This window comes from Oryzias latipes, chromosome 21 (genome assembly GCF_002234675.1).
Source record: "Oryzias latipes chromosome 21, ASM223467v1".
Classification (NCBI taxonomy): domain Eukaryota; kingdom Metazoa; phylum Chordata; class Actinopteri; order Beloniformes; family Adrianichthyidae; genus Oryzias; species Oryzias latipes.
In genome coordinates this window covers 7071306-7143394 of record NC_019879.2, presented here as the reverse complement: position 1 = coordinate 7143394, position 72089 = coordinate 7071306, and the positions used below count along the sequence as shown (strand labels likewise).

The window sequence follows — 72089 nt, the reverse complement described above, 5'->3', positions numbered from 1 at the left end:
TAATCTGCACGTTCACTTTGGGGGTAGTTGTGCTGCATTCAAGTGCGCTGGGAATTTGCAACGTTACTTGCCCCGACCTAGTTAACAAAAACACACACTCGGGGTGTTTTTAGTATTAAAAGTAAATATTTAGCCTTGTTGTTTTACATATTTTCCTGACATTATATAATATATATTAAAACAAGTTCATTTTTAGAATAATATTTAAAAAAATGTTAAGTTTTGAATAATTTATTATCATGTTTTTAAATGAGGATAATTGATTAATTTCAAGCATTACAGTCAAAGCGATAAAAAAATCATAGAAATTTATCAAACTCATTACAGAAATGATTAAATAAGTAAAATATATTTTGTACTTCATCAAAGTCGTTATGCTTTTTATTTTCACTTGAGCTCATATTGTGAATTTTCTTGCAGTTACAAACCCTGAAGAAGTCCTGCACCGTTACCAAACTCTGCTGAAAGAATTTTGATGGACAAAAAGCACGACCCTCAGGCCAATAATGTGTTTTTTAGAATTCTCCTTTGCACTGTTTTGTACTTAAAACCTATTTTATTGTGATGACACTTTGTATGCTGCAGACATGTATCATATTAAAGATTGTTGTTTTCACTGCTGTCTTGTTTCTCTTTAAACTTGCCTCATGTTACAAGAAGTAATCAGGCCAGAACATGTTTTTACAATGTAGTTACTTTACCCTTACCAACAGGTTAGCATTGTCTCATGTGGTGAGGTCAGAAGACCAAGTGTGTATGTACACTGTACGGGAAGGTAATACGTGTACATACCCAGCATTTACTACTGAAAGTACCATGTAATAGAGTGGAAATAGGGCTGACTTTCTTTTACAGTTACAGTTTCATTGTACTTAAGGGGTATGTACCAAGTAATATTCAAGTGAACATACCCAGCACTTACTACTGAAAGTACCATGTAATAGAGTGGAAATAGGGCTGACTTTCTTTTACAGTTACAGTTTCAGTGTACTTAAGGGGTAAGTACCAAGTAATATTCAAGTGAACGTACCCGGTATTTAGTAATGAAAGTACCATGTAGTTGAGTGGAAATAGGGCTGACTTTCTTTTACAGTTACAGTTTCAGTGTACTTAAGGGGTAGTTTCTGTGGTAAATTCATGGTAAATACCATGAAACATGCAGCGAGTGCAGACCTAAAGGTCAAAGTACTTTATTTGTACTTACCTTGTTCTTACATGTGGTAAGTACCATAAAAGACACCTTTGCACAACATGTAAATACCCAGTAAGAATATTATAAATACCCAGTATGTACCACATAGGTATGAACCAAATAGTACCATATAAATACACAGTATGTACCATGTAAGTACAGAGTAGACACAAAAAGTACCATGTAAGTACCTAGTAAAGTCCTATAGAAAGTACCATGTAAACACACTGTAAGTACCCAGTAAATTCCATAAAAAGTACCATGTAAGTACCCTGAAAGTACCCAGTAGTTACACTATAAGTACCATGTAAATACCACTTAAGTACACTGTAAGTACTGTACTGTAAAAGGAAGCGTTACCAATAAAACATATAAAATTGCTTTGAAAAAGAGCCGCAATATAGCAAGGGAACACGGTACCTGTTGCAGCGAGGCTCATTTTTTTAACTCAGAGACTGATACAACATGCAAACAGGGATCCGTTCAACCTTAAGGGGTCAAATTAAAAATTCTCCACTGCATTTTTGTAGATTTATTTGCATATTATGTACACCTGCTTCACAGCTTGTTCACTTTAATAACTGACTATCCAGTATTGTAAAGTGTAGCAGCAGTGGAGGTTGGGACACATGCTTGGTTTTTAAGCACCAGTTGTGCAAAACATATCTAGAAGGTTCATTTAAGTGCACATTTGAAAAATGTCAAAATTGATCTGTGCTTTTTCGAATCAGGCTTCAGGAACCAACAAACATAAGAACAGGTAAAAGATTTCTGGCTGTCCACTGTACATATTTTCTAGGCTTTAACCACCTAAGTCCACCCACTCATTATGGAGCTGTTTTTTTTTTTATTATTTAATCTTTTCTTTTAAATAAAGTGGAGGAAATTTAAGTATTTGTTTCCTTACTACAAAATCATCAGCCAGAAGCTGAGGGTTAGAGTCCCGCTCCGATCATATTTTTATCTATTTTTAAAAGCGTTCCTAGTGGTCTTTTTCTTGTAATTATGCCGTTTTCAGCCAAAGTTTTAAAATTGTCTCATTTTCTAGGACAGTTTCTGCAGAGCAGCAGTAGTTCATTAGAAATGTACCTCTGAGTTGTGGACTGGATTGTGGTTGCAGAGTAAGCCCGCCCCATTTCCCATCATTAATCTGTTTGCACTTTTCTCCTGCTAGCTTAACCCCCTCACACCCTCCAACCTAACGTTAGCGGTGCGTTTAAGAGCCATCCAGCCGCACAGTTTTGAGTCAGATTCCAGCTGAGATGAGGAAAACAAAGACGTAGATGGATTATACAAGTGGATGCCTCAGAATGGAGCTGTTGAGAAAATTCCTTTTTTTATTATTTCATATTAATATTTCATATTATATCATCTATTTTTCTTCTGTCAAGGAAAAGTAAAAATGCAGGAAGGGTTAAAAGTAGATGCTAAAAAAAATCAAGACGTACTCTAAGGAAAGCCCCTTTATTTGGTGGGGTTTTTACATACAAACAAATGTGGGAGTGGGGGTGGAGGCCAATAACAGAACTTCTGGAACTGTTTTACTAATTGCCCAACATGTCATGTTCACTAAGAACATGTATATTTTCAGATATTTTGTGGATTTATAAATTAAACTCACCAGTCAGAAAAGTCTGTTTCAGCCACAAGAGGGCCCAAGTCTGGATATCCCTGTGCTGGTTCCCAGCCCGGATAAAACGCAGGGTCGTGTTGGGAAGGGCGTAAAACTGTCTGTCAAACCACCTGTGTGAATCGCGGAACGTTGATTCTCTGTGGCGACCCCTGAAAGGATATGCAGAAAGGTGTGCAATCAGAATAATCTGACCTTCTAAAAAAGAGAGACCTTAAAGATATGGGTTAGTTTTTCCCTTTTAGTGTGCTAAAAATGATCTCATTAATACTCAGTCTGAGCAAAAAATGTCATTCAAATAATCAAAAATTAAAAAAGAAGTTCTAATGGATGACAACAAAATAATGGGTTGCATTCTGTAAAGTTTGACCTTGAAACTCAATTGTAACTTTTAAGTTTAACTTTTGAAACTTTTAAGTTCTTAGTTTGGTCAATGGTCAAAATGTATTTTCATTTCTGTTTTCAGAAAGTTCTTCTGAATTCTCTTTTGAAAAATAATTATACATCTGGATTTCCCACACGAGTCACCCTTTACTAGTTTCACCTCAGATTCCTATTTAACTTATCCTGCAGGACATTACTAATGACATCACTACTTAGGGAGGTCTTTTTCTGGGTTCAGTAAAATTCCAGTTCAACATTGCCAGAGCAGTCTATTATTATGATCATTATTAACTTTCTGAGTGTGTGTTTTCTTTCTCTACTGCTCAGTGTCTGCTTTGTGTCCTTAGCAGCAAAACAAAAAAAAAAGACTGCTGAAAAGCTGGTTCTTGCCTCCCTGAGCTTATTGAAATCATGTGAACGCCATTTGTGCTTAATCCTTCTCGGTGTGCCATAGAGAGAAAAAGAGTCGGCAGCTCCCGAAGAGAGATGTGAAGACCTCAGGGGGATTCACTCTGCTCTGCCTCATCTGCTAAGAAAGAGAGGTACAGAAAATGTTAGACGACTGACAGCCAAACCATAATATGTCTCCTAATTTGATTAGGTTTCAATGACAACTTTTATTTATAGTCGGTCTCAGATGCGGGGAGGTGGGTGGAAATGTTTTTTGAAGTATCCAATTGATATTAACCAGCTTCATAAACAAGCATTGCTTATGTAGCTAGAGGCTAATTACAGACAACAGCTTGTCCATCTGATGCCTGGCCCCGACTGCTCCTAACACCCGTTTGCCTCATTAGCTTTGTGATCACTCATTTTATTTAGTGTGGGCTCTCCTTCTCCTCCAAAATCAGCATATCAAGTCAGTAGGACACTTTCCATATGCATGAGAATTACATCAGAGACGGTGCTGTTGTCGGAGCTTTTGAAATAATAATGCTGCAAATGATAACGCCTCGGGACGCTACAACACCTCATTACCGCTCAGAGTAGTTCTTGTAAAGGAAAAAACAGGCTGCAATGAATAGGAAACATGGCGTTGCTTGAACAACAGTGGTATTTATATTCATCCCTGTACATCAAATTGTTGCTTTCCCACTAAAGCTTGAAACAGCAGCGGGGTTTTGAACTTGGGGTTAATGAAAAAGTCCCCGGCGTCAAGTTACCTGCTCGTCTGCAGGCGAGCGCGTCTGTGGAAACAAACATTTCATTTGTGCGGCACATGTTTCTCAGAGGAGACCCCAGTAAAAGTTGTTCAATAAAATTTACCGTCTGTTTTACAGACCTCCCCTTTCCCCCCTGTGTCATTTCTTTAATTGAAAGTAGATTCTAACTTGGCTATAAACATCATTCCACCCAATCAGAGCTGGTTTAGATCAAATACTAGATTCAATGGGCCGCCTGCTTACAGATGCCTTCAACCTTGCCTTGTCTCCCAGGCTCTGGTACTGTTAAACACTCTGGCACTCTTTTAAGACTGGGAGATGGCTGTCACTGCATTTTGTCAGCAAAGCATAATATTTCTTCAGGAGTTCTGAACCTGGCACTCAGCGGGGTGGAAATGAAAATAAAGCAGTACATAAACGGAGGGAGTCAGCTGTAAATCACCTTACACGCAGAAGAGGCAGCAGGTAGATGTGCTGCTGGCTGTCACAGCGGTCCCCTGGAAAGCAGTTTGGACACCAGCCATCATGTTTTAATCAATCTGCACATAACAGACAAGTCCCTGCTCTTCACAACACACACATGCGGCACGCCGCTCGCACCAAAGAGGCTCGCTTCCAGACTTTTCCAACTTGTGCTATTTAAATGTGCCTTATGTTTGTTTGGGAGTCGGAGGTTATTCTTTTGTGAGATCCTAAAAGCGATCTTTGAAGCTTAAAAATCAGCAGTTCACACTCACACTCTTAGACACACTGATTCTTCAAAGGTCGGTTCTCTTTACTGTGATACAAAGCAGGATGTTTGGGTTTTTTTTTTTGTTTTTTTTAGCGACACACTGCGTGTCAAACCGTAATGTTATTGTTGGTGAGATTCTTTTATAAGGAGTATAATTTTATTTTGGCTAGTTCTTCCCTTTTTTTAATTAAACAGTAGATGTCTCATATGGCTGTGGCTTTTACTGTGAAGTGGGGTTTGAAAGCTAACAGCAAACAGATGGGGGAGTATTCTTCTTATTAACGCAGAGTTTTGCAGACCTACGAAACAAAAGAAACCTCTTTTTTTTAACACTTAATAGATTTCCATAAACTTAAACAGAGGTCAAGATGACTCAGAGTTGTTAAAAACCACTTTGGATGTTCAGCTCAGTTCTTTAATGTGATAAAAACCGCTTTAAGTTTTAGACCAGCTCTTTTTTTTAGTAGTTTCTAATATTTGTTATTTGAAAAAGGAAATAGATTATAATTCAATTGCGGTTTCTCACAAATCTGATCCACAGTTTTAGGATTTTTAAACACCTGATTTCTTCTGACTTATTGTGCTCCAATATTTCACACGGGAATTTCCGTGATCATCCTCCCATTATTGTCTCCAAGGCGCTTGCAGGCTGTCAAATGATTAGTGTTCAAAAGTTGTGGAGACTGTGGTGCAGCTCCCACAGTAGATGTATTCTGAGAGGCCCTCCAGGGCCACATTTTGTAATTTTGATGCTATTTCAATCCCCAACCTACCACCACTGTACCTTATTTTCTACACTGTAAGGCACACTTAAAGTTCTTAACACTTACAGTCTGCTTCTTTAAAGAGTTGCAGCCAAGGTTGGGTGTTATTGTAAATATGCTAACGCGCCTAACGTATAGCGCTGTCAGACTGTTTGTAGTTGGGTTGTCACGGTAACGTTTGTTTTAGAGATAGGATGTTTGGATGTTATGGTGAATATGTTGTTGTTGTTCACCTTTCGCCACTGCCAATCAGCTGTCACTACTTCGCAGAGACTTTTGGCGGAGATTGTTACGCCTTCCTGACACAAGAAGACCAAGATCGGGCCCCCTTGTGGCTGGGTGGTTTGGCAGTAGTGCGAAGGGTCTTGCCCAAGGACCCACATGGGATGAAGCTCATCACGCACCCTAGGAATCGAACCCTGATATCCCTGCGTTTAACCAACTGAACCATTTAGTCACGCTTAGCAGGACTAATGCGTGGTGTGATCACACTGTGTTTTTTGGGGTTTTTTTACGTGTTGGTGTTGAGAGTTAGCGTAATGTCAGTTTTAGCGGGATCAGTCTTTTATTTTTATGTGTTGCAAAAAATGTTGGGAGTTACAGGTATTGTCAACACGGTAACACTTCTAAATTGGCTAACGTGTAGCATGTTACAAACAAGTTCTAGAGTTACTGTGAACCCAGTTAATAAAGTCTGACTGACAGATTTAACTCTGACTCTCTTGTCTCGCTTAATGCACCTTATATTTCAGTGCGCCATATATATGACATAAGTTCGAAAATACACCAGTTATTCATATAATCCGATGTGCCCCATAGTCCGGAGAACATCGGTCCAAAAACTCAAATAACATTTGCAGTGATAAAAAAATTAATAAATGTAGGTCAATTTTCTCAACTATGTGGAATTACCTGAAATATAAAAAACAATGTCTGTACAGCTGGGGGTGGGTGACGCAAACTGATCCAAAAGGAGGCAACGTTAGGTCTAAGTCAATTAAGTGATGTCTTAAAAAGGTCGTTTAAAGTGTGTGATTATCCAGTGTATTGCATATTAGTGGCAGGGAATGATATGTGCCATGGGGAGGGTAGCTGAAAAGAAGCAGATGGTTGGCCTTCTCACTCAACGCCTCTGCTGTAACATGGTGTATTTTGTCATGGGGTGAGTTTTATTGATTGAATTCCTGCCCTTAGACATGAGACTCATCGTCGCATGTGTCAGTGCTGCTGCTGCCGACTGGAAACCCAACACGGGAGCACAGGTTGTACAGCAAAGTGGGGAGTGGCTTGTTCTCACAGTCATTCAGCCGACCCCATCTGTCATGTGCAACCGTGCCTCCCCTGTCGTCGGAGTCTCGCAGAACGGCGTCATGTTATCATTTACAAACGCTTGAAGAGATTCAAGAAGAAGCAAACTCCTAAATCATCTTTGTACATCTGCGTTTTTGAACTTTATTTTGCATCTTTTATCAATTTACAACTGAGACTTTATCTCACGTCCTTAAAAGGAAACAAAATTCAAAGCAGAAGATGAAGAGGTTCTTAAAAAAAAAGCCTCAGAAGTGATTGTGTTGTTTGTGTTTGTGTTTTGTTATCCTGTCAGAAGGGTAATTGCTGTGGTTCCAATAGATTACGGTCGTGCAAGAAAATAGAAGAATTGAGGATTATGCCACTAACCACAGTTTTATCACAAGACCACAGACCTACCCCCTCACCACCACCACCATCACCACAAGCATAGGACATAATTGCATACAGAGGCAGCAAAAAAATGTTTCCCTTCAACATACAGTTCATCATTTGTTGTAAACTGTGAAACAATGTTATATAATGATAACCATCAGTGATCCACTGCACCCAAAGACCTTTCTCATCAATTATCTGTTATTGGAGCCTCTGTATCCTGTGTATTGTGATATTTGTTTACGTTTGATGAATGTTACGCTGCGCGGGTGTTTCAGTCCCCAGGATATCTTTCTCCCACTGATGTACTTATTAATAATAAATTGAGCGAGGAATGTGTGAGTTCTTCCTCCCTCCTCTGTGATTATAGAGACAAAAGAGCGTTTGAAGTATCCATCTTAATACAAAGACACTTTATTAGATAAAGCTAACTCACCCAAGACAAATAGTGACGCTGAGGCACTGAAGGAACAGCAATACTCTTGTCTTTTCTTTTCCCATCTCCATTTCTTTTCCTTCTTTTTTTTATTTTCTTTTAGATTTCTGGTTCAAACAAATGATTCGTTTTTAATCTTTAATTTTGTCATTTGTATTTGTACATGGAAGGAGGGCCAATGTGGTGCCATATAAGCGGCGGCCCAGAGGGTAGGATGTGGTTTTAGGTAGGGTAAATAGATTCTGGTGTTGTAAATCACCAGCGGTTGTGTATGCAGTCATATTTGATTCATTTATTACCAAATTTGCAACCACTCGCCTTTAATTCTCAGCCCCCTCCCCCCCCTGCTGGCTTTACCACTAAAAATACATAATCTTCATCTGTCACACTTTCAAATGAAAATACCTGGAGTTTTATTCATACCCTCATTGCCCCTCTCAGTTATGTGTTTTGCTTTTGCTCTATCAAAGAGCAGTCAGTCACCTGGGCAACATAAATTACCCTCAAGCAGCAATTTGTGAAAACATGTCGATTAAGTTTGTGCACCACGGTCGGCCGGGAAGGCAGTAAATTTTCCAAGTAACAAAGTTAACATTGATTCAGATATAAGCACTTACCCGTGTGTAACAACGATAACCTTTTAGTAGATTTGGAAAACATATTTGACACCCATTAAAATAACGAATGATTTTTCTCTTCCCCCAGAGGAAGGCAGAGATGGTGTGTTTTGGACAGGAAGAGAAGGTTAACGTGCTGTGACTTCAGTAAGTAAAAAACCAACAGTTCACAAATCATGTTAGGATTCGACAGTGCTCTGAAGAAATACAGTCGCACCACAAAAGCATGATTTATTTTCTTTATTATGAAACTAGGAATTCACAATGATATTTTCATAAAAAAATGGCAACCTAGTTTTCTAATATTTCTGGTACAGATGGTTTAATCCTAGTTTTTAAAGACACTGAAAAAACAAACTATGGGTTCAACATCTTAAACAATGTCAGCATTTATTTTATCATGACCCGAAGCAGTTTTGTTTTTAAGACGCTTGATGATTTATTTTATTTCTTGAGAATCAGTTGTTTTTTTCATAATTTTAGCATCTCTTAAGCACCAACATTAGAAAAAGTTTGTTTCTCTAACGTTGGTGTTTCAGATGTAAAAAAATGTTGGCTCCGTCTTAAAAAGTTGAGGAAGATTTTAGTAACCCTGTATTTCTTTGAAGTTGTTTTATTTTTTTACAAGTACTCTTAATATCGTTGATAGATTTATTGAAGTAATCACTATAATAGTTTTTCTTTGCTACTCTAAGAAAATGTATGTATTTAGGAACCAGGAATTTTTATTGTCATTTTATCACAGTGATAAAACAAAATTAGCGTCTCTGGTCCCGAGCCAGCCGTTTATAGTGATAATTATTTCTAAATGACCTATAAGTTGATAGATTTAAGGGAGAAAGGGAGCTTAAATTCTTATGTATAACTTGTTTTTAACTAACAATGACTTTTTCAGACCATCAGTAAAAAATCTTTTTTTTTCTAGTTTTCTTGTTGCTTCCCCTCTATTTTTAACAACTGGACAGGATTTCTCAAAGGCTGCATTGATTAATAGTGAAAATTCCTGAAATGCCCTATTAGGATCTTCTTGTCTAAAGACTTTCTCAAAACTGTTTAAATTTGAGTTTATTATTAACATGGTAATTTCAAAATCTTGTATCAGATATTTTATTCAAGTTGAGCGATTGACTATGTTGAATAATTCAAAATAGAGCAAAGTGATCAGATATATCTGTTTACAATACATCTGATTGTGTTTCATAATTTAAGGAATTAAATACAAAAATTATCTATTAATGTTGCCGTACTTTTAGTTGCTCTAGTCTAGTTGGTTAAGTCATTGGTCAACAGTACTTGTGGACAATTTAGAGCAGGGGTGCCCAAAATCAGGCCTCGAGGGCCAGCCTTCCGCCTTATCTGCTGTTGATTACCTGGATCAGGTGTGTTTAGCCAATAAGGAGCTTCAATGACAAGATGATTGGAAAACATGTAGGACACCAGCCCTCATTTGGACACCTCTGATTTAGAGTAACCAATTATCCTATGAAGCATGTTTTTGGATGGTGGGAGTTCCCAGAAAACATGCAAACGCTACACGGAAAAGGTCCCCCATTGGTGTTCTGTTTCAGGTCCCCCAGCTGGGACTTGAACCGGGGCCTTCTTGCTTTGAGCCAAGAGCTCTAACCACTGACCAATTGTTAACCACCAATTGAAGCACACAGTGGCACTCTTAAGAGGTCTATAAATGTTTCCAATGATAATATTTTTGTTTCATTATTTATGAATATTTCCATGAAAATAGATTTAATTTCATACTCGTTGAATAGTACGAAGAGATCGTGTCCAATCTTGAAAACTAAACTGTTATGGATAAATATAGAAACTTTGCCTCCTGGTTTACTTTTCCTACGAGATTGAGTGGAGTTTAAGATGTCAAATCATATAGGCCGAGGTCTTTAGTCTGTAAGCACATGTATACAGAAGTGGTGATTTAATAGAGATCAGAAATGAGACAATTTCTCAGGATTCTTGGGCAGACTGCCGATGTTTGACAGTAATACAGAAAGTGTTTTATCTAGATTTTGACAGTCATTTCTGAGTGTATTAAATTTACCTTAATCATAATAATCACAGCAATTTAGCCTGCCTGTAAGCAAGAAATAATATGTAAACTAATAACACACGCTATTTCCGTTTACATGACATTGGTGTTCAAACTTATCGTTGTCTTGACGGTGGATGAGGGATGAGTTTGCCGTATTTAAGGGAAAGAAATGTATCTTGCTTCTCTCATTGCTAGGACGAGTTCTCTGCGCTTTCATGCCTAAATGTTCTATTCACAAGCAAACCTTCAGTAGCCGGTTGGGCTGGTTCCAGATGTCAAAAACCATGCATTTAGAAAAGCTAGTATGACCTTTTTTTTTTTCTACCCACGTTTGTCTTGCTGTTTTCCAGGACTATCAAAGTCTACTGTTTCAGTATAGAGGCTCCTTTTACTAAAGATACACATTTCTGCTTTAAAGACTCATAATCATCCCATCAAATACAAGAATGCATTGAGAGCTGTGCTTTCTGAACACATTACAACGTTTGCAAAAAAAGTAAGTAAAAAATAAATGAGTCTGCTTGCACAAATAAACCTTGATATGCAAACAAATTTACATTTAGATGTAATGAAATACAGATTATACAGATAAAGGTGTTGGGCCCTCCAACACCTTTATCTGTATAATGGTATTTTAAGAGTATTAAACAGTTTTTAGAACGTTTTTTTTATAAACTTTTATTCATACAAAAGGGAATACATGTGAATGTAGAAATTGATTATTTAGAAAAGCTTTTTTAATATGTCACATTTAGGTTAGTTCCCACTTCAGTGAATTGAAACAAGAAAGATGTGCAACTCTGGTTATGTGAAAGCATCAAAGAACAAATGAAAGAAGAAGAAGTATGTCTCTTTTTTTTTTCCTCGCCTGAAAAGGAGGAATACATGTCAGTTGATTGTGTGTTCTTCTCGGAGTAAAATATTTTTCCAAGCAAAAGCAGCAATGTGACAACTCCATCACTGAAAGTAGTTTGTCCTCTGCAGTTCAGTGAAAATATTATGAGAAGCTGAAAAAGCAGAACCAAGAAGAAGGGGGCTGGGATGAGTGACGGACAGCTTTGACACACCGGAGCACTTAGACAATTACTAACAGTTTCTGCCAGTCACCACATCTGACACAACACAAACACAGCAAGGATAATTTTACATTACACTGCTGGGCATGGGTCACTTTAAAGGAACACAGGGAAGCCCATTTCAGCTTGCATTTCAAGGCCAATCATCTAAATTGGCCCCACAACAAAACCAACCGCCCAGAGACCGGTTTCTCCCCTTTCTCTTCGTCTCCACTATTCCCAGCAGCAGATGATAACCATGAAAGCAAAGAGCCTGCAGATCTTTGAAGTGCAGCTGTCAGTCAGTATGTTTCCATAGTGAGAACTTTGAGGGTAAAATGGCGTACAGGTGTGGGAGCAGACACAGCTGGACCCCAACGGGTCAAAGTAAACCAGAGGGGTCGTGGTGAGAGCAAGGCTTTTAACAAGGAGGAGTGATAACATTGTGTGAGCCCTCTACTGGAGCCCTGAAAAAGATTTGTGTTTAGAACTTGAGATAATAGCTCTAAAACTAGGTTTTTGTCGTTATTCTTTTCATTAATAACATCTTGAGGGTTGATACTATAACTACATTTATATGCATGGCAATATTCAGATTTTATTCTCAATAATTTTATCTCTAGAATGAACATTGCTGGTTATAAATGTGACAGTATATTGATATGATGTTCTAATATTATGACAAAGTTGTAGTATTTAATTGTAAAATAACTTTAAAAACTTCACCAACTGATGTACTATTATTTCACATTAAGTACTGCATAAACTTCCAAAAACAATGTTTACTTATAAATATAATATCTCATTTCTCTGTCTGTCTGTCTGTGTATCAATATAAATAAAAACTTTATAATATTTTTTAAAGTAAAGCAACAAATTACCTTAAAAAAGATCAGCTGAATAGATGACAAAAATATAAATGATTTAAAATACAAAAAAAAACGAAAATGGGTTTTTGTGTAACTTTTTCCATTTTTTTTAAGTTTAAACAAGACCTTTTGGGTGTAGTAAAGTAAAAAGCTTAGTAGTTAAATGATACTGTTTCAATCATTTAAAATTCACCAACAATCTTCTAAAAAAATGTTCTTATTTAGAAATTAGAAATTTCAGTCACACCTTCATTTAACCTGAATTGTAAATGATGATTAAATTATGCTGCTTCCAATTAAAACTGGAAACACATTTAGGCAATATGAATGAAAGAAATGGTGAATAACAGATTTATTTTTTCTCTCTTAAAGTTTAAGGTTATTTTTGGAGTTGTGGGAGTCACTTTTTTCAAGCTATCAGATCAAATGCATGTTTGAGTCTCTACAGAAATTTGTTTTTTTTCTTAAACCATACACTGCAACCCCCTTTTAAAGAAATGGTAATGTCTAAAATTTACTTTCATTTTCTCACAACTTTTCTTTTTATTAATGCACACTAAATAGTGCATAGAAGGCAAGGGTCCGGCAAAAAAAGAACACAGACAAAATGCTGGCACTGACCTGCTTGAGCAAATCTTTTTTTGATTTAAAAGTTAAATATCCAGCAAGATGTAATTACTGCATAAACGGGTGTATTTTACTGTTCATGAGCATTTTAATGGCATTGATATTGTCCTTTTACAATGTAAATGACATTTTCTGGCAAGATGTTAAGCAGAAGTTTTGCAGTATGATCATTGACAAATTCTGAATTTATTGATATTTTGTATAAAAATTATTTTCATGTAATTTTTGGTATTTCTCTTATATGGAACTTTGTTTTAAATGGTGTTTATCTTGAATGTAATTGTGTTTTCCTAACCAGTTTGCTGTTTTTTGGTTATGAAGAACTGAATTACTATTATTATTATTATTATTATTATTATTATTATTATTATTATTATTATTATTATTATCATCATTATTATTATTATTATTATTATTATTCCTGTATTTTGTGACTTTCTTTTTATGTGATTATCTGCGAATCACAGGGATATTTTTTAACTCATTTGTTACCACTATTTTTTTATCACAATTAAAATAATAAACTGTTTAATATTATTTGTCTTTGCTGGTCATGCTGGTCAATGCTGGTCATTTACCTTTTTTTGGATGTAGCAACAGTTATTTTCTGCCATTTCCTGTTTTCATAAGCCAAGCTGGCAGACTCTGACTTACATATACACAATAGACAGAATACAGAAGTTCTTATCTAAGCCAGGAGTATAACATATTAAAGCACATTTTCCAAAAACGCTGAACTATTACTTTAAATTACTGGCCATAAAAATTCCGTTCCCTGAACTGTGGCCGAAAGCACCATTTACCATTTGAAATATAACCTACCCCAAGGGCAGTGTTATGTCTTAATGAGAAGCCTGTAATTAGCTTTGAGCTAGACAAAAAATATGTGATGTTCAGCTAAAGCAATCTCCTCTGAAAAACGCAAGATTATACATTTAATCAGTTTAATCTGTTGAGTACGGTCTTCTGCATTTGTTCTGGTTTTAGCCTCTGCTGCTGGCCTGTGTGTGACTTCTCCTTATTCTATGAACACCCAATTCACAATGTAGCTACTAGCCTTTGATAGACATTGATTTTAAAAAGTCTCACCAAAAACCATATTTCTCCGCAAAAAGTTTCAATTTTTTTTAAAGCATTCTGAAAAAAACATTAAAAATTCAAAATAGCCAAATACACTGGCAATAAACACTTACTGGCCACTTAATTAAACTCACCTGTCCAACTGCTCGTTAATGCAAATTTCTAATCAGCCAATCCCATGGCAGCAGCTCAATCCATTTAGGCATGTAGACATGGTCAAGATGATCTGCTGCTGTTCTAACTGAGCATCAGAGTGAGGTAGAAAGTGGAATTAAGTTACTTTTAATATGACATGGTTGTTGGTCCCAGGCTGGTCTGTGTATTTCAGAAACTGCAGATCTACTAGGATTTTTCACCCACAACCATCTCTAGGGTTAACAGTGAATGGTCCAAAAAAGAGAAAATATCCAGGAAGCTGCAGTTCTGTGGGCATAAAAAGCCTTGTTGATGCCAGAGGTCAGAGGAGAATGTTCAGACTGGTTCCAACTGATAGAAAGGCAGCGATTGAGCACAATGTACCATTTTCTGATGTCTACTTCCAGCAGGATAAGACACCATGTCATAAAGCTGCAATCATCTCAGACTGGTTTCTTGAACATGACAATGAGGTAGGTCACTGTCCTCAAATGGCACAGTCACCAGATCTCAACCCAACAGATCACCTTGGGGATATAAGAACGGGTGATTGGCGTCATAGATGTGCAGCCAACAAATCTGCAGCAACTGTGTGATGCTGTCCTGTCAATATGGATCAAACTCTCTGAGGAATGTTTCCAGTACCGTGTTGAATCGATGCCACCAAGGATTAAGGCAGTTCTGAAGGCAAAAGGTGGTCCAACCTGTTACTAGCAAGGTGGACCCAATGAACTGGCTGGTAAGAGTGTACTAAGAGGTCTTAACACACATTACAGTATCTGGGAAATGTAACTATAAAAACTTTAAAACCTTTTTCATCTGGTAATTTATATCAAATGTCATTCTAAAAGTACTAATAAAAATGATTTGTAGAAATGCTAAGTGCAGTGACTTCAAGAGTATTTAATCTCTGCAAATGTCAGTTTTGGATTCTGGCAGAATATTTTTAGCAAAGCGTGACTAACACTTAATTATATATAAAATTAAACCTGTTTATGTATTTCTCCTATTTCCACCTTGAATATCTGGCCTCGTGTCAGAGAAAGAATTACCTCAATGAAAAGGTGATGCAGGGCCACATACGTTGACCATTATTGCCTATGTTTTGAAAGGTGCATAAAAAGATGTAATTTTTCATTTATGACTGTCTACATCTATCAAGCAGCGGCAGTTTGGCATGAAATTTTACTTCAAAGAATATTTGCTTTTTTTTGCGTTACGCAATAATTTGAGTTTTTATCAAACATCTGGCTGACAGATATCCTTGTCATTTTATTATTGGCAATTGATTAGTGTCCTGTGGTGGCAAAGGGAGCTCATTGCAGCCAAGCAAAACAAATGTAGATAGACAAACAGAAGAAAAAAATCTTGCACTACAAAGGCAAACAGCACGTACAAGCGCGCGACTGGACTACAAATGAAGAAAACACCTCATGAATTTGACATGTGCACTAGTCTGGTCCATCACTTTTTTTTCTTTTAGCTCCCTGGAAACACTTACCTTGTCATCTGTGCTATTTGCAGCAGCTCTGTTTTGCATGTTTTGGCGTGTGTGTGTGTGTTGAAATACATTAAGACGCTCTCATCCAGACAGTAGTCTACATTTACATTGTTGTGTGTAAAGTGGACTAGCCAAAGGAAACAAATGTTTTTGACTAAACAAACCTGGCGTACTGTCTAAAGAAGTATATAACAAAAGACAGTCATGTTTACAGTCAGATAAAGGGGGGATTACAGTATTACAATGATTCATGGCAGTGTGACTGCTGTCCATATAAGGGATGTTTCGTGTTAATAATTAATGCAGGTTTAAAAATCATGGTACCAGTGGAATCACAGTCCTGTGGGACTGTTTCTGCTGGTCATTCATTGGTTTATTTCCTTCCTGGGTATCCATTGTCCTCAAAGGAACCTTACAAAGCGTTGACATTAAAAACAAACAAAGAGAAATCCATAAGTGTTGGTGTACTGTATTTTCTACACTATTCTGTGTGCCTTAAAGCCATTGTGAGTATTGTGAATACGCTAACACGGCTAACCCTTCTAAAGTGGCTAACTTGGAGCCTGTTAAATCTTAGTTCTAGAGTTACAGTGAATGCAACACATTTTTTCTTGAGTGGTTTAATTCCACCAAATACACTGTAAATAGTTATTTTGTTAACCCTTTTATGTGCATGTTTGTCAGACTTCTGCTATGGTACTTGAACTAACAATTGAGCATGCACTATGGGCAGTGGCTGAGGGAAAGCTGTAGACTTTTTAATTTGATGTCAGACAGAATAAAAGATCCACTGACAACAACGAAGGGTTGTCTTCAATCAACAATAAAATACAACGCAAAGTATAATGCTACATACACACAGGGCGTGTGATGACCATGTAAGAAGGCACCAAAGACGGTTTCTTGAAAACGCTTTTTTCAAACGCCGTTCACACTTGACATTCACTACCCGATACTAGTGCTACTAGTTGGAAGAGGCTTGGTGTGAAATCTGGTACGTCCGATGGTGCGGAAAATACAGAACTTGTCTTTTAATTCAAATCTTTTTCAAATGAACTCAAATTCAAGATGAAATAGTATAAGTAATTTTGAGGTTCTGTGGTGACAGTGGTTCCCAAGGAAAAGTGGCCTTTCTTCGCCGCACGTGTCTTTGACCTGAATCCACCCCCCTGTAACTTCAATAGCTCTAAATTTGGAACAGCTCGTGTCACTTGTCAAATCTGGCAGTGCTGTCACTTCCAGTCTCTCTGGCTTAGCTGTACATCCGGGCTAATTGTTCCCCAGATGTGAGCATCCGCAGCCATCTAATCACACTCCATTGTGATGTCTGCGTTAGAGTCCAGGTTAATCTGAACTGAGCACAGATTTCAAGGCAAATCAAAAACATCCTGATTGTCTGACAGTACTGGTTAGCCGCAGATTTCAGAGTGAGGACGCCATTTCCAATGGACCCGGACCTCCTACTGATGAGCGCTCAGTTGAAATTTGCGTGAAAGACTCTCCCAAGAGAGGTTAGTTACACAAACACAAGCGCACACAATCACAACACTCTCTGAAACTTTGACAGATGAGTGAGTCCAAACGCCAAACTGTCAGTGATGGACAGATTGTAGCAGAGACTTTTTGAAGTGGGAAAATGGTCCAGGTTTCTGCTGCAGATCCCTTTTTGTAACAATATTTATTTATTTTGTTTGGCAAAGTTCAGATGGTAATGGAGAAATCACAATGCTTCCATTGTTTGTTTTTTTTCTCTTTTCAAATTAGGTTTGCACTGTTTGAAACTGGAAAATTAACATTTTTCATGGCTGCAATAATTAGAAGAGTCTGCCAAACAGCTTAAAGAGAAAAAAAGTAGCAGTTCCCTGTGTGCGCACACGCCAACACATGAAAGTCATTTAGCTGCACTTAACTGTCGAAAAACAATTAGGGCAAATCACAACAAATCACAACAACTCCTGCATGCACCACTTCTGTAAACACGCCTTCCGTATCTTCCTACTTGCTAGAAGAACAAGTATTGGCAATTCTCAAATGCTAGGTATACTTCATGAATTTTGCATTATTCCTGATCATTACCATAACGACACTATCAAAGATATTAGGAGCCTTCAACGCTGTTTTCTCTTACATACGGATCTCTCTTAGATCTCTTGTCACAAGGGTGGGTATCATCTAGCATCATCTAGCGTATAACATGCACAAGCCCCCTCCGCTAATGAGAGCGTATGCATGTCTGAGTCTACAATATGTAAATCTGTGGGTTGATTTATTTCTGGGAGGGAGAGGGGGGTTGAAACTGTCTGCAACTGTGAGCACGTGCGCAGTAAATCCTTATGAAAGAGGCATCACTGTCTCCACCTTTGTGTTGTCTGATTTATCTTCAAATCAGTGACTGCTTTGACTGCAATCTTGATTTTTGACATTGCTTTGTCACATAAAAATGTACCAATTGTTTCTTTTTTTATTATTGTTTCAGGAAAATGTAACCAAGTATTGACATTCATCACTAGACGCAGGGTTCAGGGAATTCATTAAAAAAAATTGAGAAATTAGTCTGGTCTATGCCTATTGTCTCTCTCTGTCTTTTTCTCCTGCTCTCCACCTCTTTGTCTTGGGTGATGTCACATCCTCTGAAGTTGCGAAATGAGGCTTCTTTCTGTGCTGTCCATCCTCGGCTTGCAAACCAGCTGTAATTATTTTCTTCTGCGGACAGGACCGGTGTGGAGAACAAAGTTGCACACTTGTGACAATCTGACTGGCTTGTGTAAAATATGGGCACACCTCAACATGCACATCATCTTCACAAGAAGACATACCCGTTTCCAAAGGCTTACACACACACACACACACAGAAACAAATTGTACATGAACACAGAGAGGGGGGAAAGCCCAACTCTCCCCTTGGTTTCCTTGTTATTCTGTGATTCTTGCCAGAGAGAAGCTGATTTGCTTATTAATCCAGCGGATGCTGTCTATGTTCTGACAATTTTTAAAATGTTGTTTACACGCCGCAACATGTTGTTGTTATTAGCACCCCCAGAACAATTCATGCACATTTAGGGCCATCCGTACAGCGAATGCACAACAACCATCCATCTAACAATCACTCAGCTCACTGTGGGTTTCTCCCTTCTATCGGATGGCAGCAAATTGGATGGTCTTCCATACATCCATACAGTATTTTCATATGCTGATGACCACATTACTGGTGCAGGCATCCCGCTGAAGTGATTTGTGGTGCTCATTTGAAAGTGATAGGACGAATGCATCCACTGAACTCCTACTCAGCGGTGGCTTGAATCAGACTGTCTTTATTGCTTTACAGCTATCACAGTAACCTGGGCACACTGATAATGGGCTGTTGTGCTAATAAGCAGATAACACATCTGATCCATCACCGTCTTCCCCGAACACGTCTCATGTTTGCTTTTTCCTGACAAACACAGCGCTGCCTTCACAGACGTGTTCCTTGCTTTTCGTGAGAAGCCATCTATAAATGAAAAATAAATCCATTAGATTGTGCAAGTTTGCTTTAACTGTCTGTAACAGGCGTTGCAAAGAACACACGGTTGTTTGTGACAAATGATGTAGCATATAGTCATAAGTACTACGAACAAAGTTGCTCATTATTTACTCTGAACTCTTTCTGCTCAGACTGTCAGTTGGTTGGTGTACAATGTGATTACCTTCCTTTCTCGCCTTACCCTACATCCCTTATTCTCCTTCTCCCGCTCTCTACCATGATTACTGCATCGCCTCAAGCTAGTGAATTTGAATTGGGGCCACATATTATTTTCCTCCCATATGATAGTAATTTTTTAAAAATTTGTGAGCGTTCCCGTGAAATATGGAGCTTTCCATTAGGGGGCGAAATGTGGGAGAGAGAGGGAGCAAAGGTCTTGATTTTGAATATGCAATTAGCACAATTGGATTAAAATACAGCCACAAGTAGTTGAATAGTCAAACACAAGCAGCCCTAGAGACAACAGTTAACATAATCAGATTAATATTACAGATTGTCATATCTGCTTTTTTTCTCATTTGGAAGAAGCTAGGTTCCCTAAGAATTGAAAAATGAATGTTATTGTCAACAAAAACAAAGAGAAGACGCAATAGGGAAGAACATTGCTTTTGGCACTTGTATAGTCCATCAGTAAAAAAGGTCGGCCATTGTTCATAAAATTTCTTAATTTGCACCAATCTTTGTGTACTTAGGAATCCGTGTGGGTGCATCACTGTGAAAGATGGAAAAGACAGATTGAACAGGAAGTAGCATCAATGGCAGTGCACAAGAAGCTCTCTGCAAAAACAAGTCAAAACTAAGTCAAAAATGATAAAATTTAAAAGATTTTTTAAAAGAAATAAAATATGCCAATATGGTAAGAAAGATTTTCTTATTTAGAAAAAAAAGTACCTAAAAAACTTTTTTCTCAAACTGAGATCATTTTGCCATTAAAAAACTTTCTGGTTAAGATTTTTTTTAAAACAGAAAATAACATTTTCCTTAAACATGGGTCTTTTTATTTTCTCAAGATTCCTTTTTAGCAGTATGTGTGTTGGAAAAAAGCCTTTTGCACTACCACCTAGCTAAAAAGACACATTTATCATATTTATTTTTGGCTAATTTCTTAATTTTAATAAAACACCAAAATGCAGTGAATCTGGAGTTTACACCCAGATTCTGCTTGAGCTCCTGCGTGGTTCTCAAGTTGTCCTAGGTAGCCTAATCCTGTTTAGTTTTATCAAAAATATTAAATACTAGCTATAGACATAAGCTTTAGACAACCTTGTGTTATAAACTTGTGCCTTTAGAAAGCAAATGTTTGTGGTGGGGCTGCATGGTGCCACAGATGTTAGCGTTCTCACCTCACTGTGAGAAGGCCCTGGTTCAAATCCCAGCTGGGACCTTTCTGTGTGAAGTTTGCATGTTCTCCCCTTGCATGTGTGTGTTTTTCTCTCTCTAATGCTACAGTCCAAAAAGATGCTTCCTAGGTTTATTGGTTACTCTAAAGCAGGGTTGTAAGAATCCAGGCCTCAAGGGCCGGTGTCCAACATGTTTTTTAACAATCCTGCCATTAAAGATCTTTATTGGTAAAAACACACCTGATCCAGGTAATCAGCTGCAGGTAAGGCAGGATTTCTGGAAAACCAGCAGGAGGCCCTTTGGCCTTTAAGGCCTGAAGTTTGACACCCCTGCTCTAAAGTCTCCCTAGGTGTGTGTGGAAGTGACTGTGTGACCCTGCAACAGACTGACTACCTGTCCAGGGTGTACCTCGCCTTTGCCCAACAGTAGCGAGGACAGGCTCCGGCGACCCCATGACCGCGAAAGGGAATCATCGGGTTGAGAATATGGATGGATGGATGTTTTTATTCACCAAAAACCTATTCCACTTAAGTCTTTGTCAGGCACAGTGTTGCACAAATAGATATAATGATAACTTGAGCAAGAAACAACAGGCCTAATGGCTTCTCACCATTCAAGCTCATGCTTACAAAAAACTACATAAGATGAATAGCTTGAGTGAAGTCGTAACCTTGAGAGACCTTAGTCAGCACTCTTTAATTGTCGTCTTTCATGACATCAGCCATCTGTAACATTGGCTCAGTTTTCTCAGGTCTGCTAAGTGTTGTCAAATGGCGCAATCACAAACAAGGGGTGGGACTTCAGAAAAGCTGATGTCCACATAGTATTGTGCTTAGCAACTCGTAAGAATCAAAAGTCTTCCACTTTCGGCTTCTCCCATCAGGGGTCGCTACAGCGAACAAGTCGCATGGTAAATTTGGCAATGTTTTACGCCGGATGCCCTTCCTGACGCAACCTTCTCTAACCGGGCTTGGAACCGGCAGAGGTAGAGAAGGGAACAGGGAGCAGCCTGGAGTCGAACCCGGGTTTCACGGACGGAAGGCGCCGCAAACCAGCACGAGCTAAACTGGCTCCCCTCGTAAGAATCAAAAGTAACACAGAATAAAAGAGTTTCACCAGAGGGTCATATTATTCATGCAGTTTTTAAACCTTTGTTTGCATTTTTTTCAGGCCATAGCTGGTTACATAAAAACTGAAAAAAATTAAACAACCTATGCACTTATTTCTCTGTGTGCTCAGAAACACACCTGCAACCTCCATTTTTAGATTCTCCAGACTACATTGTTGGTTGCAAGTCCAACCACTCAGAGCTTCTCCCCTTTGGCCAAACATGCACACTTTGGTCTCCACATTTTGCATTTCGTGGTGTGTGCATGTCGAATTGAGCTTTTAAACAATATTACAGAGGAAAAGGAGTTCAACAAGTTAAACTTCAACACTCAGTATCAAAATTTAGTCTGAAGCTTGCATTTGCTCTGGATTCAGACTGTGGTCAAGCAGATTTTCCTGTTTGGAACCAAAGCTTATAAACTAAAGCATGTGACTAAAGATCTCTTCACTCATTGGCCAGGAATTGCGAGGGTGGGGCAAAGCAACTAGAAGCAGAGTAATGGAAGTCCTACGCTTTGCAAGTTCACTTCTTCAAACTTTATATTTTGCTGACCAATTTTGAAAGTCTGTATCAACGTCAGATACAACACTTTTTTACTTTGGTTCGGCAGAGGCATGCAGCAAGGCGGTTACTGAGAAGATGACGGCTAAGAAGGTACGCTGATAAGTGTTTATGACATGTAGACTCTCAGGCTGCAAGGTGGCTCAGTGTTGAACGTTCACAACAAGAAGACCCTGGTTCAAGTTGATCAAGCCAATGCTTATTGTAACAGAATCACCAATTGGGACATCTCTGTGTGGAGTATGCATGTTCTCCCAATGCGTGTGTGGGGTTTCTCTGGCTCCCTCCCACCGTCCACTCTGTTTATGTCACATGACCACCGGCTATGGTGGTCGTTTGGTTCAGTCGTTCAACTCCGAGAACGGATTGTATTCAGACTGGGGAATCTCAGAGCAAACCAAAGCTCAGTCTATTGAGCTTCGGATTGGAAACGAACTAAGATGCCTCGAAAGATGGGACCGAGAGCGGTTCCTGGTCCCGGACAAGAGTCCACTTGGGTGTATTCAGACTGAAAATTTGTTCAGGATTATCTGGAGAAACGAACTCTGGTTCACTTTAAGTGAACCAAGTGTGTTCAGTCTGAATTCACTCTTAATCAACAAGAACAAAAAATAATGTCCTACTGTGAAGGGATTTTGTAGTACATCTCACTTGTGTTATGTTCACACCGGGCTTGTGTCACAGGTTCTTAAAAACACTGTTATCATATGGTGTTCACACTGGACTGTTGAAACAGATACTAGGTTGTATTTAGTTTGAAAGAGTCTTGGTGTGAAATGTCAAAGTGGTGCAAATCTCATGAATCTTGCTCCAGGCTTTTTCTGTCACATCTCTATTCCAGTACATGAAAGACTTGGTGACATAAAACTCTGGTTGGACAGGAATTGCAATTATTAATTTCTACACCATGATCAATTTTTAAGCGGTTGGCACTTCCATTAATAAAAAGGGACGCCTCCATATGTCACTACCAAAATGAGGTACCTGATTGGTCAAAATTCAACTGACTTGACTTTGGTTCAACTGATTTAACTTTTGTACGTAAAGCCGGGAACCTGGCATAAAAACGTGTGAAGCGACGGGTGAACACGAAAGTTTTGAACATGGAAACCCAAAACGCGCATATACATGTTCGGAAAAATTAGGAAATTATATGTATAAATCTGTATTTGTGTTTAATATCCTTTCAAGTTTGCGGTCATCAGTAACACTATAAATTCCTGCAGAATGATAACTCACAATAGGGTTCTTTGGCCGTCACTACAAAAGATGTATTTTTGCATGTAGTTAGGCTGTAATATCCACATGACATTGCTGGAGGAGAATAAATCCTAATGATGATGTTTATTGGGCAACTGAATCTGTCACACTGAGATAATAGGATACTTTACTTAGAGGCGTCCTGTACATGAGGGTAATTAAGTGCTCTGTTCTCATCGCAGAAAACAGCATCCTTTCCTTATTTACTGATGTCTCCCTCACTGCTGGATGCTCATCACTGCAGTGTGTCAAACTGAAAAAACAAATGCAAATGTCAGTAAACAACATATTTACAGTTTTTTTTTCCAAGTAGGTCAATACCATAATGTACAAGGCTAAAATTGAGAATTCTTTCTCTATTGATGCCTTCTTATTATTTGTTTTTTTTTTAGATAATTAGTGGTAGATTTTAAAAAATAAAATGGGGTTCTGTGGCATAAAAATAAAAGTGACCACCATGGTTTGCCTACATGGCACAGTTTGTGTGTTGTTGTTTTTTTTACTATTACTGTGTTAAAAGTATGTTGATCTTCACAGGAACAAACATCTTCAAACAGGATCCAGCTTTTACTGAGTTTTAACTAACCTCCAAACAGCTGTTGCTGTGTGGACCTCAAATGCAAAAGCTAATGTTGGTTTGCATAATCAGATCTTTGTTAAAATCTACAGAAAAAGTCTCAAGAAAAGTCCACTTTTCTCCACATCCATCACAACTGATCAAGACTAAAAAATCAAATAAAAGTATGTGATGTTGATATTTCTAAAAAACAAAATGACTTGTGAAAAATAATGAGAAAATGCTAGTATATATAGAATTATTTTTCATTATTATTTTCACCATTTTTATGAATATATATGTATGTATATATATATATATATATATATATATATATATATAATATATATATATATATATATATATATATATATATATATATATATATAATATATATATATATATATATATATATATATATATATATATATATATATATATATATATATTATATATATATATATATATATATATATATATATATATATATATATATATATACAGTGCACAAAAACAGTTACATGCTTTCCACCAAATAATTTCTTTTAGAAAAGTCCATTGTAATTGCCATCTGAAGGATCCATTTTGTTTCAAACCATGAAATCAGTTTTTGTATTGGAAAATTCTTTAGTCACAACTAGGGGTGGATACAGACAAAAAAATTGGCAAACCTGTACTGGGCAAGCAGGGGGGCGGCAAAAAATTTTAAGATTGTAGATCACGCATTCAGCCTATGGGGCAAAAATGTTCACGTGCATTTTTTTTCTGGGGGCATACTGTGGGTAACAGGTCACAGCGGACACTTCAACAACGCATAAAGGTAAGTAAAGGGGAAGTAGGAGAGACACTGGCGTGTCATACAGAGCTTTCAGTTTTTAACCCCCTCAAATCCTGTTCACTGCTCAAGGAACCCGTTAGTGCTGTTTAAGTGATGAGTGTGCACTCCGTGCTTGCAGCCTGACTGTTAGAAACTGTTAGAAATCAGAGTGTAGTACAGGCATCCTTTGGATATTAATGTATCCCAAGCACATCTCATACGTGCAGCATTTGTGCTTATCAGTAAGGAGACAGTGCACACTTCCCATAGGGAAGTGTGCACTGGCAGGGATGTGGAAGCGGTGGAGGAGTACAAATATCTGGGTGTGACTATTGACAGCAGACTGAGCTGGAGGAGCCACAGTACTGCTGTGTACAAAAAGGCCTGCAGCAGACTCTACTTCCTGAGGAAGCTGAGGTCATTTGATGTGTGCAGCAAGATGCTGGGGATCTTCTACCAGTCTGTGGTGGCTAGCACCTTGTTCTCCTCTGTGGTCTGCTGGGGAAGCAGCATTGCAGTCAGTGACACCAACAGACTGAACAAGCTGATCAGGAAGGCGGGTTCTGTCATTGGCTGCAAACAGGAAACCTTTGAAGCAGTGATGGAGAGGAGGTCACTGAACAAGCTCTTATCCATCATGGACAACCCAGAGCATCCTCTCCACCCTGTTCTGGACAAACAGCGGAGCTCCTTCTCTAGAAGGCTCAGACAGCTCCGCTCCAAAACTGCCCGGTACCAGAAATCCTTCCTGCCAAATACTATAACCCTGTTCAATAATTCACAATGCAGAAGATAACCTTTGCACATTTTTTTTTTCTCTTTTCTTTATTTTGCACATCTCTTTACCTGCACTGTTATGTAAATAGCTCTTTAAATTATACCACATTTTCCTTGTTCTCTTTTTTATTTTTATTTATATTATTCTTACTCTTTTTTTCCTGTCAGTTGTTATGGTAACGAACAAATTTCCCACGTGTGGGATCAATAAAGTATTTCTGATTCTGATTCTGATTCTGATAATGACTGGAGTCAGGGGTTAGGGCACCTGACACCCGTAGGTCATAAGTGCGTGTAGCTTACATTATCCATACAAATATTTCACGATAAACTTGGAACTTGCATAAAAATGGTATGTTCAGTTTACATAATGTCCCTGAAGGCCACATGAGCCCCAAGGGAACTACAAGACACACCTGCACTCCCCTAAGGGATACGGCCGCTCCTGTCTACAACCCTCCACGGGCCTGGACAACCCAAAGACCCGCAGGACTGGTATTTTTTACGGTGCATTTGTCTTTGATTTTGTATTTGGCTTAGACCAGCACTGAAAAAAGGGGTTGCATGCTGCCAAAGTGTCTTTATTATAAACATATGGAAGTGCATCATGAACGTGTTCTCAGTGATCTAAATATTAAGTATAGTTGATTTCTTGAAATCACTCGACAACCTGTGAGGATTCTGTCAGAACTCTGTTCTTCAGGTTGACCTAGAAGACATTTACTGGTTATCTGAGCAGCTGCTCACATTTTAGACATCAATGATTACCTAAACAATTCCTCAAGCTGACAACCTATTGTGAGTCTTTTTTTTATTAGTTAAATCTAATTAACCACCTAAAATAGTTATAAATCTTAAGCGGTGCTTGTTGCAGTGAAATGCCTTTTTGCAAATAGATCTAAAGCAGTTTAAAACTAACATGTAAAAATTGACAGGAAAACTGTCCACATGTGGCTTCAGTCCATTTGCTAATGACTGACACCTACTCCTTAGGCATGCAGGCACTGACTGAGAGACTGGATGTGTAGCTATTGATTACTAGTCAGAGAAACATAAAACATGGGGAAAAGAACGCGATGAGTAACAATCAGGAAAGCTTGCTTTCCTTCAGGCGATTTATAGAGCCTTTGCCTTTATTGTATGGAATATTCTCTTATTGTTCACCTTGAGGAAACGCTCTAAGTACAGAGGATGTGTGCTGGAAGACTTCAGGCACCCCTTAGGCACTGCTATTTGCTAGTAGAAATCCTTGCAAGGTGAAAGTTCACTTGTGTTTGTTTGTCTATGACATGTTATTATTGTACATGGTTGGAGATAACCGCAGAGTGCCGTCATGGGAACTGGTAGATTTTTAATATTTATATTCTCTGGCATATTTTCAGTTATGTTCAGCAATGAGTTAGAAGCAGGAAGCAAACCTTCATACATACAAGGGAATGGATATATATATATATATATATATATATAGTGAGATACAATAGAATGTCTTTAACAAAATCAATAGAAATGTATTTCTTTGATAATGTAATCATACTGAACATGCATTTTTCTCTTATACAAAAGGCCGAGTCACACAGCCACTACGTACATATTGCTTAGATTTTCACAAATATATCTTGAATGACTCATTTTAAAACCACAGAAGAAGTATGGATAAGGCACGCAACGAACACGGAACTCAACGCAATTGTCAAATCTGGCCCACGATGCGTGCGTCAGTTTCGTAATTTAAAGTTATATGTGCACTGTATAAGCAATATAAAAGTAATACATCGGTGGTACGAGTGTAAAGGGTGTATTAGACATACATGGAATGGTCGTGTAAAGCCACAAATTTGTGTATGCAACTCGCAAAAATCACACAAAAATTTTGAACAGCTCAAAACTGAAATGCACGCAAAGACCCATTGACCGAAACCCTCGACAGACATCTGTGCACATCGATGAACGACGAACGCAAAAAACACTTGTGAAATATATCACACATGTATAACGAAAGACCAAAATGTCATACGTGGAAATTGTGCAAAATATACATAGTGGCTGTATGACACGCTCTTAAGAAAGGTGAAAACAGATTACACAGTGTTAGACATTGATTCTTCAGTTACTGTTTCTAATTGTGTTTGTGTGCTAAAATAAAAACTCCAAAATAAATCCAACAAACATATTAAAGACCCACTCTTTTACAAGTGTTTTTTGGTGTTTTTAAAGTGTTCTTGTGGTATTCTTCTGATGAAGCTCTGAATTAAGCTCAAAATTTCATTTCTGACTATTTCTTCATTCAAATCGTTGTGAATCAGAAGCAGAAGAAAAAATGCCATTGCACATACATTGCACAAACAGAGAGATCTTAGCTGGGAAGGGGGCTGAGTTGCTCTGCATCAACTCAGAGGTGAATTTCTAATCCACTGCTGCTGCTCTGCAGAAACTATGTTCTAGAAAACGACACAGCAATAAAAAACGGCAATAAAAACTGGTAAATGGCTCTCCACTGTAAATGGTTTCTCTCGCATTAAATTCATTTTTTACCAAGCAATAATTTCCTTTTATTGTGCTTATTTGTTTTTCTACAATTTGAAGCTGGATATTCTCACCTATTAATATGCCTGTGAGAATCCTTCACTATATATAACCATACTTAGCCACATCTGTTTCATTTTAAACATGTGTGCCCTGAACAGGTAGCAAATCCATTGCACTTTCTTCCTGTGAGGAAGCACAGCCACAGCACTTTGCAGCACGTCATTATGTACTCTCTTTAACCCTTGTGCTATCTCAGATGACCCCACCCTTACTTTGACATGTTATTCCTACCATGACAAAGGTGGATAAAGGTGGAAAGATTTCATGTAATCCATGGACACCAGTGAAGATCACAAATCATTGAAGAAAAAAGGTTCAGAGCACTGTCTAGTGGGTCTAGATGACCCAACTCCCAATGGTAAAGTGCCTAGGATAGCACAAGGGTTAAATATGTGTTATCCAATACATAGCTTAAAATTCAACTGACTGTGAAGGCAACTAAGATGCAAAGCATCTATTCCTACCTGCTTTTGTTCAGGATTCATCAAGTGTTTTTTTTTTCTAAAGGTGAATTTGTCTTCTGAAAGTTGTGTAATTAAGAACTGCTTTGAGGGGAATTCAAGTAAAGAGTGTTGACATTCAAAAAGCAGACTCATATGAAAACCTCAACTGAAGTGTTTGTTAGTCAGCACTTCAATGAAGGATGCATCAGAATGAATTATTGTTTCAACCGGCTGCCAAATCTTTATTTGCATCTCTTCTCAAATTTCTCAGTTCAAGCAAAGACGAAGAAAAAAAGAGCAGCCATCATTACTTTCCTCTAAATAAGACAATTTATATTATACCCCCTAGCAACGTGACAGGAAGTTTGATGTTTCCGGTGGTTACGGGCAGTTCAAAGGGCGCTGATGAGCATGAAAAACAAAAAGGACTCTAATGATGTCTCAATTCATCTTCCTTACAGCCAAAGAATAAAGTTATTGTCATAACAATGAAATGAGCTTGGTCTGTATTTTATCCCAAATAGATAAAAAGTTCCAACAATATATTTTCGTAAAGCTCTCATGAAAGCACAGGCCTTTAAAAAAAAAAATACTTTCCACCAGGGATGCAACAACAAACTTTCTTCACAATTCGGTTTAAATCTTAATTTTTGGGTCACTGTTTTGATTCGGCTTGATTTATGATTTTTATAATTCAAAATAAGAAAAAGAAAAATCATTTTTTAACTTTTTCTTTCAGACTTTAAAAAAGACATTTTATGGAGTATTTTCCTCTGCTGTCTTTGTCGTTGACAGCAAAGCCTTGTTCCGCTTCTTTATTTCTTAATTTGTTAATAAGAAAGTAAAAATTAAGAAAAACCTTTCACTTTGCTTATAACAATCCTGGATTTAATGTAATAAATAATAAATCCTTGCTTTATTTGGCACAATACGCATTTGACGCATATTCAGTTCTAGCTTAGTTTAAAAAAAACTCAGTAGATACCAATTTAGCTAAATGAGCTATAGCACAATGCAAATATAATAGTTCAATGCCAATATAGCACTAAAAAACAGGATTATTTGTCAAAATCTGCCAAAACAGCCGTTGCTAAAACCTTAGTAAACCTTTTTAACGTAGATACAGTAGGGATGTAATGACTCACTTTTCCCTGGATTTGATTCAACAGTGTTTTAAACTGAGAATTGTTGCATCCCTAGTTTCCACCTAACTTAAGTAAAAATAAATAAAAGAAAAGAGGAAAAGGGGAAAATTAATTAATAGCTATCTATTCTATTAATTAATAGAAACTAAATTCTATTATTTAACATTTGTATAAATTCTGATTTACCTGCAATTTAAATAGATGTTGTCATTTAACCTTTATGGCGATATTGTACAAAAAGCACCTTTTTATGTGACAACATGTGACTAAATGAGAGGCTGACTCCTGACAGTGATCCATGATGAAAATAAAGACACTGGGGTCATGGAGCTCAACCTTCATGTTGTCAAGTCATTTTGCTACTTGAAGGAGAAATCGGAAGGACCAGCAGGACTCCATGGACTCTATGAGCTTGTTTCTTTTCTTTTCTTTGCATTTTGTTTTCAGAAAAGAGTTCATGAGCTTCAGGTCATGTTTGAAGAGCAACCCACCAAGGTGGAAAACCTGTATAAAAACAATTCTTATGAAAATATAATCTGTTTTATAATTAAATCACAAATATTGAAATATAATTTAATTTCAAACAACAAATGGTCAAAATTCAAAAAACACCAGTGCAACATGATCAATTGTTCATCAATGAATAAATCAGAAATAAAAAACGCATATAAAACGATTCATAACCAAAAGGTGCCCTTGATAATGTAATAAACAGCTACATCCCCACTTTTTTAAGATGCCTCGGAGGGGCTTTGTTTCATCTGATGGTTGGTCCCAACGTCTGTTTCTTTCAGCCCCTGCGTCTGATCAACGCTCCCCTTTGGTGCGATACCCAAATAGCTTCGCGCGCGCAAAAAATGTGCTGACCTGAGCTCAATTTGCTTTCACCTGTTGCAACTGACCGACTTTAGCAATCACATTTTTTTTAATACCTTTTTCTTTCAGATATTTTTCCTTGTTTATTTTAATTTATGTATACATACATTCATACATACAGTTTTATTTTTTTATTATTTTTTTTGTGTGTGCCAGTTTTGACCTAACACCTCCCACCCGGCATTCTTGTGAACAGACTAAGAATGTCGCTGACTGTCAGAGGTCGACAATTTTTAACAACATTCACAACACTCACTTTGTTTGGTTAGCAAATTGTAGCAAAATAACTAAACTAGCATCTATTGTCACCTGACAGACTTTTCTTTCTTTGCCTACTTCTTGTTTTCATCGCAGGTGGATGGTAACTTGAAGTAACCCTAACATTAAAATCCCTGATTATGCCTGTACTGTCTGGATTAGTGCAAACTACTCCTGAATTGTCCTCTCAAAGCATTTTGGTCACGTAACCACACAATGTCCCCCACAACCACATTTCTCTGTGCAGTGTGCCATTTGCTCTGCATGAGCGAGTTGGCTCCATTCTCTCCAGAAATTGTCCACTTGAGTCTATATGGCTCTGAGTAGGGATAGCTGGTGAAGTCAAAAGTTCCCCGATCTCCCTCTGGAAAGGCTCGGCCCAGTAGAAGAGTGTTTGGTGTAATGTAGAGGATACAATCCTCCCGGCTTTGTTTCCTCTCTGCTAAATAGATCGCTGTCTGGAATTCACTATAAGTCATTGAAAATCCTCTTCTGATGTTCCAAAGTGCCCTTTTTATGATGCGAACAGCAGCTTCAGCAGCTCCATTCCTGTGAGGAGAATCAGCTGGATAGGCTCTCCATACCCACTCTGTCCCTTGTTCGGCTGAAAAGTCTTCCAAGCTTGCTTTGTCTTGGTTGTCGAAGGTTATTTGCGATTTGTGCATGAAAAGCTCTGCTGGCCATGCAGCAAAACAGAACTCCCCAAAATTTTTGTATCACTTTTGTTTTACATCCTCTCTTATTTGGTACGGTCCGAAGAGGTCCATGGTTGTGAACTGGAATGGTGCAGCAGGTACAACCCTCTCTGGTGGTAATGAACTCATTGTTTGTTGATAGTTCTTTGATTTTTCTTTTTTGCAGATTAAACTGTCATCAATAACACAATTCTTCGACTTTTTGTCACGGCGATTCCTTCATGATTTTGATCATGAACTTCTCAAGCTAACAAAGTTTAAAAAGATTAAGAAGTAAATAAAAACTTCACCAAGTTAAAAAGTAATCTTAACTAACAGAATCTGCTTTGTATTCTCAACTTTTTTTTTTTTATCCTCACCTTATTATACCTAAAAATAAAAAAAACGCCCCTCTCACCCTCCGCGGGTGGTTTCTCCTCCAAGCTCGGGTCCTCTACCAGAGGCCTGGGAGCTTGAGGGTCCTGCGCAGTATCTTAGCTGTTCCTAGCACTGCGCTTTTCTGGACTGAGAGGTCTGAGGTCTTTCCAGGTATCTGTTGTAGCCACTCCTCCAGCTTGGGGGTTACTGCCCCGAGTGCTCCAATTACCACAGGCACCACTGTCACCTTCACTTTCCATACTTTCTCCAGTTCTTCTCTGAGTCCCTGGTATTTCTCCAGTTTCTCATGTTCCTTCTTCCTGATGTTCCCATCGCTTGGCACTGCCACATCCACCACAACGGCTTTCCTCTGTTCTTTATCCACCACTACAATGTCTGGTTGGTTCGCCATTACCATCCTATCAGTCTGGATCTGGAAGTCCCACAGGATCTTTGCCCTCTCATTCTCTACCACCTTCGGAGGTGTTTCCCATTTTGACCTTGGGGTTTCCAGTTCATATTCTGCACACATGTTCCTGTATATTATTCCAGCCACTTGATTGTGGCGCTCCATGTATGCTTTCCCTGCCAGCATCTTACATCCTGCAGTTATGTGCTGGATTGTTTCAGGCGCTTCTTTGCACAGCCTACACCTTGGGTCTTGTCTGGTGTGGTAGATCTGAGGATCTGAGCCTCTATTATACCTATATATATATATATATATATATATATATATATATATATATATATATATATATATATATATATATATATATATACATATACATATATACACATTTTAAACTTACAATTGAATTTTCAGTTCTTTTTTTAAGTTTACAATGTGTACTTTCAAGTTTAAAACTGTCTTTTAAACTTGTTTTTTTTCTTCAAACGTACAACCTGGATTTTTTTAACTTTGACCTGATCTGATTTGACCCCACAGTACTGCTTAAATGAAAGCTGATGGAAAACATATCAACATTGGTTTGGACCTTTTTATATTTGTGGAATGGCAAAATGTCACTTAAATGAGTTCAGGCAACTTTTCACTTCCTGTCATTCTAGAGCAGCTGATCGGCTTTGTTGATTCAATTGAAACAAATGAGGTATGCTGCCTGAATAGGAAGTGTGTTTATCAAATGTGTCTAAATCTGTAAAGTCGCCCCAGTTTGCTATACTGCCACTAAAAAAAATGTATTCTTAAATTTTGTTTTGCTGTGAACGAAAAATAAGTTTATTCGTTAAAAGTCTGTAATGACAATTAAACAAAACTCCAGTTTAAATAATCTGATCAGAATTACCTCACTTTTTTTAAGCAGAATAACAAAGATAGATCTGGAATAAGAATATTTCATTATGCCTTCATTTGGTCACAGACCATCAGATGTTTAGATGTGGGCGTATTTTTCATTTACAGTCAACTTCTGAGGGGAATGAGGAAAAAGCTACAGCAAATGTTTGAACTGGAAATAAATGAGCATAGTATAAACGGAATGTAAAAACAATGCCTCACTTCTTTTTTATCCTTTTTCTCAACTTTCTAACAATAAATTCTGGATACTTTTTTCCCCCTTTGATGGTTGAGAAAAAAAAGATGTGTTGACCCAGACTTAAAATGTTAGTTTTAATTTAACTTTCCACTTGATGAGTCCAGATACGTTTATGGGCATTAGCCAACAAAGCAAACCAAAGTCTAGCACAATCAAACAGGGATGAAAGACGGCCTTTGATCCGAGGCCAGTAAGAGTGACATCAGCACTTCGACTCGATTGTTTTCAGCTGAGGTTTCTCGGGGTCATTTCACTTTAAACTACAAGTAAAACCACCGGAACAGGATTTACTCGGGATTTAGGAGCCACAGAGTTGTTGCGCCAAAAAAACCGACTCACTGTTATTTTCAGAGACTGTGAGTAGCCCTCCGTGTTGCTGTGATATAGCGTGACAAAAGCGTCATGTCTTTGAGCTATATATACCCACGCTGTCTTCGCGGCCTGTGAGCTCTGTCATTTTACACCATTACCAGTGCTTCACTGAGCTTTAAGACGGCCCACATTCCTTCTGATCATGGTTGTGTGTGACATTTCAAAAAGGATTATGTGAATGAAATGTGATTAAAAACTATTTTCATGTGACCTCTGAGCACTTGACCTGTGATAGCCTGATGCTGTGCCATGCCTCAGGCTTCTGGCTGCACAAAAAAAAGCAATTTTTTTCCTAAATAAATTAAACCTGTTACTTAGAAAATTGTTTAAAAATGACCAAAACAGGAAAAAAAAGCCACAACAATAAGAGCTCAAAATAGATTCAACATTTATGTCAAACACAGGCATCCACCAAATGCCCCCAAATTCATGCTGCTGCACACACCCTCACTCTTCCCCTCTATAAATATATTATTGTGTATTTGTTACTTGTGGCCAATATAAATAGCTTATGTGCTTGAATATGTTGACAAAGCAGCCATGGCTCATTGGTGCTTGATGGATGGCTGTGTGTGCCTTGCTAATTATTAGTGCACATAAAAGGATGCTGTTATTTCCAGACCAGACCCCAGCCAGAGGGGTCACCGGGTAAATAAGGAGCCATCAGTCTGCGACTATATCACTCAATCTTGATGTATGAGAAAAGAGGCACAAATTAAACGCGCTGCGACCTTCTTGGGGGTACCGCACTCAACGGGACCCCATTTGGGCTAATTCCATGTACCGGCTTCAGACAATAAGCTACTATAGCACATGGTGTAATTACTTTGTACACACACAGACATCTGGAATTAAGCCCCCAGAGGAAGAAAATACACTTAAAAGAGAGGCCCACTCTTTTGGTAGTGCAGAATTTAGATGGGGTACGCAACCATTGACGTGTGGGCCTTGGGTTTAAATGCAGGTGACCGCGACCTGACAATGTCACGCGCTCAAGAGTTCACCGACGTCGCTGAAATTGGAGCAAAACATTTGCTTTGAGGATTATATTTAAAGATGACTGCATGCAGATAGCTCCAACTGTTTGCGCTATCGTTTTACAGATTTTTTTTTCCTTTAGTCTGAGAGAGACATTACACTTTTATGCCCAAAACACAAACAGTTGGAGTCTCGCTGTTCGCAATTGCCGTCTCACATTGGATACGACGCGCTGTCACACAAATACATGTCAGCTCTTGACCGATTCACAGGTTGAGTCTCTAAAATGTGAACATAATGTAACAAGGAAAAAGTTAGAACCAGTTTTCTTTTTTACATTTTATAGTCTTTGTTTTTCTTTTAAAAGGAGTTTAATTTGAAGTTTGCTCTAAATAACTTTTGCAGCAAAACTGCCTTTATGAAACATGTTTTTTGTGAAAAAGTATTTTAACTCCAGTACAAATATTTATAACTTTATTGATAGTTTACTTGTACAAGATGTACATTCATGTTTTATTATTCAAAAGGGTGGGGCAAAATTAACAACCGTATGATGATTTCAGCATGCTTGCATATGAAATGGGCATCTTTTTAATGGGTACAACAAATTTTATGAAGCTCTGTTCAATTCAATCATCCCTGAAATGTTTGTAAACTCGGACACGCTACATTTATTTCTTTTTTTTCTTCTCTTTTTTTGGAAAAACAATGCACTACAGCCACACCTCCTAATGAAAAGTCAACACTTAAAAGAAAACATACAAAAATAAATGCCAAGCCATGTAAAAATGTACACTTTTAGTTCATATTTCATAAACTTTCAGACAAAATAATAAATAAAACACCCATATGTTTAATTTAAAAATGGAGACATAGATAAACCTTTGATGTGGAGGTCTGTGAGTACAGATAATTTTGAATTTTTGACAGTTAGAGGTATTCAGAGCTAAAAATGGTGCTGCCTGAATCATGCAGCAGCATTGACAATGTTTCCCAAACAATCATTTTATTCAAATCAAAATTTTACGCAATTTGCTGAAAAAATTGAATTGTAATCCAGAAAAAAATAGTCAAATTGAAGAAAAGTTGCGTTGGCTTTATTTCAAGAATTTTTTCTTTTCATAGTACATTTTTCCAAAATCTAAAACACAATTATTATTTTTTTGTTTCGTTTGGATTTTTTATTTTTCTTAATTTCTGCAGCATCCAAAAATGTGCTCTTGTTTTGCTCAACACACGACAGCTGTGCTGGACAGATACCAAAAAAAAGGTCTGAGAAGATGTAAATTCAAGATGTATGGCACCAGGTTTTATGCGACTTTTCTCCAACATAACAAAATCCAAACTCTTGTAGAAAAAGAAATGTCATATCCCAATAGTGCATAACATCAATAACCGAAAAGAATCCAAAACAAAACCTTTGTCATTGGGTCTTCTTATCAACGAGGATTAACTGCTTGCTGTTTTTACTTTTTTCCTATTTACAGTATTGCACTTAAACTGCACACCATTGCATTTCAGTTTGACTGATGTTTTCTTCATTTTTTTTCCAGAAATACAAAAAGAAGAAGAAAAAACATCCCCTTTGTACTCTTTTATCCAAGATATTGTCCTTTTATCGATCACATGACAATATCAAACCCCGCTTCCCCATTTTAATTAGTAAAGTAGTATCTGCCTGTAGTGCCACTTGTAAACACTCACAACCAAGACCTGAAGTGCAAAGGCTATCTTCACTTCTTTACCCAAGATACAACACAACAAGAAAGAAACAGAGAGTGAGGATGCCTCTACCCAATCGGTAGTGGCTACCCGATCGGTCCCCGCATGCGCAAAAATACATCTTACTTCCGCTGTAGCATTTTACGGCACTAACCAGTTAGAGTGTCTCTTGAGATGTTAACAATAACAATAACCTCCTGAAATGTTAAAATAAGGCCAAAGTCTTTAAAAAAGAAACAAAAGAAAAGTTACGGATCGGGATTGCGCGATCGCTACTTGACACGTGCAAAGGTTTGCTTCTTTTTTAGTTTTGTTGATGGTAGTTTACTCCTAAGTGCATGAGGATTACGACACTTTATTAACAAAGTTAACACATTATTAACGGTTAATTTGGTTGCATTAGCCTGGGCGACGTGTCCTCAGAATAATGCTATACTCGCACTGGGAAAAAAACAAACTTGAACGGAAAAGTACGTTCAAGTGACCACTTCTAACGAAAAGTCTAAGTAAATGGGCGTATACGCCCATTTTGTGCTTCCGCATTTAAAACTCTCACGTTCAAGCGTCGCTAGTTTTAAGCCCATCAATGGGCTATGCATAAAAAACAGATGGCCATTGAACGCACACCAAAAGTTAAACCAGTTGAACTTTGACCAATCGAGGACTTAAATTTGGTAGTAACAAATAGATAGTGGAAGTGCCAACTGGTTGAAAATTGATCATGAAGAGGAAATTAATGATTGCGATTTGTTTCCAACTGAATTACTGTATATGACACCAAGTACTTCATATATTGGAATAGAAAGAAAGAAAAATTCACAAAATTTGCACCACTTCGACATCTCGCACAGTGCCTCTTCAAACTGCAGGTACATGCGCTAGCATTGGGTGGCGACAGTCCAGTGTGAGCATCGTATGCTAAAAACGCATTCAAGAATGCCAATTTAGCACATTCTTGTATGCGCATCACACGCCTGAAGTGCACGTAGCATAAAGTACCCTCATTTGCCCTTTTTTCCTGTTGCCAACACATAAAAAACAAAAACAGTCAAACAAAGAGAATGACTCCAAGCTGTGTGGCTTTCATTACAACAACATTATACATTGTTGCATTTAGGCGTCATTCTTTTATTTGACAGAGTTGTAATTTGATCGGGGGAAGCTCTTTGTTGTTTAGAAAAAACATAAATTGGTGTGATCACGTAGTAATCTGTTGTTTAAACAGCTCGGACAGTCGTAGAGGAGGCAAACTGTCAGAAAATGCTACCGAAAGCTAATCTTTTTAAATTAACCAGTTACAAGGTTTTCAATCTTGGAACAACAACAGAGGAAGTGACGTAATATTCACACATGCTGGGGACCGATTGGGTACAAATCGCAGAGTAAGCTGTCAGGAGAACCGCATTTCGCCAACACAAACCCAGCAGAAATGTCTTTCCACTGCGCAGTAAAAAAGAAAAAAAAAGAGAGAAAAAGGATTTGTGGATTTTGTTACAGTAGGATATGAGACTGCAAAGGAGACTTTGGATGGCAGTGTTAAAAAAGAGGCGCTGAACAATTACTTCTGGTCTGAATGGAGAGTCCCAGAGCGGTCCTCCGTGAGAGCTCATGCACTTGGCGGCAGCGGGGAACACAGTGTTTGGAAAGAAGTATGGCCTTTGCTTAATATTTTTCGGTTTCTACTGGGCAGGGGCGGGGGTGAAGGTGAGAGCCATTCCAATGCCTCCAGTGCTGAGGGGGTGGTTCTGTTTCCCCAAACTCAACCCTCTGCAGCCAGCCAGCCAGCCGCTGCTATTGGGCCCGCTGCTGCCTGCCACTTTGTTCTAATGTCCTCTGGTCTCAGACAGACATCCACATGTGTTTGTACGGTCCTTGGGATGTGATCTGTGCCTGGAGTGGACTGAGCCACTGGCTCCGCAGAAGTCCTGCCTGTTGGGCGAAAAGTAAAAGGTGATTTCATTGGTATTTAATGACCGTGCTCTACAAGTGGTTTGTTTTGGCAGCTGGTTTTGTGACAATTTTCTTGCTCCCTCCTCCTTCTTTCTCTTTATTTTCTTCCCTTCCTCTCACACACACTCCCTGTCCCCCTCTTCTGTATGTGTTTCATTCTCCCTCAGTGTTTTTGTTTGTTTTAGTTTTTTAGCTGTGAGTGTCACGGCCCTTTCACAGGCTCAGTCTTGTGTGAGAGACGATTATGGGCATCAGGCGAGCAGAGGGGCAGCCCGGTGGGGTCAGAGTCCCAGAGCCTCCGTGTGTTTTCTTGCCTTGAGTCGCAGGTCGGCGATGCTGGAGTTCTTGCTGTTGCTTTTGGCAGCTGCTGCCACCGCTGCCGCCGCCGAGGCCGAGTCAGCGAGCGACGCGATTGGTAGTCCAAAGGGAGGGGGCGGGAACATCAGGTAGGGAGCGTGAGCAGCCAGGTGAGGGTGCAGGTGAGGGTGGGTGTGGGTGACTCCGTCCAGTTGGAGCTGTGCTTGAACCTGTGGAGCAGCAAATATATCAAGTCAATAGGAGGATCTAGGTTTCACAGTTGGATGCTATTAAATTTCCCCTCAAATGTTTCCTCCCCAAAGCTGCAGCTTACAGTATGTTTTCCAAGAGAAGAGCTAAGAGCTGAACTCTGCACTTTTTTTCATGTCAGCTATTTTAAAAGTTAATGAATTATACCACACCACATCCAGTTTAATCTCATAAAATCAAAGTCTTTTATAAATAAGTAAACAATTTTGCACTAGAAAAGCATTCACACATTTGGAGTTATTAATATTTATTCAGACATATGCCTGAGTCGAGCAAAAAAAAGGGGGGGGGGGAAAGAAGCACGGGAGATCAGTTTTCATATTTGTGGCAAGTATTTTATGAGCGCTAGGTAAAAATTAGGCTACTTCAGAAGGAAAGAGCTGAGCCGGATGCCACTTCACATGGCTTTCAAAGGCTGAAAACCAAAGCTTTTCATGCCTTCTTTGACAAAACGATTTAAAAGTGAAAATTTTTATCTTTTTGCTTTTTTACTTCCATCAAAACCAGAAAAAAAATACATGTCTTTCGATAAAGCGGTCAAATGAAAGGGAAAATTACTTGAAACCACAGATTTATAGTTGCTAAGCACTGAAACAGCATCTGAACAGAACCCTGTGTAAACCAATCCCACCACACACACACACAAATCCCTGTTTCTCATGTAGTAACCATCAGGAAACAAAATGCAGCTGTGCCTGATAATTTCCAACTGTGTGGTGCTCTGACGTTTGATTAAAATGCAGAAGCAGGGACAGAAAACCAACACCAAACTTGGTTTTTATGGATTAATTCCAGTTGGAGGTTGTAATAGAAACAAATGGTGGAGCTCTGAGGCCTTACAAAGCATTTCTGTTGGAGTAAAGAGGTTTGTGATCTCAAAAATGTGTTTCACTTAAGAGTTGAGGAACTTACAGGTGCAAGTCATTACCTCACCAGCCATCTGCCTCTTTTTAAACGTGCATGTGGCGTTCTGAAAATCTGAACTTGAGCTACCGCCACGCTTGGATTCGTGGAGCGTGCTTCGCTCGACCAGCCGGCTTCAAGTGCATCTCAACGCCAATATCCATCAGGGCCCACTCCATTCTCTCCTTTCATCATCTCTTTTATGTGCTCACGCCTGCCGCTCTGCTGGCTTAATTAGGCCACTGCTTTTCACAAGGGTCAAGCAGATAACGCAGCAGTCAAGAGGAAAAAGCAGATAGCAGCAGAGCAAATGTCTGTCCACCTCCTTGCTAGGTGAAAGGTGAATCTGCACAATGCACCAAAACAATGGTCTTCATTGGATTCACTTTACAAAACAGAAGCCTATTGACCTCAAACTCTCCATGCAGTAATACATGAACAATAATCAATCATTTGACTTGTTTCTGATTAGATTTCACAATTTTCCCCAACAAAAATTTTCTTCAAACAATTATTTTTTACATTTTTCTATGGCGTAGTTTTAGCAGCCCCTCTTATTTTGTGAGAGTGCAGCTCACCTGCTGGAAAGGCATCCGAAGGGCGCCCATGTTGACGTAGGGTGCTACTCTGCATGCGTCAAGGTGACTGCCGCTGCCCAAAATGACACCTGGGGAGAAGGGAAAGATGTCTGTCAGACCGCCAGACAGTTGTGGTTATATGAGATGAGGTCATTTTTTTGCTTTTTTGTCACAAAAAAATAAGATAAATCAAATAAAGTATTAATTGACAATTATTTATGTTAAATAATACAAAAGTAGGAACGTTAAAGAAAAAGTTAGCGGGTGACTTTTACCTTTGTGCATCTGGTTTTCTTGTTTTCGACATTTCGCTCTTCTGTTCTGAAACCAAACCTGCATGAAAAAATTAATAAATGTCCAATTACAAACACTGAAACACTGTCAAACTCTGAAACTTTGAAAAATGATGATATTTATACAATTTTATATATCTATCATAAAGCAACAAAAACAATTGAGATACTTCAAATTTGAGTTACAAATTACCTGTAGATTGCTGTTGGACCAACATACTAAAACTTCATAGTTACAAGTAATAATTGATGCTACCTCAACGTCAATGATAAATAGGGACTAATCTTTGTCTGAGTTATTTTAAATCAGGAAAAATTAAATAAATAACTCGTGAAAAAACCCATAAATGAATTCAAATGAAACCCAAAAAATTAGTATTGCTCCAAAAATTAACCCCAAAATATACCCCAACATGAATAAAGAACTTGGTGAAAGAAATAACCCAAGACTTTTAAGAGTGTGTGCAAAATGAAATATAAATAAAAAGAATTAGGGAGATTATATATAATAATTCTTGCAGGACAAAAACGCAACCAAAAAAAGTCTGACAATATTTATCCCAAAGTAATTACAGGTGTATTAACCATATGGGGAAAATGCTAAATTAAAACAAAATACTGTAACAACACTTGACGACAGTGATGTGTCACCAAGACATTAAAAAAGAAAGGAGGGGGTTATGGGGGGAGGGGGGGTCGTTAACTACCTTCCAATTTGCTGACTGTCTTTGAAGCTGCAGGCTGAGGCCTATTGTTAATCACCATCAACTTAATTTGCCTCGTTGAATAACATTATCTCCCCTCCCCTCCGACCCCGCAATGATTATCATTTACAGATGTGAAAATTAGCGGCCGCGCGCGCGGACCGCAGACCGGCGCGCATTGGTGGAGACTCCATGCGATGACGCGGGGCGCCGCCGCAGACAAACATTTTTAAGAAATATTATTATTATTATTATTATTATTATTATTATTATTATTATTATTGGTGTTGTTGTTGTGGTTTTTTTGTTGTTGTTGTTGTTAAGCCTACACCGTTTTTTTTTCGTTTATTTTTTTGAGTAATGATTTGTGCAAAAGGATGATGGGAAAGGTGTTTGTAAAAATGCCATGTGATTTTTTTTCTTTGTTTTTTTTCATAGACGCACAAGATAAATCAGGGCTAATATTAGACGGGCCCCAAAATCAATTCCAATTACGCGCCAGTATGTTAAGCAAAGTGAACTACACTGTTTCAGACAGTTATTTCTTCATTAAGGACCACTCAATGATGCGCTTCACAAATACCCTAATCTCATTTCCTTTTTGATTTTTTATTAGAGACAGTGAATAATGACATTTAATTTAGCAGCGCGCCAGAAACCCAAAGATATTAGTCCTAACCGAATTACTGCCTGCTCCTCACCAAGCTCTCATAACTTTCAATTAGATCCATTGACAGCTGCTCGGAGCGCAGCTTCACAGCCTGCAACAAGCTCTGCTGCGGATCAGCTGGAGAAAACATGTCCCGGAGCCCAGTAGGAACCCCTCTGCAGACTTTGCTTTTATTTTAAAGGATTCTGTGCGCCCTTGTCGCTCATGGAGCTGAGAAAACGCACGCACCCAGGCTGCTGAGGCAACATCCACACCGCAGATTAGTTTAATAAACACACTATTAGCCATGATTGCAGTGTAACTGCGCACACTGTCAGGCCAGTCTGACAGTGTTCAGCACAAAATAGTGGTCGGCGCGCTCATAAAGCTCTATGATGGGGCTGATTCATTCGATTAGATATTTCTGAGCAGCAGCAGAGTTGGCCCACAATTGAATTATTTCTAATCTGCTTTTATGGGGACACTACATCAAGCCTGTGGCAGATATTGCAAAGAAAATGAGGAGGGATACGAGTTGACATAAGAGCGCGTCTCCTGAAGCAGCCATTCAGGCTCTTCATTCATTTTAATCATTGTTGGGGAGTTTTTTTTTCTTGTTCTTTTCGTATTTCTTCTTCTTCTTCTTCTTCTTTTGGCTGCAGGGATTGGAGGTTGTAGGTTTTACAGGTCTGCTGCTGAGGGTTCAGTCTGTGGTTACATCCCTGGTGATTTGCAGCACTTTACCGCAGCATTTCAGCATAAAAGACTGCAACCTTTGGTTCACGAGTTCAATAAATTCCCTTCATCCAAGCTGATAGAGAACTTTCCTCACCAAATTGTTCATCTAAAAAAGGAACAGAAATTCGTACACAGATAACTGCCAGTCTGGTGCATTTTCTAGGAATTTTGTGTCAAAGTCGGTTTAAATTGGAAACAAATTCACATTTTTTTATATATACGAGAGAAACTTTTGGAGTTTGGAGACTGATTTTCGTCAAATTTAGATTTATTTATCCACCGCGCAAGAAAGCCGGGTGAATTTTGCAAAAACACCGTAATATATGTATGCCAAAAAAATGATAGATTTGACGAGCTTAATTGATTTATTTATTTATAAGTTTTATTTTTGACTAAATTAATATATCAGAAAATCGTCGGGATATCGAAAGTAGAAGGACGAAACCGTTATTAATCCCTTGTTTATTTTTGTCCTTTTCTAAATACTGTGTTTTACACCTCATCATTGCGCATGTGTTTGTTTTCCAGCGGTATTTGTGTTTTTAAAATGGTAATTTCAGGACAATTTAACGTTATAACACTACAGATTTATACGGGGAAATTGTAGATATAACAGAATGTCCCAAATATACATTTAAAGGGAAACAAAACGTAGCTTTTCATCCCCCATTTTTCTTCACTCATCAGCACCATACATGTATTTTTCATAGTTTTTCAGACATTCAGACATCAGAAGAGTATTTTAAAATAAGCACCTGTACTCTGGCCTCAGACAGTCCCAGCCGCTGGCTCAGCTCCTCTCTCATGAACGCGTCTGGGTAGTGTGTCTCGTCGAAGAGCCGCTCCAGCTCGTTGAGCTGCTCCAAGGTGAAGTTCGTGCGACTCCGCCGCTGCTTCAGTTTGCCCTGTGCGTCCTCGTCCTCGGACTTGACGTCCTCCTTTTTCTCCTTACACTCGTAAATCCCTGCCAACCCCCCCAAACAGAAGACAAGACATATAGGTTACGCACGCGTCCACAAGCATCCACGACAGACAAAACGCTCCGGAAAAACCAAGACTGAACCGTAACAAGGACTGAAAGGCCTGCCAAAGCATAGACGAGGCCTGCGCTGCACTTCCAGCTGCCATGAATCATCGGATAATTTTTCTTTGAGTAACTATGACGAGTCTATTTGGGACCTTTTAAGAAAATAGTTCACTTTTACTAGAAAAAAAGTCATTTGCACACTACAAATAAATTCTAAATATTCTTAAAAACTAGAATTGTCAACATTCCAGCAAAGCTGCTCCAATTCTTCTTTTGATTTTTTTTCTCCCATACCTTCATTTTTGTTGCTATTCTTAGCAACACAGCTGACAGTTGCAGCATTAATTGGCTTGTTCAATCGCGTCCATCTGTTTGTACTTCCGTGACGTGAAAACAGCTTCTTTTCTCTGCTTGTCCGCCCCCCAACAAAGTGAAATAAATATGTTTACCACAAGAATCCAACACAAACCAAATCTGTTTTGATTGGTTCCGGCTGGATTAGATGGAAAGACTGAGTCACAATGCCAATCTGAGTTTAGATTACTTTCAGAAATAGAGTAAATGTTGGGAAATCCAGCCAGTGCGCATCGGAATTCATAAACATCCAATAAATGGAGAGGAAATGGAGACAATGAGCCGTGTGGGGCTTTTTACTCTCCATATATTGTTTTACTGTTATTTTTGTTTTTATTATTATAGCCCCAAAAAACTTCTCTCGCTTTTTATTTATGTTTTTTCTTCAAACAGTAGAATTTATGCACAAAATAATTTCCATACAAAAAACTGTCCTTATTAACATTTTTGGTTTTGCAAAAACTTGAAAATAATAATTCAAATTGGATAGAGTTAATTATTTCACAAAGTAAAGATAAAAGCTAAGTTTATAAGGTAAATGTCGACATTTTTGTGCGTTTTGGACGCGTCTGGAACCTTCATTTAAATAGTCACAGCGGCGGTCAGGCGGGCCCGCCTCCTTCTGTGTGAAATGAAAATAACACATAAAGATGTTAACTTTTAAAAAGCTGCACGACGGCGTAAAAATCCATGCTTTGATCGCTTTTTACACACCGATTCGTCGTTCCTGAAACCGGACATGTGAACTTGAGACGATTTCCCAGAAATACAACGCAGATCTTTTTTTTTTTTTTTTTCCATAACGGCTATTAAAAAACCTCACCCTCTGTCGCTCTTGAAACATTAAAGTCCTTGAGTTTCTCTTTTTCCAGCTCGACATGGTCCTTGAACAGATGCACCGGGCAGTGGTTGCTGTCCGTTATGTCCTGCAGGTTTGTCTCCGGGCTGCCCAGCTCCCTTGCCCTTGTCAAGCCGCTCTCCAAAACTTCCCTGTACGTGATACTCTCTTTGCTGCTCTCCTTGCTTTTCTGATCGAAAGATTTCGACACGAATGCCGTAAGTTCTTCCATGATGGCTCAGCAGTCGTCCTGGTCGGGGAAATCCAGCGTGAATTCTCTGCGTAAAGCACCTCGCCGAACGCGCCGCTCTTCTTCTTCTTTTATTAATTTTTTTGTGGAGTGTGGCAGCAGCAGCAGTAGATGGAAGGGGTGGAGAGGAGCTGAAATCACTCCTGCTGTTGTGACTGTGTATTTCAGAGCACACTATTTATACACGGCCACCTCAGCCCAGCCTCCCCACCCTCTCTTTCCTCCATTCTCTGTGTCTTGAGCAATTACAGGCCGGCTCTACTTTGCAGAATTTAACTTTCAGCAGTTTTTTTTCCCCTTCTTCCTCCACAAATCAATGATGGAACTGATGGAGGCGGTTAATTGAATTATGGGGTCATTAAAATGCTCACGGTGGCTCACTCCTGCAGGAAGCGGTATGGCTGTTGTGTCTAATTAATCATGAAAAATATAATCAAAGCGACTACGATAAACAAATAAAGATCATTTTAGATTTTATTCTTTCTTTTGTCATTTTATCTTTACACATGTGTTTATCTATTTTAAGAAAACCCTAAAACTATTAAAAAGCCGGGTTCTCAAACAACTTTAGTTGCATGGATGGACGTCAAAGCTGCTTTTGATTTCAAAAAATTAAATGTTATTTTTAAAACAGAGCTTTAAACAGAGGCGCGACGCAATAATAAGATGACTATAAATGAATAAAAAATAGGGCAAAAAAAGAAACAAAGTGCAAAGCTTTTATTTTGTAAATCTTAATTTTTATTTTTCCATTTATTTGTTTTATTTTTTCCGCTCTGTACTCAAGTCCTGACACTAATCTTTCTGGGAATCAAACCAACACTCAACAGATGCACATGGCGCACACTTTTAATTAATAATTAGCTGTTAAAAATGATTTCCCACTTAAAAATTCACTTGTAATCCTTTGAGGTTTCCGGTAACAGATATGAGATAGAAATCGATAAATATGGGTGGTGGTGGTGGTGGGAAATGTTCCCTCTATATACAGGATTTTTCATGGGAATAAGTGAGCTCATAATGGCTTGGCGTTATCTGAGTCGTTCATCAGTCCAGCGCGCAAACACAAAAGGCCGGGAGAGGAGCGTGATCCCCCTGGGTCTGTCGCCCTGAGCGGCCCGCCGCTGTTGTAAAGCCTCCTATCTCAGCTCTGTCATGACTCAGTTTGATGTCTCTCCATTTATCAGTGAGACGCGCGGCTGACGCACACAATCGTGCTCTTCTGCTCCCATGTGCCGCGCGCTCTGCGCCTTCTTTTCCCTGCTCCTAATAGACCCAAATCTCCTTTCAGACGCAAATCTGCGCTCCGGGGTCGCGTGCCTCCATGTGATCCAGCAATAAAGGGGCCCTTTAAAATTGAGGCAAGCACTTCCTGAAATTTAATTCAAATTTCACGCTTTTACTGATGCTCCAAAGATAATTAATCACAGTTTAATTGATGCAAAGCAGTTTTTCTGCAAAAATTTCCCAAAACAAAATACTGTTTTAGTTCTTTTTGGAAGAAAAAACTCATTTTATTTTCCAAAAAAAAATGTTCTTTCCTGTTTTCCTTGCTTTCAAACAACGCTTATTTAACATGCTCCGCTACAACAAAGCATTCTTTCAGAATAATAACTGAAAACATGTTGCCAGAAGGCCTATAGGCAGCGCCTGTTTAATATGAATGACGAACACAGTGCCCAATTAGAAGAAGACGACGCACAGCGGCGCGCATCCCTGGATCTGCTTCATACTTTAGCTCCCTCGATTTAAGCTTACTCTTGTTCATTATCCTGTTGCTGTGGTAAACACACAGACTCCTCAGTCCTGCGCTTTCTAAATATTTATTGCACATAAGCTCCTTTGGTTTTAGATGTAACCTCATGGATGGGTGTTGTCCAATCAGCAACAGTCTGAAAGGGGAAAATCAGAAGACATCCGGGAGGGATGCTCTGCGCGCACCGACGCAGCTGTCGCCACAACTTAATGGAAGAAAAACTCTTAAAGGAGCCTCAATCACATTGGAATCGCCATTCCTTCCATCCCATCTCTCCCTGCAAGACCACCATGTTTGGCCTTTATTATTATTCAGTCAATATTTATAGTTGATTATTTTTGACTGATTGCAGGACAAAACCAAGATAACAATCTCTTATAAAAGTTAAAAGGAGCCTCTTTATTTAATTCAAAATCCTTTTTTCATTAGTAATTATGGCTGCAAATAATAGTCTTAGGAAAGGTTAGTGCTTTTAATTTTAGAGCTTATTTAAAAATAAATCTTTTGTTATTTTATGAAATAATTTGTTCTATTTATGTTTCTCGTATGATGTTGTAAATAGCGTGATACGATTTTTTGATCTCACATGCACATTTCTATTTGCCTTGTAATTGGTTTAATGTGCTAAAAGTGTCTCTTAAATATAATAATTGATATTTTCATGCACTTCTTAAACATACAGGCAAAAGTTCATAAACAAAGAACAAACAAACATAAATTCAATATCAAAATACAGAGGTGCACATTTGAAAACGAGAAAGCAGGAAAGACGAAATCTCAGGCAGAAAAAATTGGTAAATGTGCAACAAAGTGAGAGTAGATTTTGTAGCGCCATGATCCAAAAATCCTAACTAAAGTCTGAAGGTATATGTGTATGGACATGATTTCTGTTCATGCATCTTTTACAACCTGTTTCTCTACTATAAACTGTTCAAAATTGGACTGAATGCAGATTTTACCTCTGGGATTTGCACCAACAACACACGACATGACTCATTCTCTAAATCTCTCTGCAATTTGAAACAAGAGGAGACTGAAGTGATTTTTTAAAAATGCAGCTGCAAATCAACCCTGTAAAAGGATTTCCATGGTGTATTTTTTAGAGCGCCGCTTATCTCCAAATATCAACTTTCTCCATGGGGACGGGAAAAATGACAAAAAAAAAAGAAGAAAAGGAATAAGGTGGTTGGCTTGAATTTGATTTTGCAGTGCAGAGAATTTGTACAGATGTGGTTTTGAGTGGGAAAAAAAGGGAAAAAATTAGATTCTTCCCTCGGTGCAACAAACTCAAACCTTTCCCATGAGGACGGAGCCGATTTGAACTTGCAGTTGTGTTAATGGCAGTGATTGCGTGTGTTTATTAGAGTCCTCTGGCTTGTCTGCGGGTGCAGGGAACTGCTGCATTGTCTCGTGCCTTCATTTAGGTCCTTTTGCAGAGCTGCAGCAGTCCACAGAGACTACAGGCTGTTCTGTGTTCAAAAGCCTCGTCTACCGTCTAAATGAGGCTTTCAGGGCAAGAAAAAAAAAAGGAGGGGGGGATTTCAACATGAAAATACCGCAATATGCTCAACATTAACTCACACACAACTGGGATGTTTTGGGAATATGTTGGTTCTCCTTTTCAGATTGTTATTTTTCCATGTGTATTCTTTAACTGCCATCTACCCACAGGGCACTGGGGCCTCTAGTTTGTGAAAGAAGAGGCATGAAATTGACTTTAACCCTTGAATGCTGTGCAGATTTGCAAGAAAAACACAATAATCTACTGACAAAGCTTGAAAATCAAATACACGCTTGTGTGTTTATCTCTTTTTTTTCGCCTGAACATATTCATTAATTGGTCTGGTTGAAAATGTTTTTTTTTTTGTTTTTTTAAAACAGTGTTTTCCTTCTGTCTCCATCCAAATGCTGCTGTGCTCATGGTCAAAAGCCCCGGGGGAAATGCAACAATTTTTGCAAATCAATAGCATTGAAATAATTCATGACTGATCACATGGTGCTTTAGCTGGGTATTTGCTGTAGAAAACCATGTTTTGTTTGGCTCCCAGAGGGCAACATGAAAGACCCTGGGAGAGGAGGGGAGAATTGGGAATGAAACTTGAGAGACTGCATGAGGATAATAGGAGGACATTGGTGCACAAGAAGACAACTGAACCTGTGAATGGAGCCTAACAAGATGTATTATTTATACAATATTCAGAAAAGTCTGGGCGCTTTCGCTCACATTGTGTTACATCAGTTTTGCATCACCTTGTTTGGAGGAGGGACAGTGACCGGAGCAGAGACAATAAGAGCATCCTGCTTTTGGAGGTGATTTCAATTTTAATTGTTCATCCAAAGACTTTTCCAGGACGTAAATTCAGCAGATCGTTGGTACTTTGTTAGAAATGTGCCTCTGAGTTGTGGGTGGGACTGTTGGCAGGGAGTAAGCCCACCTCCCCTTCCCATCATCTATCAGTTTGTGTGCACTCCCACCACAACCCCTCACACCCAGGGCAACAAAAATGGCGAGCCATCCAGCCGTACAGTTTTGATCCAGATACCAACTCACACAAGGAAAACAAAGACGTACATGGATCTATTTGTCTGCAGGTGGATTCATCAGAATGGAGCAGAGCTACAAGCTTTTTCCAAGGGATTTTTCTGTCTGCTCCTGATTCACAGCGATTTAAATAAAGGCAAGTTTATTTTTAATTTTCTGTATGTCCTATAACTTGAGAAAAATGCCACAAGAACACTGTAAAGACACCAACAACACAACATCCAGCACACCATAGACATCCTGATTTCACTGCTCTCCAATTGAAATTCCTATCATGGGAGCAAATAAATCCCGATTTGGGCCGTTTTTAGTCACAGCTTGCAATAAAAATTAATTTTGTAAATGTGAGGAGATGGATCAAGTTAAATCTTGGCAGGAAAGGAGCCCACAGACACGTTAACAAAGTCTTCAGAGACCAACGAGGCCCATTTACAATAAGTGTCTGTTTTAAGTCGCTGGCGTGTGTGTGCCTCACCACAGCGGGGCTAAAAAGGGGTCCCTCTGGTGTCAGCCAGACAGCGGTCATTTGAGGCAGACTGCTTTTAATGGAGTGATGCTACACTTTCTCAATCACACAATTAAAGCCTGCTTTAGAGGAGGGGAGACCCCCCCCCCCCCCCCCCCATGATTCAGAGAGTAAAAGAGAAGCAGAAAGAGAAATAGCTGCAATAACAGAAAGTGACTTATGTTGTGGAGGACAGAGGAGTCTTTGATAGATGGCTTCATTAGAATTAATTAACAGAAACGAAGAGTCAAAAGATGAGGAGATGGAGGAGCGACGAAGGGGATCTGAGGGCAGAATTGGAAACAAAGAAGGTGAAAACTCACGAAGGGAGTCTTTCTCAAGGAAATTTGAAGGGGGAAAATAAGGCTAAAAGGGGAACAGATGCCTCAGATTAGGATGAGAACAGTGACACACGTCTTTATGTGTGATCAATGAGAGTTTTGTAAATAGACTGTAAATAGAGGCTGCATTCTTGTTCTGCCAGGAAACAAACGCAGAAATGCACGAATCCCCCTGTTAACCACTTAAACCACTTTAGCGCTTCGACTTGCTTCATAACACCAAATGGCTCATTTAGGAGAGTGGAACAAGTGTTCAAAGTTAGATTGATCCAGCATATGCCTGCCTCTGTTGGCTTAAGGCACATTTTGATGGGCCAAATCACAGCCTTTCCTCCATCAAACACATCTGTCATCTCTTCTCTTTGAATTCCTCGTCTCCTCTCCAAACATTCAGAGGCCAGAATGCCAGCGACTACAGACAAATCCGCGTCGGAGGATCTCAAACAATGGTTTGACGTGTCTGGATGACATTTAGACATTAAGTACAGCTAAGACTGGCATGTAGTATTTTCGACTTCTCATGATGTGCCTCAGCTTTGACATTTTACTGGACAAACTGAATCATACTGTCACTACTGCATAGTTTGGAAATAGGAGTGGGTATGCGGGAGGAAAAAATTGGAAAAAAGGGTTGTTTTTTTTCCAAAGCAAACGTTTAAAAGTCGCATGTTATTTAGGAATATTGTAATGGAACTAAGTAAGATTCATTTCTACACGTTTTTCCATAAGTAAGTATAGATGGTGCTGCATGTCTCCTGTCATGGTTGTCATCATAAGCTGCCAGTTGAAAGCTCCGGAAGCTGCTACAGTCGGGGAGCACCTGTCACGTCTTGTTCATCTATCTGTGTTCGCTTTAACTCGGGAATGATGGAGGGGAAAGACAGAGACCCTCTCAAGACCGCAGCAGCTGAGGAAAGTGATTAATTCAATTCATCTCCCAATTCATTTGGTGCAACTAATATAAAAGTGCAAGCAGCACAGATGTGCTCCTGAAAATGTGTCAAACCGAGTTTGAAATACGGCAAGTTTGTTGTGCAATTCTTGGTGCTTCTTCTTCTCGTGTGTGTCACCACCTCGTCTCACTCCTACCCAGTCTCATTTATCGGGCTCATTTAGGTTCAGAAATGGTCAGACGAGGAGGTAATAATGTGTATAATAACCTCCAAGCTCAAAGAGGAATTTTTACTAAATAAAGAAGATAACACAGCAGAGAAACAAAAAGGAAATGGCCCTAAGCCTCCAGCTATGCTGCCCTCTAAAGTTGTTTTCATGGAAAATTAGGCAATTGACTAATGGTATAAATGCTGTGTTAATTACCAGCACCAGTACTCCAAACAGTCGTCTCTGCCTGTAACTAATAAGAAATCAATTAGCTAATGAATTGGTCATTAAGCGAAAAGCTAATCTTGGCCGAGAAATATTTTAAATAATTATTTTTTTTCGCCTATGATCCTGGCTAATTGCCGTTGTCATACAGCGCTCTCAGCTTTCAGCATGCCTAATGAAGCTTTACTGGATCATAACTGGCACTCTTGGAAGATTCCCCAGCAAAATCTGCTTCCCAATTATTTTTAATTGCCCGCATTCTGCACAAACAAGTGCTGCCGCACCTTGCCGAACAGGAGAGCTCAAGCTGGCTCCACTGTGTTTCCTTCATGACTTCATTTGAGGCGATTAGAGCGTGGGGCAGGGTCGCCATCGAGCTGCTGTTGGCTGTGGCGGATTTGAAAAAGCCAATCGGCCCAATCTGCTGGGCTCACAAATCCACTTCATTCCTCGCTTTGATTTGGGCGACGGAGAAAGGCTCGCTGGATGGACAGTGTCGTCCATTTGCAGAGAGTCTGACATTCACATCTTTTCTGATAATAATACAAAAAGAGATTTGTGCATAAATCTCTGCAGTTGCAAAATATATCACCACACGCACGCTGACAGCACCATCGTACCTATACATGTGTCAGCTGACAGAAACAAAAGGGAGAGAACATCCCTCCCGGGCATGAATAATTAAGAAAATACAAAAGAGCCTTGTTTTTCCTCCTGTATCTTCTTCTCTGTGTCTTGTAAACCCAAGTGTAGGATGCGGTGAGTTTTGCAATAGGAATGAGGATCTTTCTCTCCTCAGAGCTCACACACGTTTCTAATCTGACCCAAGTCTCCATCACGAATATGCTTGTTGTGAAAAAAAACAGAACTGATTATGCTTTGTCAATTCTGCTGATGCGTTTCCTTATGCATTCATTCTTCAAGTCTTTTTGACCACAACATGCACAAACAGCGGCACTTCATTGGCGCGGGACTGAGACGTCCTGACAAATTCCGTGTCTGTCGCGCCCAAACGAACCGCACTTTGTGGTGGAAGCTCTGCATCAATGTTGCTGTCAAGTTTAAGCTTTTCCATGCAATCGCAACAACCGTTATTTTGGGTTTTTGAGCCACTGGCCAAGTTTGCTTTATTTCTATCTGCTTGACTTTTGGCCAGTTATTGCACAACTTTCTTGTCACACAGAGAAACTTATTTAGGTTTTTAGTTCACGTGTTGTCTCTTTTGGAAAACACTGCCCTATGACACTGCAAAGGTTGGCTAAAGATGTCAGCTCAAAAATTCAAATTCCGATTTGCTTTTTGTTTCATTTAACCAGTAGCAAACCCAAGAGGAGCAGTTCGGACACACGGATGAAAGGCGGCGAAGTCAAAGTTTTGTAATTAAGTTAACAAGTAAGCTGTCAAATTTAAAGCATTTTTAATGTCAAATAAATTACTAGATCACTAAATTTGTTTTTTTCAGTTAACTTGATAAATTATAACTTAAATTTTAAGTCTTTTATTTTATTTTATTTTTCCAATCTGCAACGTGTTTTATTTTTGGTATTCCTATAATGGAGTGATAATCGTTCATAAAGTATTACATCTTTTCCTGCTTTTACTCATTTTTTAAAATAAATTACCAGAAGCTTTGTTTTCTCTCGAATCTCCCAAAAACTAAACACTTTCCACTCAAATCTCATTACCAAACATCTAATTGAAGCTTGCGGCCCGGTGAAGAGCATATGCTCATTGAGCCTGTTGAAATCATTAGAAAAACACACAGTAGGCCGAAGATCTGCCAGAACTGCAGCTGAGGCAAATATGTGAAGGCCTGATTTCCTGTCCGCGACTGTTACCGAGATGAAACATGCAAACACATCGACACGCACTGAAACACTCATTTTGCACGCTGCGAGGAATTCATCCATCACACAAACTCAACATTGAGTTGTGACCGACTTTGAGTTGGGGTACCTCTTCTCACCTCGGATATGCTGAGAACCGGCCGAGCTTTGATGCGCACACACATCCACACACACACCGTCTGACATCAGGCCCTTTTGGTAAGATGCTCCATGACCGGCCTTGATCGCACGAGAACAAGTAAGTGGAGGGGAAGTGAAATAGACAGGGGCAAAGACAGCCTGTCAGAGTGAAAGGCTAACAGACATTCGGCTTTCCCGAGCTGCATTTGTTCACTCCGACTCCACACTTTATGAAATTTACATGACGCATCAGAAAGGCCACAAGAGCCTCTTTGATTTTGGAACTATGTCTGAAAAATACATCAGTTGCTGTCTTTTTTTCCCCTCTTCTCTTCCCTTCACATTCTCATTCGCAAACAACATGGCGTAACAGAAGACAGAAACCGAGTTATACATCTGCTAGCATGCGGCTTCACCCTGTGTGCCTGTGGAACAGTGGGACGCGGATCCTCTGTGTCATCTCTAATTGCCGTGATCTAAATGTATAAGAATTGATGGTGCCTTCCACCAAATGCTGTTATGGGGGACATGCTTGGTTTATTTAATGAAACCGGTGTCACAGCAGATCTGTGTCCTTGCTTTGGAAATGGTGGCAGGTGTTGGTGACAGATTTCCTTCAAACAGGGCCACTGAATTAACAAATCAAATTAACATAATACTGGCGTCAGATCTGGGGGCCTGTTTCTCTGGCAAAGCTGTCCCTGTAGTTTGCCTGTGTGGATGCTCCCCTCTTGTGTCCAGATGCCAGCTTGATCTGCCCAGAAACCTGTGAACAAGGCCCAGACTAGAAAAAAAAAAGAAAAAAAAAAGGGGGGGGGGGGACTGGAGCACATTTTCCCAGATTTTTCACAAATTTTCGTTTGTTTTTTGTTATTACTAGCAAAGCACTAACATGTAATTTTTAAACCCAAAAAGTGCTTGTTAGGAAATAATTCAATTGGAGATTTTTTTGTCACTCTGCAATCATAAAATTTAAATTTTGCAAACTAGTATCTTTAAATAAATAACTACCCCTAACAAAAAGCTGTTTTTTAAGGAGTACTACTAGTGTACTTAGTCTATATTGAAAGTAAGGCAGTACATACTTTAAGTATGCTTTTAATATGTCCTCTATGTATTGTAAACTTAAAATGTTTCAATTTAGTCTGAAGAAGTATTAATTTTTTAATGTAGTTCTGGAGTAAACTCATAAAATGGTGCTCTGCAATTAAAGTGACCTTTGCTTATATGTAGAAAGTTATTCAGCATTCATGTGGTGTTGGAAGATTTGTTGTTTTTCTGATGTTTCTGATCATTCCAACTGTACATGAACGCAGCATTTCTCTAGTTTAGAGTTTTCCCTGAGGGACATCAATCCATCGGTGCAATTGGCTCTAAAATGAGAACAAAATCCAACATGTTCAGTTTTAAAATATGTTCATTAATTTTTAATTAGTTCAAGCTGATTTTCATCCATATTCCATGTTATTTCTTTCTCTGCTGAGGTGGACTACCAAAACACTCCACACATAAGCTCCTAGTCCAGCCCTTCTGTCAAATTTTAGAACCCTCTTTGGCCCACGAATCATATAGTTTGCCCACCCCTGATCTAGACACACCTGTTTATAGACACACATGTATCTTGATACACCTATGTATCTGGACACAGTTATGTAGCTGGACACCCCTGTGTTTATGGACACAGATACACCTGCGTATCTGGACACAGTTAAGTTGCTGGACACACCTGTGTTTATAGACACAGATGCACCTGCGTATCTGGACACAGTTATATAGCTGGACACACCTGTGTTTATGGACACAGATACATCTGCGTATCTGGACACAGTTAAGTTGCTGGACACACCTGTGTTTATGGACACAGATACACCTGCGTATCTGGACACAGTTATATAGCTGGACACACCTGTGTTTATGGACACAGATACACCTGCGTATCTGGACACAGTTATATAGCTGGACACACCTGTGTTTATGGACACAGATACACCTGCGTATCTGGACACAGTTATATAGCTGGACACACCTGTGTTTATGGACACAGATACACCTGCGTATCTGGACACAGTTATATAGCTGGACACACCTGTGTTTATGGACACAGATACACCTGCGTATCTGGACATAGTTAAGTTGCTGGACACACCTGTGTTTATAGACACAGATACACCTGCGTATCTGGACACAGTTATATAGCTGGACACACCTGTGTTTATAGACACAGATACACCTTTGTATCTGGACACAGTTATATATGTCATGACAGCAGCTGCCCTGCCCCCCCAGCTGCTGCTCGTCACCTCTGATTCACTCCACCTGTTCACTTGAGTATATATTGCTGCCATGCAGCTCCACTCACTGCTGGAACGTCAAGTCTTCTGCCTGATTCCCAGCTTACTCATGCTTTGTGGTTTCAGTCTGCCTGCAAGCCTGCTTTTTGCTCCACGCTCTCAGATTGCCTGCCTGCCTGCCTGCCTGCCTGCCTGCCTGCCTGCCTGCCTGCCTGCCTGCCTGCCTGCCTGCCTGCCTGCCTGCCTGCCTGCCTGCCTGCCTGCCTGCCTGCCTGCCTGCCTGCCTGCCTGCCTGCCTGCCTGCCTGCCCCAAGCTTCCAACAATCAACCAACCTGCCTGCGACCTCCAGTTTCTCACTGCCAAGTCCTCTCTCAAGATACCAAGCAGTAAGACATTCCTCATCACCCACAAGTCTGCCTCAGCTCCCTCTGGTGTCAAGTTTCAGCCATCATCCTGCCTGCTCTGGTCCTCAAATAAACTCTGAAGTTCTTACTCCTGGGTCTGTCATATTTTGTTGGTCCTCAAGACCTGGTCCTGACAGTACGTTCCAGCCAAACATGGACCCAAAGACGGCCCAGGAGTTCCAGGCTCAGGTAGAAGGAGCTTTTAATAATTATGACATGCGGATGGCTGAATTTACATCCAGCCTGCGTGAAATTACTGAAAGACTCTCTGCCATGAGCATCTCCCTAAGAGCTCCTCCTTCTATCACTGTGCAACCTGTTAATGAAATCAAGATTAATCCTCCTGATAAATATGACGGACATCCTGCATCATGTAGAACCTTCCTCTGCCAATGTGAGATAAATTTCTCGCTACAGGAATCTGCCTTCTCTTCTGAAAGATCAAAGGTTGCCTATGTTATTTCACTGTTAACTGGTCGAGCAGCTCAATGGGCTACCGCTGAGTGGGCTCGGGATTCTGTCATCTGTTCTTCTTACAGACAGTTTTCAGAGGAACTCAAGGCAATTTTCGACCCTGTGAAACCCCATCGGGAGGCAGCACGCCAACTTACAAAGATACGTCAAGGTAAAGAGACTGTTGACGATTACATTATACGCTTTCGAACCATAGCGTGTAATAGTGCATGGAATGAGGAGGCCCTCTATGACATGTTTTATGAGGGACTGGCGGAGTGCGTTAAGGATGAATTGGCAGCACGGGAACTCCCAAGACGGATCAATGATTTGATGTCACTGGCAGCCCGCATTGACAGACGCATTCAGGAGAGAGGAAGGGAGAGACATAATGCACTTAACCCTAGAATTTATCATGAACCCCGGTCACGTTTCAGTCCTAGGCCTTCTTCGACTTCAGGATCCAACACGGAGGAGCCTATGCAGTTGGGTCGCACACAGCTCTCCAAGGAGGAGAGGGACCGTCGATTCCAGCAGAATCTTTGTTTCTACTGTGCTGCTCCCGATCACCGTATTGAGAACTGTCCAGTAAAAGGTCTGGCTCCACACGGAAGAAGGAGACGTGTGTGAGCCTTTCTCTGTCATCCTCCTTCCAACCTAACCCAAGGACTAAAGCCATGTTTCATGTCCGGAATCAGGTACACTCAGAAACTGTACTAATTGACTCTGGGGCAGACAGTAATTTCATGTCAGAGGAAATTGTTAACAAGTGGGGTGTCAACGTTTTCCCTCAGCAGAAGCATTTGAGTGTCAAAGCCATTGATGGCCACGTCATAACCAACAGTCATCTGGTTACTGAACCATTGAAGATGCAAATGGACAATCATTTTGAGTTTATCAGATTTCATGTTCTCAAAAATACTGACATTAATGTAATTTTAGGTCTGTCCTGGTTGCAACAACACAATCCGCAGGTTGATTGGCGGTCAGGTCGGATCCTGACTTGGGATACTGGCTGCTACAATAACTGTCTAGGCGCTATGGAAACACCACCGTCCTCAGATCGTAACAGGACCACAGGTGACAAATACCCAGATCTCACCAAAGTACCTGCTGTTTATCATGACCTTAAAGAAGTATTCAACAAGTTAAAAGCCTCTGCTCTACCCCCTCATCGTCCATATGACTGCTCCATTGAACTTCTACCAGGCACATCACCTCCCCGAGGCCATGTATACTCGCTCTCGGCTCCTGAAAGGCTAGCCATGGACACTTACATCAAGGAGTCGCTGGCTGCTGGACTCATAAGGCCGTCTTCCTCTCCTGCTGGGGCTGGTTTTTTCTTTGTCAAGAAGAAAGACGGGGGCCTGAGACCATGTATTGATTACAGAGGGCTCAATGAGATCACTATCCGTAACCGCTATCCTCTGCCCCTAATGTCATCTGCCTTTGAACTTCTCCAGGGTGCCAGTATTTTCACCAAGTTGGATCTACGCAACGCCTACCATCTGGTCCGGATCAAGGCAGGGGATGAGTGGAAAACAGCTTTCAACACGCCTTTAGGCCACTTTGAATATCAGGTCATGCCATTTGGCTTAACTAATGCCCCGGCTGTTTTTCAAAACCTTGTTAATGATGTATTGGGAGACATGATTAACCACTTCGTATTCGTTTATCTGGATGACATACTGATCTTCTCACGTTCTAAGACTGAGCATGTCCAACATGTACGCAAGGTCCTTCTCAGACTACTACAAAACCAACTTTATGTCAAAGCAGAGAAGTGTGAGTTTCATGTCACTACTACCTCGTTCCTGGGGCTGGTCATCTCAGAGGGGAGGGTCAAGATGGATCCTAAAAAGGTGCAGGCAGTATTGGAGTGGCCGAAACCCGAGAACCGTAAACAACTTCAACGGTTTCTTGGATTTGCTAACTTCTACCGGCGCTTCATTAAGAACTACAGTAAGATTGCTTCACCCTTATATGCTTTGACTTCATGCAAAAGGACATTTTCCTGGAACCAGGAAGCGGAGTCTGCCTTTCAGGAATTAAAGTACCGTTTTACTTCAGCTCCTGTTCTGATTACACCTGACCCGGGTAGGCAGTTTATTGTAGAAGTAGACGCTTCAGACACAGGGATTGGCGCCATCCTCTCTCAGCGGAGCCAGGACAATAAGGTCCACCCGTGCGCTTTCTTTTCCCGCCGCTTGTCTAGTGCTGAGAAGAACTATGACGTCGGGGATAGAGAGTTGCTGGCCATCAAGGACGCCCTGGAGGAATGGCGTCATTGGCTAGAAGGGTCTGAAACTCCTTTCGTCGTGTTCACAGATCACAAGAATCTGGAGTACTTGAGAACAGCCAAGAGAGTTAACTCCCGCCAAGCCCGCTGGGCTTTGTTTTTTAACCGGTTTGATTTCTCTCTTTCCTATAGACCAGGCTCTCTGAACACGAAGGCTGACGCACTATCCCGAAGGGATGCCTGCCCATCACGGGAGGAGACTCCGGAATTCATCTTGCCAGTTTCTGCTCGACTAGCAATAATAAACACTGATATTGAGGAGGAGGTACGATCTGCTAATCAGGGCTCCCAGTCTCCGTCAGCCTGTCCCACAGAATGTATTTATGTTCCAGATAACCTCAGAGCAAAGGTAATACAATGGTTCCATTCATCCCGCATGTTTTGCCATCCTGGTCAGAGGAGAACTTTTGCTATTATCCGACAGAGGTTTTGGTGGCCAAACATGAGAAAAGACATCACTGAATATGTCTCTGCTTGTACAGAGTGTGCTCAAGTCAAAGCTTCTACATCCCCTCTCGCTGGGTTGCTACAACCGCTGTCAGTCCCTGGAAGACCCTGGTCCCACATCTCTTTGGATTTCGTCACAGGGCTTCCACCATCTGACGGGAAGACTGTTATCCTAACCGTGGTGGATCGGTTTTCAAAGATGGTGCACTTCATTGCTCTTCCTAAACTCCCTACAGCTAAGGAGACTGCTGAGGCCCTTCTCAACCATGTATTTCGCATCCACGGCATTCCCAGGGATATCGTCTCGGACAGAGGTCCCCAATTTACAGCCAAGTTCTGGGCAGAGTTCTGTCGCCTACTGGGAGTGTCTGTGAGTTTATCTTCTGGCTTCCATCCAGAGTCTAACGGCCAATCTGAACGGCTTAACCAGCAGTTGGAGACTAGCCTCCGCCTCCTCTGCACCCGAGAGCCGGCTTCATGGTCCCGTAACCTCATCTGGGCGGAATACGCCCATAACACTCTTCCTTCATCTGCCACAGGGTTGTCTCCCTTCAAGGTGGTGTATGGGTACCAGCCCCCTCTGTTTGCCTCCCAGGAGGGAGAGGTCTCTGTTCCCTCAGCCTACGCTTCTGTCCGGAGATGTCAGCAGGCCTGGCGCAGGGCCCGGCAGACTCTCCTGAGGACTGTGGAGACCTACCGTACTGCTGCCAATAGACGAAGAGTTGCAGCTCCTTCCTATCAGGTGGGCCAAAAAGTATGGCTTTCTACTGCTAATCTTCCCCTCCGTCTGGAGAACAGGAAGCTGGCGCCGCGGTTTGTTGGACCCTTCCCTATCTCCAAGGTGGTCAACCCAGTTGCTGTTCGTCTACGCCTGCCCAGACCCCTCCGCATACATCCCACTTTCCATGTCTCCAAGGTGAAGCCGGTTAGGACCAGTCCCCTTGTTCCCTCTGCCAATGCCCCGCCTCCAGCTCGGTACATCGACGGGGGTCCTGCCTACACCGTGAGACGGCTGCTCCGTTCTCGTCGTCGTGGAAGGGGTTTGCAGTACCTGGTGGATTGGGAGGGCTATGGCCCGGAGGAACGTTCCTGGGTCCCTGCTCGGTTTGTTCTCGACCCCACCATGATCGCGGAGTTCCATAGAGACCATCCTGATCAACCCGCACGACCGTCTGGAGCCGGTCGTTGAAGAGGAGGTACTGTCATGACAGCAGCTGCCCTGCCCCCCCAGCTGCTGCTCGTCACCTCTGATTCACTCCACCTGTTCACTTGAGTATATATTGCTGCCATGCAGCTCCACTCACTGCTGGAACGTCAAGTCTTCTGCCTGATTCCCAGCTTACTCATGCTTTGTGGTTTCAGTCTGCCTGCAAGCCTGCTTTTTGCTCCACGCTCTCAGATTGCCTGCCTGCCTGCCTGCCTGCCTGCCTGCCTGCCCCAAGCTTCCAACAATCAACCAACCTGCCTGCGACCTCCAGTTTCTCACTGCCAAGTCCTCTCTCAAGATACCAAGCAGTAAGACATTCCTCATCACCCACAAGTCTGCCTCAGCTCCCTCTGGTGTCAAGTTTCAGCCATCATCCTTCCTGCTCTGGTCCTCAAATAAACTCTGAAGTTCTTACTCCTGGGTCTGTCATATTTTGTTGGTCCTCAAGACCTGGTCCTGACAATATAGCTGGACACACCTGTGTTTATAGACACAGATACACCTTTGTATCTGGACACACCTGAAATAAAAAAAAAAAAAAAAGCCGGACAGCGGCCTTCTCCTGCCCATCCCAGACAGTAGTTCCATCCATGCCTTTAACTGTCATAAAGAGAATAATTGAGACATAACTAGTTTAAAACAAGAGCAGAGCTCTTTGCGTAAAACGTTATTGGAACTGCTTATTAAATAATCTATATGATATAGAATTTAACAATGATAAGTGTTTGAGTGGATTAAAATAAAGATAGAGCTGCCTTCACCAAACAGAATAGCTTTAATTTATAAATTGGACTGCTATAGGAATGTGATGCGTGCAAAACATGATAAAAGACAAGTGAAAGTGTGGGATTAAAGCCCAAACCAGGGGTTTGCGACCTAAGGTGGCTCTTTAGGATAAATGCTAATAATATTAATAAACAACAGGTTTGTAGTTTTAGATCATTTGTTTCAGTTAAGTTTTGACATTTATCTGTACATTTCTAACATGTCAGATAACTGAACTAAATGAGGTTTAATCTACTGTCAGAGTAGATTATTATTAGACTAGGATTAAAGAACATGTTCTTATATTCTGCTGCAAAACTGTGTCTAAATCTATTTCATACAGTTTATAATTACTTTAAATGTAAATATTTAAAATCATTTTCTTCTTCACCAACGTTGTTTTTATTTGATAATAAAAGAAGAAAACGGATGAAGGCTCACCAAAGTCATAATGATAGACTGAAGCTGCTGCAGCAGGAAGATCTGATTAGACACAGGATGTATTGTATTTTGAAAGTAACTCATTTGTTCTGATGTCAGAAGTAAAGGAAGTTAAAACTTTGTACATAAAAATATAACATTGTTATTATTCAATGATTTTAAAATTTAAAAGCAAACAAATGACTTAATGGTAACATAAACATGAACATAGTGTATTTTTCTAAACAATAAAGTGGAACTTTGCGGCTCTCCCTGGACCAAATGGCTCTTTTAGAATTAAAAGTCGTAGACTCCTGACTAAAACAACCAGTCAGACGTTATAGAGCAAATTAAAGTACAAATGAATGAATACAACAAGCCGATGTAAAATGTATTTAATTTTTAAAAGGTTAACTCTGCCCTGGTGCTGCACACATGCTTTTAATTGCCAAATGATGCGCGACTGAAACAAAGCTGTTCATCTCCAAACAATGACTTGAAAGCGACAGGAACAGGTTCATCCCCATGAACAATACAAACCTCAACCTTTGCTCAATTTAAAATGTTGACTAATGGAACTTTAAATAAAAGGTCGTCAGGGATAACAGTATACAAAACACAAATACAAATACAGGCAAAGAACAACAACTGTAAGCTGATGTGAGAGTTATTTGTTTTGTCTTATATTAGCCAGTTACATGTAATGGATTTAAACTTGAAAACTGTCTCCCTGCACTGGAATGCGCTGGAAAACAGAGTTATTTTGGGAGAATTTGCATCTTATTGCGTGAAGCTAATGCCTAAACTGACTTGTCAGAAACACTCAGGACCTTCCAGTTCATCGACATAGGCACCTTTCACAACATTTAGCCGTATTAAACAGAATATTAATGGATTTGAGGAGAAACAATCGAGCACCATTTAGGCTAAACATCAAAGCAAGTCAACATCCACCTATAAATTCCATTACCTCTAGTTATCTTGCCTTTTATTCACAGCTTGACAGTGGTAAACAAAAAGTTTAAAACAAGCGTTTCTTTCTTCATCCAAGCGCCTCAAAACCCCCCAAAAACGATTGTGACGTTACATTTTCTAATCAACTCATCTCGCAGAAGACTGCTTCTGCCAACAGCAGTTCAGCGCACTACTTGTTCTGAAATAGACGTTCAGAGTAAAGGCACCCATCCGACTGAGTCAGGATTACACGCTCCATGAGAAAATGAAGCCGGACACTGCAGCTCAAGTCTACTATGTGGTCTAAGTGGCAGAAGTTCTGACGGAATGGAAAAAAGGGGAGTTCTTCATTCACAATTATTGGTTTCTCTCTTCAGCACAATGTTTCTCTGCAGGGATAAGCAGCGACAGCTTGTTGAGTTATGCTAATAGATGTGTACAGTGATGGCTAAGTCAATCACAAACAGCTCTCATCTCATCATCACAAACCAGAAGCAGGCCATGGATGACTGCTGGATACCACACTGTTCCACGCTGACGCACAGAGAGTCAGTCTTACACAAGGATACATGCTGGAAGGAAGTAAGCCAGCCCCCACCTCCCTTCATCCATCCCTTTACGTGCTGTCTCTCTAGCTTACAGCCCCTCAAAACCCCAACCTAACGTTGCTGCATGGTGCAACAAAAACGGCGAGCAACATTGGAGCTATTCACCCGTACAGTTTTGAGGCAGTTGTCAACGAGGAAAACGAAGATGTTTATGGATCTACCTGTCTGTCAGTGGATGCATCAGAATGGAGCAGAGCAGGGAGCTTGTGGTCCATTTGTTGTAGCACCTACGTCACTGATAGAGTCTTTTTTTTGCAAAAGAACTTGGCTGCCCCCGCCCCCATATCAGTCAGAAAAAACTATATTTTAACTGGCGCCCCTAACAGTTACGGTTTTTCCAATTTCAAGCTTTAATAAAAGTTTTTTTTTTATATTTCTGGTTAGAAAGGAACGTTCAGTGCACACTCCATATAGCACTATCTGAAGCAGGGCTCCTGCCTAGCCTAGTTTTAACATCTGCAGGTTAGTTTTCCACATGACGGCATTTTCTAATATAAAGGTAGTCTTTATTCCCCTATTGGGGTCATGGTACTCTTTTGTGGAAGGAGAGGAAGGATATTTTAATGCGGACCAAGATTCCGCTGATTCCATTTTACTTCTTTTATTAATTGGTTAATAATTATTTTATTTAGTAAGTTAGTTAACTGCTATATTTAATGTACACCCCTCGAGTTACGGTAGGTTTAGGATTTTGTGGATAGGCTTCTATAACACAGTCAAATTTTTTTGATGGTTAAGGTTAGGATATTCCTAAGGATAGGGCTTGAATTAACGGTCAGATTTAATGGGGTTGGGATCTTTTTGAGAGGTAAGGCTTCAATTTAGGTCAAATTTTATTTTTGCGAAGGGACTAGTTAGGGTTCGGGCCACTTCTTCCAGGTTGGGCTTTGGGATTAGGGTTATAGAGCTGTAATTCAGGAGTTACCTTTCGTTTAGGGGAGTATGGTTAGGATTAGGATTTGGACCCTGGCTAGGGCTAATGTTTCACCATCCAAAGCATTAATAGGGGTTAGGGTTATAGTTGGGGTAAATTGTATAATTTCCGCTCTGGCCGACGATGTAAGCTGACATCTTGTCTGCAGCCAGGACTCTTTCTTTTTTTGTCTACTGTACTTTCAATTTACAACAATTTGAAAATCGAAATACATATTCAAAACACCCAAAGGATGATTTTCCTTGGAGTAGGTCTTTGGAGTGTGTTTTCTTGACGGAAATCCCAAATTAGCTGCGAAAATAAAAGTTTGCAGATATCTTCAAGGGACGATATGCACTGCTGAGTGGCTGCCCATTGTGGGGAGGCTTAGGGGGAAAACACAGGAAGGCAGAGCCACTGTGCCTCTTTGGGTTCTGTCCATTTCCATAAACGCTGCTGGCTGTCTCACCTGCACCAGAAACACTGCGAGGCTAAATACCGTGACATATAATTTCCCCTCCTCCTCACTCCTCGCTCTTCTGAACCAAAAGTTCATTACCATGCAGTCTGCCTCAGAGAAAGAGAAGGAGAAAACCACGAAGAGTATAGAGCTGAGATCATTGACAGCTTGATGTGACGAAGGTCAATTGAAATAACAGGTTTTTTGTGTGTTTATATTCTAAATGGGCCACTTGTGTCGAGTGTTCTTGGCTTTCTGCAGAAGGAGAAACTGGGGAGCTTCGTGGCTACAGGGGAAGCACACAAACACGCACACACACACACCCCCACACACACACACAGTGTAATGAGCAGGTTATGCTCAGGCACAGGCTGTTAAAATCTGTAATTATAATCAACCTTTCCCCCTCATCTCCATCTCCCCTCCACTCTCTCCTCTCTTTCTGACTACATCTGTGAGCAGGCATGAGGGAATCCTTCACTAAGGACTGTAGGTAATGAGTTTATTGATTAACATGCAGAGATGAAGCCGCACTCTTAAATTAGTGTTGTTTTACATTATTGGATAGACTCGTGCACTTTAAAGGCCTATAAGACGTTTACATTACTACAGTCCCAAAACTCGCATTGAAATGTGGTCTATCACTGAAAAGAAAACCTTCACCAGACTGCAGGTGAGGGACTGAAACAGCTTCAACCAGAGGTGGGTTTTGATTAATGCCGATATTTTTTTAATGCTTCTGTTTTTGCATGCAGGTAGGGTGCGTGCTCCGTCAGTCGACTGACAGCTCTGCACCTGGTAAACCATCTGGATCAGGAAGATCATATGTGACCCACTTAACTGGAGTGTGTGACCCCACACTTTGGCAGCTTTCAGACTCTTACAGTCGCTGCACAGCAACTTGGGCAAAATCAGCAGCCGCTTTTGCAGCTTTTGATAAATGTGCACACAGATTCAGTTCATACGGATTAGCATTTTCTAGGTGGAAATTTGAATGTTGTGGCCACAAATTAGTAGGAATGTAACGTCACAATAAAATTTAAATTCGGTTCGGTTCAGAATTTCATAGGGCTCGGTTCGGTACATTTTTTTGTATTTTTCCAGTATGAAAAGGCAGAAAAACATTGCTTGCAAAATGCATTTATTGGTTTTACATAACAATACATAAAACTGACCTATGTAGGTGATCTGCTATATAAAATAATACAGCTATTAGCTGTCAGAAACCAAAAACTTTGGATAATTAACACTGGCCTGAAAAACAAACATTTTATCCTGCACATTTTTTATCTTGTAGACCCGATTTTTACAGTCGGGTGATGCCTTTTTTAGTGCGTTATCAGATTAGATGTGTTACCTGTGGCAATCACTTCGCGTAACAATATCGACACACATCATTCGACTTATTCAATTCTCTTTTCCCTTCATTGATGCTGACAACAAAGCCAAAGTGTTCCCACACAGGAGGGCGTAAGGACATGGGGGGTGGGGGGTCCTCCAGCTCTGTCCTTGTGTCTGCATTAGCCATGCTGATACTGTTGACATGCTCACTGTCACCTCAGACTGGTGACGTTTCTGATTGTGGTCGGAAAACGCAGGGGAGATCCTCCCCAGGGCCGAAAGTGGATCTTCCTTCGGGTTCACTTCCCTGTTGGGACCCTCAGAGCCTCCAGAGCGGGTTAATAATAGAACCAGTCACCGTTCTTTTGAAGTGAAACATTTTTTATTACTGTTCTGGCGAACTGAGCAACTTGGCGCAAAGTTAATACTTTTGGGGGGGGGACAATAACAAAACAAAACAAAAAAGAAAACTGAAACAGTACAAAAGTGAACCGAACCAAAATTGCTGTACAGAAATGGTTTGGTACTACTATGTGTACCATTACACCCCTACAGATGAGTATAAATTAGTATTACATGAGCACAAAGTTGCATTTTGTCCACACAAAATTAGTATTATGTGGGCACAAAATAGCATTTTATGTGCAAAATGTGTATTTTGCTGGCAGTAATTAGTATCTTGTGTGAACAAATTAGTAGTTTTTGTAGGTACAAATTAGTATTTCTTTGTGAGCACATATTAGAAATTTAAAAGCACAAAAAATATTTTAAAAATATATTAACGCCAGTAAATTAGTTTTTTGTTGTCACATATTATTTTGTGCATACAAAATACTTATTTGTGTACTCAAATTGCTAATTTGTGAACACAAAATAGTAAGTTGTGTGCAAAAACTGCTAAGAAAATGGCATTTTGTGGCCACAAAATACCATTTTCTGTGAAAAAAAATTCAAATTGTGGCCACAAAATGCTAGTTTCTGTGCACAAAATAATAATAATGATACATTTTTTAGAGAACAATTCATTTATTTTTTGAATGTCATGTTCAGGGCACCATATAACACAATGCCTTCTGATCTAAAACAAATTCTGGTTCAGTATATCCAAGCAGAAAAATGTATTTGTTTATCTTTTAGAAAATGAAAAGTGGCAGATGTGGCCACAAAGTCGTTGCTACTGTCTACTTTACAGCAGCTTAAATGTGTTGTGGGTTTAGCAAGGCAATACTTGTCACTCCCCTTGGGCAAGAACCCTGTGTCTTGGCTGTTTATCTATGGCTTTTATTTTGAAAATCCATCCTCTTCTACACATTTTATGTGAGTTCTTAACACAAATTTTGATACTGTGAATAACTAGGTAAAAAATGATAAATATGGAACAAAAAAATAAGGACCAGCCTGGTTTGCACCGTTTGTGTTTTGCAGAAAATGTGTGTCTAAATTAAAGGGGAATGATACGTTTAAAGTGAATGCAAGGCTGCATGTAAACAAATGTGGAAATATCGTTTTTATCACAGCAGGCTGGCTGTATTAGCCCCAATGGATCACAATACATTACTTCTTAAAGCAGAAAAAAAACTGTTATAAACTCAGAAAAGGTATTTAACCATTTATGACATTCTTATCATATATTTGATGCACACATTTCATGATTCAAAATTTCCCTTAAAAAAGATTGAACTAGGTCCGTTTTCTGCCCTGTAGTTCATCAACATTCCACTAGGGGTACTAGAAGAGCTTGTCCTTGTCATTTCAAAATGGCTGCTTTTGGCAGGAAAAAGTTTTGTTATTTTTATAAATTTTATGGTGAGAATAACTCATCTGTTGTTGTTGACTTTTTTGAATTACTACTTTTTGTATTTGTTGATAATTAATTCTTTATAATACATTTACATCATGTTAAGAATGTGTGGATCAAATTAGAGACAGAAGGTAAAAAAGGTGTATTTTTTCTGAACATTTATGATGTCTAAATTTTTACATATTAAACCAACATTGTTGCTTGGAAAAATTTAATAAATCACCCAACTGATCATAGTTAATACAACTTTTACCATTATGTTTATCGCAATTTCTGCTCCATGATCAATTTTCATTTTCTATAAGTGTTCATTGGCTGCGCGCTTAGTATATAGAATTCAAAAACAGTAGCAGAAACAAAAGTTTTGAATGAGGAATTTGAAATCCGTGTTTACAAACTTTTCATTGAAAGTGTTCGCTTGAATGCGTGTTGCTCAGAACGGTGTGAATAGAGCTTCAAACTCACAAAACGATCTTTGTTATTATTCAAATATTATTACTATTTTTAAATATCTTTAGATATTTAATAAAAAAGCTTTCCAGCTTCCGTGATGATCTTAGTTTGCTAAATTCCTAAGACCTATGAAAACATTTGGCTATAAATTATATGTATGAAAAGCAAACCAACAAAAAACGCTGCTATTAAATGTAAGTTGTACATATCAACAGCTGAACATAATGTCTCCTCTAATATTCTTTTTCCTTAAATTATCTCAAAACTCATAAAGGTCCTGGAGGTTTTTGACTTCTTTGCTCCAACACTCATTCTCAACAGCTCTCACCCATCAGCAGCACAAACACAGAAGCATAAATCTGTCACAACAGCTTGTCATGTACTGTAGATGTATCACACAAGCACAGTTCAGTAAGGTTACCCACTCACCACTCAGCCAGAGGGGAGTCCCAGAACTCTGGTTCCCCCCTTTGCCAAGCAGCTACTTCCTCTGAAGGTTCCTGGTGTGCAGCATGTCAGGGGCGCTATGAAGATACCAGGGAAAACGGCAGAGCAAAGAACTGGCGTCAGTCGCTCAGTGCCGGTGCCTCTCTACTGCCACTTTGATGTGATGGCTTTGTGATGTGGAGGAGCTGTCAGATTAGTGGGCCCTTTAACGACTCTGTCTACTCATCTGTTGGGCTTGACGGAGCTTGTGATGGAGCTCCGACTAAACAAAAGGGTTCTAACCCCTCCCCGTTCCCCCTCTACTCGACCAGGCTTTCATATTTGGGGAGAGGGAAGGTGAAGTCATCCACCCTGCTGGCATGGAGACCAAAGCATGCAGACCCTTTTTTTCAAAAAAAAAAAAAAAGTACTGCATACCTGCCTGCATCTATTTGAATATCTTATATTGACTCTATATACTAATTTAAATGCAGGCTCTAATATAAGAAGGTATACCCTCACGGTATTCTAAAATTAAACTAATCAAAATATGAATAAAAATAAAAACTGTTCATCCTTCTGTTTAAAACTCAAATAAAAACATCAAGCTGGATTTCTTTAATGTTTAAAACAAATATTACTGTACTGAATCTCAAATTTTTGGTCAAAAACTAAATGAATGAGGCTTAGGCCTGCTGTGTCTCAATTATCCTTATTATAACTCAGTCCAGGATAGTTAGACCTTGCTCTCAGGTCTAATCTGTCCCAAAAGCAGTCTTTTTTCGATTTTTTTTTTTAGCAGCAATTATTTAATCGTAAGATGTGCTGCCATCTTCTTACAAATTAGTACAAAGCCTGAAAAACTGCATTTTTTCCACATTTAAAGGGCAGACGGTAATTTTAAGGTACAAAGCCATAACTGAGGCCTGGGGGGTCTGTATCATTGTTTTTTGGGAGGGTATCTTATAGTCTGACCTTTGTGTTACCTTGATGAAAAATCCTCTTCTGGAAAGACTGACAAACGATTTTAACCTTTGTCCAGCGAGAAATCTTTGTCAGTGGAGAATGACTGACCATATTGATGGAAATGGCCCCAAACCCTTCCCACACCCAACAGTTAGTCCTCCATGATCTCTGCCAAAGTCTTTAAAACTTGGCACTGGGTTGGCACACAGCTGAAGTCTATAGAGCAGAGTGGACCACTGTGAAGGGCCTTGATGATCAATTAATCAAATGAATTTCATTAGTAGCACCTGGCAACTAGTACAAGGTTCAGTTGGGGTTAATGAATAGGTATTTCCATCGATCTAAATGTCAGACGATGTACTTACAGAAGAAATAGTAAAGAACAGAGACTTTTACAAAGTAAATCCAAATAAAAAAAGCAAGAATTGATTAATTTTAACGTTTTATTACATGTGATTGTTGCATGAACACCCCCAACCTTTATAATCGTACTGTACGGACCTCTTCCTATATGCAGCTGTAACTTGAAATGAGGCATAAAGAAAAGAAATCCTTTCCTCCACCACCTGGTGTCCTCAACCCACAGGTGTAGCCAGTGTGTGAAAGTTTCACTGAGGTGAAATAACACACTAATGAAGAGAGACTGATGACAAAGCCAGACTTACACAAGTAATATGAACATCCTGTTTCAAGTCATTCCCATTTCCTTTTTGACTTGTACTGTAATCATGAGGCCAAGACCTTAGCTGCTGTTGTAGCAGAGTGCTCATCTGTGCACAAGAGTTCAGCATCCAGACTTTTTATATCACTATTCAAGGAGCTAACAAATAGATGGTCTGCAACAACAAATGGATGTAAGTGAGGCACTGCTTACAAACAAGCAAACTGAGAAAAGGTTGAGGGCCTAAGAGGCCCTTTATTTTCACTTTTTTGAGATTTAGAAGGCCAGTACAGAACTCCAAACCTTTCTGGGTGAACATAGTCTAAAAAGGGTCAAGAAAGGTTATCAGTCTTTCAGTGAAAAAAGAGAAAAGAAAAGACTTTATAAAGGAGTAGTTGATAGGGTGTCTGAATCATGCTGCTCTGCTGATTCCACACACTGGAAAAGAGATGGATGGTGTGTAGAATCATGGGAGTTTCAAAGTTTAAAAGATTTGTTTCCTTCATGTTTATCACCATCTTGACTGGATTGGGTATGATTGACCCAGCCTTTCCACAACAGCACTAATAAGGAACTTTCTGAAGCCTACATTTCTCATTTCTAAAATGAGCCTTTTCCAATTATTAGGGTAATTTTTGTCACTGTAATCAAAACTAACTACAATTAGGTCCATAAAAACTCAGAAAATACACACCATGTGTTTAAAACTAGCAAAAAATACTAAATTTTTAATTTAATTGGGTTGTATAACATTCAATTTGTAGTAATTCTATCTAACAGTTTAGCTTATTTTCTCTTTTTGAATGCTTGTGTGGAACTCCTTGTTTCTAGATTTTGATATCTTATTATAAGATATATACACTTCCTAGTGATTTTCTCCTTAAGATTAGTGCTCTTTTCCTGCTATTAGGCTTCCTCTTTTTACAGTGTTCAACATTAATATTGTAATCATAAGCAATTTACCAAAATTTACCCATGAATCCTTTAACATCTTAAATGATTATATAAATATTTAATTTAGGCCATGTTTCAGGTAAAATAAGTAACAGAGACACTCCGACTTTATTCAGCTGACACATTCTGCAAA

At 39.6% G+C, this 72089-nt stretch overlaps 2 protein-coding genes across 7 annotated transcripts; one reads left to right on the top strand and one right to left on the bottom strand.

The window, feature by feature from the left end:
• Positions 1-35579: 35579 nt before the first annotated feature.
• mog-12 (Medaka OG-12) lies at positions 35580-45865 on the bottom strand. 3 transcript variants are annotated; one of them, XM_011489200.3, is made up of 6 exons: positions 45431-45865; positions 43982-44190; positions 41118-41175; positions 40843-40952; positions 39109-39321; positions 35580-38773 (listed from the first exon to the last, which is right to left on the bottom strand). In XM_011489200.3, exons 1-6 carry the CDS (start codon positions 45675-45677, stop codon positions 38684-38686), a joined length of 927 nt encoding a protein of 308 aa, XP_011487502.1. In that variant the 5' UTR covers positions 45678-45865; the 3' UTR covers positions 35580-38683.
• Positions 45866-57702: 11837 nt separating this feature from the next.
• On the top strand, positions 57703-61760 carry LOC105356774 (transposon Tf2-1 polyprotein). 4 transcript variants are annotated; one of them, XR_002872551.1, is made up of 3 exons: positions 57703-60397; positions 60567-60769; positions 60944-61033. XR_002872551.1 is itself a non-coding variant. In XM_023951141.1 (2 exons), the coding sequence occupies exons 1-2, from the start codon at positions 57959-57961 to the stop codon at positions 60705-60707; spliced, it is 2580 nt and encodes an 859-aa protein (XP_023806909.1). In that variant the 5' UTR covers positions 57703-57958; the 3' UTR covers positions 60708-60808. The 4 variants fall into 4 exon arrangements, 3 of the variants coding, with proteins under 3 accessions (XP_023806909.1, XP_023806908.1, XP_023806907.1); XM_023951141.1 differs by lacking the exon at positions 60944-61033 and having other exon boundaries at positions 60567-60808; XM_023951140.1 differs by having other exon boundaries at positions 57706-60769; positions 60944-61760.
• Positions 61761-72089: the final 10329 nt, after the last annotated feature.

What these genes read in the sequence shown, in the direction of transcription:
- LOC105356774 (XM_023951139.1), top strand. Translation starts at nt 57,959, where the DNA reads ATGTTTCATGTCCGGAATCAGGTACACTCAGAAACTGTACTAATTGAC. An exon ending in AGATCGTAACAGGACCACAG is followed by an intron (nt 58,362 to 58,490) that starts GTGACAAATACC and finishes AACTTCTACCAG; the next exon opens with GCACATCACCTCCCCGAGGC.
- mog-12 (XM_011489200.3), bottom strand. Translation starts at nt 45,677, where the DNA reads ATGGAAGAACTTACGGCATTCGTGTCGAAATCTTTCGATCAGAAAAGC. An exon ending in TGTCTGAGGCCAGAGTACAG is followed by an intron (nt 41,176 to 43,981) that starts GTGCTTATTTTA and finishes TTTTTCATGCAG; the next exon opens with GTTTGGTTTCAGAACAGAAG. An exon ending in TTCGGATGCCTTTCCAGCAG is followed by an intron (nt 39,322 to 40,842) that starts GTGAGCTGCACT and finishes GCTGCTCCACAG; the next exon opens with GTTCAAGCACAGCTCCAACT.